We start from the raw sequence: 72089 nt of genomic DNA, 5'->3' as shown, positions 1-72089 counted from the left end.
CTCTGTCATCCCTTTTCTCTCACGGTAGTCCAGCCCAGGGGGAGTGAGCATTTTTGGAGGTTGGAATCAATAGGAAGTTACTGTTATTATGAGATATCTGCTTGTCCAACCTACCTGTCTGAGCTTTTGTCTAGCTGTTAAGTGTAAACATGCTGCATGGTCAGAGGTTTACTGACCATTTTCTTAGCAGGATAGACAAAGCTTTTGTGACTTTATATTTTACTCACAGCCCACCTGCTCTCCCAGGACTATGGTGACACCTGACTTCTCACCATTGCTCAAATTTGCTACCCATTTCTAGTCCTTTGTACAAACTTTTCCCTTTGCTGGGAATGTCTCTCCACTCTTCACCTAATGCCCTCCAACTCAGGTTTCAAGCTCTATCTTAATGTCACCTCCACTGTGAATCCTTCCTGAAAACCCTGGTGGATTTAGTCCCTTCTTTCTGTTCCCTCAACCCTCCCTCCATCTTTCTATTATACCCAAGTGTAATGTCATTGCCTGTTCCCTTGCGGGCAGGAACCATATCTTGTACCATTATGTATCCCAGTCTAGTAGCATCAGGACACCTGGGAGCAGCGTCTCAGGCCTCACCCCAGATCTACTGAATCAGAATCGGCACTGAACAAGATACCCAGGTGTTTCTTTTGATGATTAAAGTTTGAGAATCACTGTGAGAATTGACAGAAGGACAGGGGGAAAAAACAGTACATTAATGATTTTATGTCTGCCATAGGAACAAGCTAAAGGTCAAAACAGGTTCAAATGCTCACAAAGAAATGGGATGCTGGGACTGTTCAGAGCAGACTAGGAGAACAGCTGGCTGACTGTGATTCCCAATGGTCCTCAGATTCCTACAGATCATGTTGGTCCTAGCAGGACCAAGCAGACAGTGTCATAGCTGTAAGGTTCCACAGCCAGTATACAGCCAGATAGCCTCAGAGCTGGCTCCTTGGCTGGATGAAGCTGGCCAGCCAGTGACCCAGGCCAGCTTGTTACATCACTAAGCTAGCCTGTCTCAACACCTTGCATTTGAACCTCTGGTGACTTCTACAGTCCAGCCTTGCTCCAAGTCATTAAGAGTAAAAATCATTCCCACTGAACCCTCAAGTTTCTGTTAATTTGGCCAATTTCCTTTTTTGCTATTATTTTTATTAGATAACAGAGCCAATTTTAGACCAATTAATGCCATTGCACATAGGAAAAGCCCCATGGTGGTCTCATCTCTTTCTAAGGAAATGGAAAGGTCACCATGCTCCAAATCACATGCTTCTCTCGGCTGGTCCAGGAGACAGAAGTTTTCTTTCTAATTCATCACTTCTGATGTCTTTTTCGTTTGAAAATGTTCTTTTCCACATGATTCTCCTGGCTCCCAAGTTTATCACTCCTTCCCATCTCAAAAAGAGTTGGAACTTTCCAAGTCCACTCACACACTCCCTGCTTCCAAATTTTACCTGAGGCATGACTCAAGGGAGTTGCCAGCCAACACCAATGGGCAGAGATGTGGAACATTATCCAAAAGCTCAGAGGCTGTACCCCTTCCACCAACAGCTCTCAGATCACTTCCCCTGGCCACGTGCCCCAGTCATTTGAACTCTTTCATACTTTTACTCCTGATGTACCTTCTTCTTCACTTCAGACAGTCATCCAGCCCTTGGATGCACCCCTTTACTGTCCGTCCAGAAGCCTCCTCCAAGCCTCTCTTCCTTTCCTCCCAAGTCAAACCACTGTACATGGTGGATCAGTGGGACAGCCCTGTCCCCAGTATTCTTGATTCCTTCCCATTCATATCTTTTCCTTGCACACACCCAACAAAATCCCAACCCTGGATGAACTAATCATCCACAATCCAACTTCTTTGTTTTTAGATGCAGCTCTGAGTCCAGCTGGGAAAAAAAAATCACACAACTGTGATTAGCCTCATTATAAATCAGGGTCATTCCTTAGTTGAGCAATCATTGCTGCCAGGCAATCCTTTTCCATGGCTGTAATGAGATTTGCCACCATTTTTCATCCACCAGATAAGAACCTACAGTTGCTTACAGCACATGGTGTGACACAATATACACAACTATGAGGTAAGTGGCCTAAAGGTAATGTATTTGCCCTTTTTGTGGGGGTGGCACTGCCACCTACACATATCACTCTGATAGGCTCTTGTAATTTATGCCTTGACATCATGCTCTGTTCCCCTAAAATACACATAGGCAGAAACACCAAGCCCTTTTCCTCCTTGCCCATGGGATAAATTATGATCTTTCTTTGCTGTTGTTTGTCTTCAGAACTCATACACCACCCAGTCCTTATCCTCCATGTTTGCCTAACTGTGGACCTTTTGGTCTGACCCCCAGCCCTGCAGGACCCCACTTTCCTCCCTCCTCATACATCTGCCACTTCCCTTCTTCCCACTTTCAGGGAACTCACGAAGACACACACATCTTTTCACAACTTATGTATTTTATTTTAATCATCCCTATAGATGTACCCTGTAGATGAAAGATTTAGCCTCTACACCACTGGCCACTTCTCAGAGGCCAGATCTCAGAGACTTTGCAAAGTGTTCTGAAGTCTCTAGCCTCACTCTGAAGTTATTGGTTGCCCAGGTCGTCACTTGAAGTGGGGGATTTCTCCACACTCTCTATTTTTTTTAACATCTTTATTGGAGTATAATGGCTTTACAACGGTGTGTTAGTTTCTGCTTTATAACAAAGTGAATCAGCTATACATATACATATATCTCTTCCCTCTTGTGTCTCCCTCCCTCCCACCCTCCCTATCCCACCCCTCTAGGTGGTCACAAAGCACTGAGCTGATATCCCTGTGCTATGTGGCTGCTTCCCACTAGCTATCAGTTTTACATTTGGTAGTGTATATATGTCCATGCCACTCTCTCACTTTGTCCCAGCTTACCCTTCCCACTCCCTGTGTCCTCAAGTCCATTCTCTAGTAGGTCTGCATCTTTATTCCCATCCTGCCCCTAGGTACTTAATGACCTTTTTTTAATTTTAGATTTCATATATATGTGTTGGCATACGGTATTTGTTTTTCTCTTTCTGACTTACTTCACTCTGTATGACAGACTCTAGGTCCATCCACCTCACTACAAATAACTCAATTTCATTTCTTTTTATGGCTGAGTAATATTCCATTGTATATATGTGCCACATCTTCTTTATCCATTCATCTGTCGATGGACACTTAGGTTGCTTCCATGTCCTGGCTATTGTAAATAGAGCTGCAATGAACATTGAGGTACATGACTCTGTTTGAATTATGATTTTCTCAGGGTATATGCCCAGTAGTGGGATTGCTGGATCATATGGTAGTTCTATTTTTAGTTTATGATGGAGAAAAGACAGCCTCTTCAATAAATGGTTCTGGGAAAACTGCACAGCTACATGTAAAAGAATGAAATTAGAACACCCTCTAACACCATACACTAAAATAAACTCAAAATGGATTAAAGACCTAAATTTAAGGCCAGACACTATAAAACTCTTAGAGGAAAACATAGGCAGAACACTCCATGACATAAATCACAGCAAGGTCCTTTTTGACCCACCTCCTAGAGAAATGGAAATATAAACAAATGGGACCTAATGAAACTTCAAAGCTTTTTCACAGCAAAGGAAACCATAAACAAGACCAAAAGACAACCCTCAGAATGGGAGAAAATATTTGCAAATTAAGCAACTGACAAAGGATTAATCTCCAAAATTTACAAGCATTTCATGCAGCTCAATATCAAAAAAACAAACAACCTAATCCAAAAATGGACAGAAGACCTAAATAGACATTTCTCCAAAGAAGGTATACAGATTGCCAACAAACACATGAAAGGATGCTCAACATCACTAATCATCAAAGAAATGCAAATCAAAACTACAATGAGGTATCACTTCATGCTGGTCAGAATGGCAATCATCAAAAAATCTACAAACAATAAATGCTTGAGAGGGTGTGGAGAAAAGGGAAACCTCTTGCACTGTTGGTGGGAATGTAAATTGATACAGCCACTATGGAGAACAGTATGGAGGTTCCTTAAAAAACTAAAAATAGAACTACTATATGACCCAGCAATCCTACTACTGGGCTTATACCCTGAGAAAACCATCATTCAAAAAGAGTCATGTACCACAACGTTCACTGCAGCTGTATTTACAATAGCCAGGACATGGAAGCAACCTAAGTGTCCATCGACAGATGAATGGATAAAGAAGATGTGGCACATATATACAATGGAATATTACTCAGCCATAAAAAGAAATGAAATTGAGTTATTTGTAGTGAGGTGGATGGACCTAGAGTCTGTCATACAGAGTGAAGTAAGTCAGAAAGAGATAAATACTGTATGCTAACACATATATATGGAATCTAAAAATAAGTGGTTCTGAAGAACCTAGGGGCAGGAGAGGAATAAAGCTGCAGACATAGAGAATGGAGTTGAGGACACAGGGAGTGGGAAGGGTAAGCTGGGATGAAGTAAGAGAGTGGCATGGGCATGCATACACTACCAAATGTAAAATAGATAGCTAGTGGGAAGCAGCCACATAGCACAAGATCAGCTTGGTGCTTTGTGACCACCTAGAAAGGTGGGATAGGGAGGGTGGGAGGGAGATGCAAGAGGGGGGAGATATTGGGATATATGTATATATATAGCTGATTCACTTTGTTATAAAGCAGAAACTAACACACCATTGTAAAGCAATTATACTCCAATAAAGATGTTAAAAAAAAGTGTAATTCCTTGGCAGCATATAAAGAGATTCTGTTTCAGCAGCCATAAGGCAGGTAGGAAAAGCTGATTTTTAGATCCAGGGCTTAATTATAAGAGGATGAAGTTAAATTCTAAAGTTTTAGAGGTTAGCAGACATTTGGTTCTGTCCAAAACATCCATGGGCATATTTGGTCCATGCCAAGTGGTTTTGGACAGGACCAAATATCATTAGCCTTTTGGTGTGGACCAAATATCTTATGGACTTTTTAGACAGGACCAAATGGTCGTACATATATCAAGAACCTTTTGATGTGGACCAAATAACTTATGGACATTTTGAACAGGACCAGATATCAAGAACATTTTGATATTCACCAAATGTCTTATGGATGTTTTGGATAGGACTTAATGTTCTGCAGGGCTTCTGGAGGTTGGCTACATGAAGATCAGAGCCATGGTTGGGAAGGAGTAGGACACTGGGGCATTGAGTGGGGACGTCTGAGTTGATGTACTCAAACATCTTGATTGTTCAAATTCCTCTGAACCCCTTAGGCCTGCAAAGTGAACCATTCCTTCCTGTGAAAAAATTAGTACTTCCTACTTGCTTGAAGGCCATGCAGAAATCTCTGCCTTGTTTGACAACATACATCCTCTTTAATATCTGTCCCCATTCACCCTACCATTTAATAGAGAAATAATTAGGGTTAAGTCACAACATAACATGGTTACACAAATGTTGAGTCTGCTAATAGATGAAACAGACTATATTCTAAAGGGGCTGCAAGATCTATCTAACATATACACCAGGAGATCTGAGACTATGTATAGGACTGGCTTCTGAGAGTACTGGATTAATAGAGGCAGAACATAACGTTGGATAAGGAAGATTTTATAGGTATGAGACCACTCTTCTATAATACAATATTTAATAGCCTGGCAAGAACCCTGTGGAATAGTGTTAATATTATGTTAGAGTGGCTTTCAGAAGCATGAAGAAGGTGATGGTCCACATTAAGTCAAGGTGAAATACATCAAGAAAAACAGTGAAGAAGAGATTAAAATGCTTAGAAAAATGGACATGGAAGAGTGAATGTATTTCATAAGGTCAGAAAACACATCCAAATGACTGTTTTGTGGGATAGTCAGAAGGACACTCTATTTACCAAAGTGGTAAAGAATGAACTCATGAGAGGGACACCAGTAACTCCCAGAAGTTTAGAGGTGCCTGCCTGAAGGTCAAGGTAGCCAGAAAGATGCTGTTACAGAACTGGGATCCCTATTAGCAATAATAGGATCCCAAAATAATAGAGATCAGGTTATGGTGCTTAACTATAAGAAGCAAGGTTTGCACAATTATCAGAATGAGCAACAAGGTCAGAGTAGCAGCCAGGGGTCTAATTTGAAGAAGACTATGGAGATAGAATGAAGAAAGTTGTCCTAGTGGCAGATACCAAGGTTATTGCTCCATCTGTACAACCAAAATAAGTCAAATACGGATGACCAGGAGGATGAGGACCATCCCAATAGTCATGATCCCTTTGCCCAGGTTCTGGATGTCAGCCATTTTTCAAACCCAGAACCCATTCAATGAATTATATACATTATAGCTCAGTCTGCTATAAAAAATACCATAGACTGGGTGGCTTAAACAACAGACCTTTATTTCTCATAGTTCTGGAGTCCAAGAACAAGGTGCCAGTAAATTTGGTTCTTAGTGAGGGCCCCCTTCCTGGCTTAGCAGATGGCTGCCTTCTCAGGGTGTGCATGTAGAGAGAGAGAAATGTTTCCTGTCTCTTCCTTTTCTTATAAGAGCACTAATCCCATCATAGGGATTTCACCCTCATGACCCCATCTAAACCCAATTACCTCCCCAAAGTCCCACCTCCAGATACCATCACATTGGGAGTTAGAGCTTCAACACATGAATTTTGGATGGACAAAACATTCAGTCCCTAGGAAACCTCTTCCATACAAAATTAATGACCATATGACCAGGTGTACGGCTTGCAGCTCCACCCACTGGGAAAATTTTCCCTTGCAACTGTTTTTTAAGATCATCCCTCAGTGTGATTGCAATATAGCCTCCATCATTTCTCAATTTTCACCCACTATGAAACCTGACTTATTTATAAACCAAGCCTATATTATGACTGGGGGTGTGATAATTTAAAAAGCCTTGGGGAAAATTATAAATAAATATTCTTATCTTTACCATTGTTTTTTATCCTCTTTTGTAATTGGAATGGAAAGGTACACATCTGCCAAATCAATTGCTGTATACCATGTACCTGAGATTTTATTAACCTATTCTAGTAACAGTATGGCAAAACAGCTGTAATCTGTATTATTACTTGGTGAAGCCTGTGACAACATACAGTCATTATCCAGAATCCATCTAGTTTCTTCAGGGACCAGACTGGCAAATTAAATGGAGATATGATGGTGACTTCCTTGAGATCTAGAAGGGTGGCACTAATTCCCCCACCTGGTTTGTGATATTTTTACTATACTGTATTTGCTGGGAAAGGGTATTTTCAGAGGTTTTCACTTGGCCTTTCCCACTATGATAGCTCTTATAACACAGATCAAGGACTCAATGTGGAAGTTACTCCAACTTCCAGAGATATCAAATCCAATTATGCACTATAGGATGGCAAGATGACCACCGAATGGGTCTGTGGACCTAGTCATCCCACTGTGAATTGTAATCTATCTAGGATTCAATTTATTACTTGGTCTCCATAAGCCCCCTACTCTAACTGGGAAGTCAAATGATGCTTTAGTCTTCTGGTAGCAATGTTAATTCAGACCTATGTCTAAGAGTTCTTGAAATGTCTTGGTATTCCCTTCTATCCCAAGTGGGCAGTCATCTGAGTAAATAGCTATAAAACCCTTTGAGGAAGGAGTGGGGATATAATCATAGTATATGCTTTTCATGGAGTTGCATAGTACTTCCTCCTAGAGACCTGGAAATCTATTCAGTCAATGAGTTCCAGTTCTGAAGGTTGGCTCAGGGGCAAGAACTGAGCAAAGTATCATGACTTTTTTATTTGGGCAATCACACTCAGCTTTCTGTTCCTGCAGTCTTGCCTCTGATTGTAGATTTTAAGTAGCACTCTTGTTAGCTATTCATCTATTTTTGCCTGTTCTGTTATCTGTCTCTTCAACTTCCTGTAAGTCAAGCTCCCTTGGCTGTCCCTCCAACCTTGCTGGTTAAGATAATTTCATACCCTGACTTCTGGTGATTAAGTACTACCACTTGGTGTCCATTGCTTCAGGGCACCATCATTCTCGTTGCTATTAGCCATCCAAGCTAATGTCTCTGCTATGGTCAGCCCGGGCCTGCAGAGGAGAACTACTACTGAACTTCTTAGCGATGTTGGTGCCTCTCTAACTGGTGCATTCTTCATGGCTTTGAGGAATATCATGTCTTCTGGGCCCTCTCATGGAATATAATCCTCTCTGGGCAGTCTCCTGGCCTCATCTAGCGTACAGGCCTAACCTATACATTCTAGCAGGCGCACTTCCCTCAGACCTTTGAATTCTTTCCTTTACTGTCTGCCAGTGCAGTTCAGGCATTTCCGCTTTGCTCAGCATTGGTCATCATATTCTCTAAGCTTCTAAGGGCCACCATAGCAGAGATTTTGACCCATCCCCTGGGGTTCTTGCCAGCGTGTTAAATCTCATGTCTTGAGAAAGTGTCCCCATGTCAATGGATTCATGGTTATTCATTCTTATGTTGCAGCCCTTGTAATAAAGCATCCTCAAAATCCAGTCCCAGTGCTACTCCCCTGACTCCTCCTGGTATATGCTAGCTAATTCCTATAGCTCATTCAGAGTCATCTCTTTCTTCTTTTATTAGACCTAGTACTTTCCCAGTGGATTATGCTGGGATTTAGCTCTAGCTGGGTTGGCAGCCAGGAAAGGAAGTTGGACAGCTCCTGAAGGGAGCACCTATTGCCTTGAGAGATAAAGGTCTCTAAAGAGTCCTCCAGTACTGCAGAAGTGCTAGCCCTATTCAGGGAGCAATGAACCACCTATACAGGAAAGTCTACAAAGCCTCAATCCTTGAAGGTATTCACTCACATGTTCCCATTCTATGTTTCAGAGTCCCAAGTTTTCTCAAACAGTGCCCTCATTTTAGCCTAAGAGATATGCCTTGGCTGGACAATTAATCATATCCTGGATTTTTGCAAGCGTAACTCTTAAGTTCTGCATTTTCTCCTCATCTCTGTCTGCTTTCCCACCGAAGGCAATAATGTTCTCTTTATAAGCTTCCAGAGAGGCCCTCTGACTCTCATCCTTACCCTTTAAGGTATTAAAACTACCGTCAACTATTCTCAGTTTTTCCTTATCTCTCTGTGGAGCATCAATACATTTAGTACTAACTGGCCAATGCCACGGTCTTTATATACAATGTTTCCCCCATAACCTTCAAATATGCTTCAATCAGCAACATGGTTCCCTCCATTTGGATGTTTCCTGAGATAACCACTAGTGGAATCTTCAGGAATTGGGCTGTCACATTGTTTCAGATACTATATGTGCCCCAAACTCAGGATGGGTTGCTCCTTGCCAGCCAGGTGGTGGGTGATCCCAGAACCCCATCTTACTGTGTACTTTCTTGTATTTTTCATGGTATCAACTGGGTCAGTTTAGGTGGTCTGAGAAGCAGATGCCAAGATGGGATTAGAAGAGCAAGAGATTTGTTGGGGCAAATGTTTGTGAAAAATAAAGGAAGAAGGAGCAGGAGTAAGCTGGGAAACCTTCACGTGGGAATAAGGTCTGACACCCAAAAGGAGAGGGAGAAGCAAGGATAAATAGGAAGAAGACCCTCGAACTGCAAAGCAGGTTTGACTAAGTCTCACTGACTTAAGGGGAGCTCTGGTGCAAAGACTGCTTGTTGGAGGAGTCCATCTGCATTTGGCAGAGGTGTGCATACTCTAGTACCCCTGCAGTGTTCAGTCCTAGGCTAGGAGCAGCCCACAGACAGTGTGATCTCAAATAAAGCATACTTATGCCAATATATATTTGTTATTTGTCTGAAATTCAAATTTAACTGGATATCCTGGATTTTCATTTACATTAAGGTTTTATGTAGGCACAACAGCATGGTCACCAACTCACTAAGGCTAACTTAGCTATTGATTTTGCCCACAACAGAGACCAATGATGAGTCCTGATATATCACCATTCTTGGAGAAAATCAACAAGTGACTTGGGGACAAGTTGACTACATTGAGCCTCTTCAGACTTGCATAGGGCAATGATTCATCTCAATTGCAATCAACACATTATGGATATGGGTTTGCCTTTCTTTCCTGGAGGACCTCAGCCAGCTCCACTATTCAGGAGCATAGAGTGTTTGATCTACTGGGACAGGATTTTATATAACTTGATATGGACCCATAGATCCACTTTCTGGCCAAAGGAGTCCAACATTGGGCACATGCCTGGGATTCTATTATATACCACTCCACTGAGAAGGTGCTGGCCAGATAGAATGATGAAATGGTGTGTTGAAGGCACAACTGAAGAGTCAGCTTGGAGATGATACCCTGAGAGGATGGGGTGTTACCCACCAGGAAGCATTATACATCCTAAATCAATGACCATTATAAAGGAGGATATATAGGTTTGGGAACTAAGGAGTAGGAATAGGAGTTGTCTTCTTATCATCACTCCCAGAGATCCACTGGGGTAATCTGTACTTCCCATCCTAATAATTCTGGGTTCTGCAGGTTTAGAGTTCTTGGCTCCCAGATTGTGCCTTTACCAGAGGACAACAATGAGTCCCATTAAATTTAAATCCACGGCTGGTGCCTGATCACTTTTGGCACCAGCCAAAAGAACACAAATAACCATCCCGACAGGGAAAATCGACTCTAATAATTGGGAGGAGATAAGGGCACTGCTATACAGTGGGGACAGGCAAGAATAGGTTTGATGTCTAGGTGACCCACTTAGGTACCCCTTAGAAATGACGAACAAGTCCTCCAGCCATGACTTGAGAAGAGCAAGATCTCAGACCCTTCAAGGACGAAGCTTATAGTCACTTGACCAGGTAAGCTACCTAGATCAGGAGAGATACTAGCTGAGAGTGAGAGGAAATTCAGAATTGGTAGTGTAACACAGACATGATGATTATCAGTTAAGTTTCTAAGACCACCTGCAGTGGCAGGTGCTATAGTGTGTTTCATTGATCTTGTAAGTTTTCCTCAGGAAAAGAAGCTCAATGTAACCATGGGTAAATTTCTCCAGATTTTATTTATCTGAAGCAAATGAGCCTGAACAAAGTAAGGAATGAACTATAGTGGGTACTGTGGTGTGCTACCAAGACCTTCCACATCCGTGTCACTTTGGGACTGAAGCTTTCATTTCTCCAACAGCTGAGATTGCTGGAGGCTCACAGCCTTCAACTGAGTCCTTCTCCAGACACATCCAAGTTCATGTCCCTTCCAAGTTCATGCTCACATCCAATAACTGATAAATGCAAGAGTATAAAGGCCCAGTTCCCTTGCCCTGATTTGTGACAATTTGGAAAGCCCATCCCAACTCCAAAACTTCCCATGTGTACAGCTGAGGACCTAATGGTGGCTGCATTGACCCTAAGAGCACTCCCGAGTCAACCTCCTGCACGCTAATCTCAGTCTCAGAGATTGCTTCCAGAAAAACTAACCAGTGATAATATGTTTTGCTATACATTTTTTGGCTTTTCCTTTAGTTATTATTTCTTAGTACGGACAAACTGGTGTTTTATGTCATGTTTATAAAGGCCTTTCCCATCTCAAGAATATAAACATATTCACCCATATTGTCTGATGATTTTCTTTAAAAGTTTTAAGATGTTTGTTTCATCTGTAATTTTGATGTAGAGAGAGAGAGACCCAGTTTGTTTTTAAATGAGTAACTAGTTCTCCCGACACTAATTAATTTTTAAGTTCCTCTTTCCCCAAAGCTTTTCTAAGGTATAATATGCTTTTATCCTTTTTCCAATTTCTAGGTTTCAACACTTAACTCATTTATCTTCCATTATGTTTAGTAATTGAAATGCTTAAATCATGAAATTTTCTCCAAGTGCGGTGTTGGCTGCATCCCATGAGTTTTAAAACACATGTAATTTTTTCTTCATTAATTTAATTTTTTGATATTTATGCACCCAATTATGGTTTTAACTTCTTCATTTTTAAAGAACTGTTTACATGAGCTTTTTAAAATTTACAAATGTTAGGAATTTTATTTGTTTTTAGCTTTACTGTAGGGTGATTAAGGAATCAGGTTTGCACTATTTGTTTCAAAATGCATTTAAATATGAGTGCTCACAAATTTGCATGTCTCCACTGCTCAGGAGCCAGGCTTCCTTTTCCCCCCACTGCATCTAATATAAGTAAAAGTGAGGAAATATTTTCCCTGTTCTAAATTGTTACTTGTAATGTGCTCTGGGTTAGGACATTAGAAAATACACAGTAGAAGCATGTGGATTTCTTACAGGGAAAGTGTTTGAGCATCATTTCAAGAACTTTATGGCACAACTGTTGGCTGTTCAGATATCATTTTGTCTCCTCCTTAGTTCTTATTGCTGTTTCTGACTTTCCTTAGAGTTGGATGTGTCAAAGGATGCCAGGGCCAACATTTCCCAATATACCTTTAGAAAGTTTGTTTGAAGGGTAATCAACCAAGATCTCCAGGCTTGCTCTAAGCCAAGACAGGGTATTAGGATTTCTGGGGTCTGGCCCCACTCCACTACTGACTGGTTGTGTGATAATAGACACTCCGCTCTGTGCCTCAGCATCCCCATCTTTAAATGGTGGTGGTGGGGAGTGTTGTGAGTCTGATGGTCTTTAGGAAACTTCTAGGTGACTAGATGAAGCTAGAATCATGGGCAAAGCAAAAGGGACATGGAGGGGAGAAGTGGCATAGGAGTAAGTAAGGGAATCAGTAAAAGGGGGCCACCCGCTTGGTCACTCTCTTCTCTTAAGTTCTCCACTGAGAGAAGGGGACATGGTGTGTGCATGGTAGGTCTGGGAGTCATGGGTGGGAGAGGGTAACAGGCAAATGTTTGGGTCACTGAGTTAAGATTTAAAACCTGAGCTGAGAGCAAACTTGAATGCCCAAGAAACCAGCCATACCTTCTATGCTTTGCTGATATATTTATTGATATATTTCCCCTTCTCACTTGATGGTGACAAAAAGCAGATGGATCCCCATCCTACCCACCCCCCAATAAAATACAGACACAGATTTCATTCAGCATATACAAGCATTGGGGCGTGTCCAAATTCACCTCACTGGGTTACCAGAGCCAGGAGAGGTTAGATCTTAGGGGGCAGTCTGAGCACCTGAGGCCCAGGAATTGAGCAGGCCAATGCTGAAAAGAGGCTGCCACTCTGGGCCCTGCCACTGGGGTGCCAGCAGAGGCTATAGAATCAAATCATGGTGAAAAGAGCTGCCTAGCCCTGTCATGTGGTATAGAAGGTGACAGTGGGCTCCTGGGTAGTTTCCAGTGAGATCCACAGTCCCATAGAAATCTGTGCGTCAGGGTTCTCATCTGCAAAATGGGGATAAGAATCCTGCCCTGAATATATCACAGGGCTATGAGACTCAAAATAGAAATAATTTGTCAAAAGTGCTTTTGCAAAAGGTAAAGTGCTATACAAATTTAAGGGAATTCAATTGATTGATTGTGATTGTCAGAGTGCCCCAGGGATAGGAGTGGACTGGTTCATGGGTCCAGGGGCCAAGGAAGTGGCAGAACTCCTATGCTGTGCCTTAGCTGGGCACCAATCAATGCAGGTAATGCCCACTGCAAAGCAGAGTTCCCTTAGTTTCTTGGCTCCGGGAAGTCACCATGGCCTAGCACCTGGGTCGGGGCTGGGAAAGTCACTGGGAAAGTTACAGAAAGAGTCACAAGGGTCAAGTAGGAGGAAGAAGGTGGCATAAAAAGCAGGGGGTCATAGTATCATCACACACGAAAATAGATACCCACTGGATGCAAGGTATTGAATTGGTACTGCAGATGAGGAATGAAGGCCAGCGGGGAAGGGAGATGGAGATGTCACAGCAGCAGAGGGAGGGATACTGTCCTCAATTGCTGACTCCCCTCCTCCTAAAGGGATAATGTCAGTGTCCGTCTATCTGCAGGGGAAGGGAGGGCAGGGAGACAGAATCAAGAAAATAATAATCTGACTTAAGGATGGGGATTCCCTCCTGCTGTTAACACTGCTGCCCAGCATCTTAAGGAGGTGTCAGGAACAGGCAAGTAGCTGGTCTGTGCACTTTGAGGCTGAGGCCAGAGCTGGGCCTGGAGCACCACAAAGGCAGTACTGGTTTTCTGGGAAAAGGCAGTGGGTGTTAGCCCTTTTGGGAGATAGCTAATCCACTCATACATGGACACCATCTTAGGGAGCTGGTCACTGAGAGCCTACATTTTGAAGCCTGAGCATCATAAATGCCCCTTGAGGAACAGAGAGGGGTGTCATTTTACTTGAAATGGGCTGCTAAGGAGATTCAGTGAATGGGCCAGGTAGGGGAGAGGGCCAGCAAGGACCAATTCCCTGCAGGCTTCTATTTGGGCAAGGGGGAAGGAAAGACACTCTCTAGTTTGCTCCTGCTGCTGCTGCTGCTATTTTCCCCCAACTCCCTAGGCAAAGGCTGTGGGACCTCCTGGGGAACTGGGGAGGCTGCCCCACAGGGTACCAGCTGGTGCCTACAGGTTAAGGCAAACAAGCCAGTAGAGCACATTGAAGAAAAAGAAGGTGACTGGGAAAATCACTCGCGAGTAGTTATCAAGGCGGTAGACATGGATGAAGAGGCGGCCCTGCTGCCAGGTGCTGCCCTCACAAGTGGGGACCGTGCAGCAGTACTTCTCACACCACTTGCAACAGCCACCAGGGCGAGGGGTGCTGCCTGGCCTGACGGACTGCCGGGCTGGGCAAGATGGGCCCTCCTCTTCCTCACTCTCCTCTTCCTCACTTTCCTCCTCCTCCTCGGGGTCCTCAATGTCGCACACAAAAGCTTCCGGATGCTCGATGACACGGACACGGGAAGGGGTTGGGTCACGTGCATGGGCACGAGGCTGAAAGGAACAAGGGAAGAAGTCAGAACAAGGCAAGGGAAGGTGAACCAAGCCTAGGTGCTGCCTCAGGGTTTCCTGGAGATTCCGTCCTTGGCACACTGTTTCTTTCCCCCCAGAATTCCCACCATCACATCAGAAAGTTTACTCAACTCCCCCCAAAGCCCCAGGTTACCCCCATCACTTGGTGAGCTGGCCACCCATGTGTCATGAGTCCTAGTGCCCTCACTTGCATGCCTCCGTACTCCAAAGCCTTGCCACCACTCCCATACCCAGCTCATACATGACGAAGTTTCGGAGAACCACGGGATGCTGTCCGGTTGTAGGTCAGGAAGTTGAGCACAGCAAACTCCATCAGAGCACAGAAGCAGAAGATGAAGCAGATCGCAATATAGAAATCCAAGGCTGTGATATAGGAGACACGTGGGAAATTCTTCCGGGAAAAGGTGCCCAAAGTGGTCATGGTGAGTACAGAAGTGATCCCTGTGAAAGCACAGGAGTGGAGGTGGGCGGAGCTACTGTTCTATATATTACACTTTGGAAAGGACCCCTGAAAATGCAATTCTGTGCCTCATGTGTATGCTCACCTTACCCACTTACCTAAAGAAGTCCTGGCCGGAGCACAGTCTTTCTTGATCCAAAAGGAAATCCAGGAGATCATCGTGGTCACAGAAGAAGGAACATAGTTTTGAAAGGCCACAAAGCCAAACCTCCTGCTCACGTTGAAGAAAAGCGTCATGACTACGTAATCGCCTGGAAGATATTTTAAAAATATCACTTCATTACAGCATTGCCATGAGGGTCTCCCACACGCAAGACATGCATATTAAGGGTCCTATTGTTCAGCTCATGGGATGACCACCACGGTCCTAGGATAGAGGCACATTAATCCAATGCCACACATGGAGGATCAGAAGAAGCCCGAGAGAAGACTCACAACAAGACCCGTGGTCAGTTAAGAGCTAAGCCAGGGCTAGAACCTTAATAACTTCTTTCTCAGTTCGCTGGCCCACATCGCACATCTGTCTTACCAGGATGGGGGACAGAATAGTCAAATGAAAGAAGTAAAATCAGTTAGGCTTCTAGATATCAGAACCATACAGTTAATGTCCAGATGGCTGACTGAGGCCTTTACAACCACTGAGGTGCCATATCTAGTCTGCAGAATCATTGCCTTATACGTGCACTACTGGCCCTTACAATGTATACTCTCAGGAAATGAACTAAAAGTGATCTGTGGTGGGGGAAGCACAGAAGCTATTCAGCCTCCTTCCTATACATTCATATGCTGGTGAAATGCCTTAGTTAGCACTGTTCCATCAATGGCCAAAAGAAATCACTTGCCTACCCCAAACCTCTGATGGTTTCCTGCTCCACAGGAGCTACAGAATCAAGTCTACACTCTGTAATCTGACACTAAAGGCTCACCACAACCTGGCTCCAACTGACATCTTACATGTACACCCTACTCTAAGCTAACCCCCATTTACTCAGATTCCCCGAGATATCATGCATATATTTATACCAATATTCAAACCCTGGACTCCCTGTTCTTAGTCTATTACCCTAGCCCAAATTGAGTGTTTCAAGAAAATAGAAGAATTAGTTGAAAGTGAAAATTTCAGTCAGCCCTCTAGATGTCAGGTCTGCAGAGTATACATCCACAAGGCAGACTGAGGTCTTCGCATTCATTGGGTATCATGTCCTTGATGTTGGCTCTCAGCCTAGATAGTGATGGCTCCTACAGGACCTGATGACAACCTATATCTACAGTTGGCATCTTCTACTGTACATTTCATGTTGCCTTATACTCTGACACACCCATCCCAAACACTCTGCATGCTCACCATGACTCCAGGGATTTTGGAGTCTTTTCTGAGGCCAGAATATCCCTTTTTCCTCTCCACATCATGTTGGATTTATAATAGTTCAAATTCTGGCTCCTTAGTGAAGCTAAGCTCCAACTTTCCACCTCAGTGATGCTGTAGAATTCCCTGGCCTTGAGTTAGGTGGGTTTTTAAACCCCTTCACGACAGGGCTCATCTGAGCCCTGTTGCTACGCTCCTGCCCATCCATGCACAGCACAGCCCGGAACCTAGCAGATGCTCAACAACTCTTGCTACTTCCTGGCAACAGCTTTGTAAGGCAGACTAGAACACTAACCTGTCCATGTGTCTTCTTATTTTAGAAAATAGATCACCTGCCCCGCAACTCTGGGTATGTTGGGACTGAATGAGAAGAGCAGCCTTTCCTACTCACCTTGTCAGCACTGACACTCAAGGGGCAAGACTTCTCAGAATCTTCTGGAAAAAGGCAAGGAAGTAGCCTGGGGTCAGTTGAATACCTGTGTCCAGAATAGTAGCTTTGTGGATAGAACTCCTCCTCCAGGGCTGCTGCAGGGACCACTCGCACTTGCCTACTAGCCAGAATGTATTTATCAAGATCCTAGTTCCCTTGTCCTGGGGTATTGACTGCAATTTAAGACAGCCCTACTCAGCTACAACCACTCCCCACAAAACTTTGCTGAGTTTATATATTCTTGTTACAACAAGATTTATTATTCTATCAGCCTTTTCTATTTTTATTTTATTTATTTCAGCAAAGAAGAACCTTCTCTACTTGTCAAGAGATGGGAATTTGTCTTTTAAGGCCAAGTGAAGGATATTAACACACACTTTCTTATTTCTGAGGAATGGAGGAGCATGGGTAAGGGAAAAAAAGATACCTGGGGCTAAGGAGCCAAAGGGGGAAAAAGCTAGAGATGCTTTCTGCTCTTATCTGCTTTAGCCAGACCACAGTTGGTCACTGCACTGTCAGAGGAACACAATCAAAAAGACTGTGTCCAGAGGACTGGGACTAGAAGGATGAGTGGAGCCAAAGCTTTGAAGAACAAGGGGGAGAAAAAAGAACTATGGTTGTATAGTCTATAAAAGAATATGACCCAGGGCTGGAACCATAATACTAGTTCTTTTATCTTGACCCAGTGGAAGACTCACTGGACTTACTGTAAGCTCAGTATTTGTAGGGAAAAAGAACTAAGTCTAATGGGTGGAAGTTCCAGAGACTCCAATTTCAGATGAACAGGGAGATTTTTCTGATGAACAGAATTGTCTAGAGAAGGAAGAAACTCACTTGCGAGAAAGCAAAATCCTAATCATGGGTAAAATTCTATCAAAAGCTCAACAGCCAACAGTGAAAGATGACTCACTCACTGGGGGCAAGGCTGGACTCTCTGAATGCCTCCTGAAGCAGGGATTCTCTGGTTGAAGGCCCAAGGTGGCCAGAGTAGCATGCTCCCACTTCATTCTGAACCCTTAGGAGCTGAGTACATAAGTTTGTTCCAGATGGAGAGAACTGCCCAGGGACTGACTGAAAGAGTTTGGGTCCAGTCCCAAAGATAACTATGATACTGAAGAAACCATGATTCAAGATCAACTCATCTCTAGCAGAAGAGAAAAAAGCCCTTCTCCTTTCTCCCAAGAACCTCTTCTCTCCCAAGGAGGACTGGTGCTTACCTATTGTCATTGCTTTGGTGATGATGCTGGCTCTGGGGCTTTGTAGTCACTAGGGCACCATTTTGAAACAATGCACAACCATCTACTAAACGGAACCACTAGTGACTTGAAAGCCCCTGGGCCTTGTCTCCTCTGCTGCTTTTTGATGATGGGTCCCCAACCTGTCTGGGGAAACTGAGGTGCAGAAAGGCAAGAGGCATGCCAATGGTTAGCTGGCAGAAGAGCAAGGGTCCTAAGTCAAAGGTAGTAAAATTGTTTACCCAGAGCCCCCGAGAAAAAGGAAAGCATTTGTAAAGCAGCCCTCTGCCCCTGCCTAGTGCTGCGCAAGCAAAGCTCTAGCCGGATGAGCATGAGCTATCCCTCACCCAGTGACCAATTCAACAAGTAAAGAAAAAGCAGATTTTCCGCCTAGCCACGTGGAAGCAAAGCAAGACGCTTCCCATGGCAAATGGCTGGTTGGGTGACTGGTTCCATCCGTATTCTGGAAACGATGAGGGCAGTGCCGCCACTGCCCTGACTTGGTCAGTATGTGTGAAGAGGGTTTCCAGGGCTGCTCTGGGAGCAACGCTAGGGAGGTCCCTTGGCTCCTCATTCAGATCACCTAGGAACACAAGCAAAGACACTCACACCTAATTGGGAGCTAAAGTTTAAGAGACCCAGGACCCTCCCCTTTAGTCCTTGTTAGGGACAAAGTCAGAAAACCAGTGATCACCATGTCCACATTGAATCCACCATGAAGTCTTTCACAGGAATCTGTGCGTATCAGACCTGCTCCTTTAAAATAAATGTTGATATAGCAGCCACTGTAGCTGCTGAAACCTCCTCCATATTATCCCAGCCCTCACCTAGCTGATGACACAACTCAAGCCTCCACCTCCCATTAGGAAGGGCTTTGCATCCCACTCAACTAGAACCACTTGGATTGCTTCTGAGTATGTAGAAGTCACATGACCTCCATTTCCCAAAGTCATCCAAGTAGGTCAGTTGTAACAAAGACTTCGAAACTGAAGGGTGTGCATGACAAACCTAGTTGCAAATTTTGACAGCAGTAAAACTTAATCTACTTACCTACCCTCTGCGGGGCTTGGCAAAGCACTTACTTCTTTGCAGATGAGACTGAGATGTAGTTACAAAGTCTCAGTTTCCTCTGCAAACAGTTGTAAGTGCTTAGCATTTACAAAACAGGAGCCATGTTCCACAGTATTTTCATGGGATGATTACATAAGCATTTGGATGAATGGATGGCCACCTCCAGTCATCCCTACCACCCTCCTGGGCCTCTGCTGCCTAGCCCTGGCTCAAAGGCACACTTACCAGCTACGGTTGTGATAGTTTCAGTCGTGTTGCTCACTCCTATAAAATCAAACTGGAAGAGCTTCCAGGAATTACTCTCATTGATTACAAGCTTGAAATTTTCCCACTTGTAGATGATCTCATTCTCAGGATAGGAAACTGTAAGGCAACGTGGGAAGGAGAGTCATGTGAGACTGGGAAGCCCAGCTGAGGTCTCCACCAGCATGGTGTCTGACTCTGGCCTCACCAGCTGTGGGACCTTACCTCTCTTACCTCATTGCTGAAGTCCATCCAATAAGTGCATTTACTGAGCATTCCTCAGTACCACGCCCTGTGCTGGACATACAGAAACAAGCAAGGCAGGAGCCCTCCTCTCAAGCACTCACATTCTATTGAGTAAGACAGTAAGTACACATCTGTAATTGTTGGAATACATCTGAGAAGCCTCCGCCCGTGGGAGAGTGTGGAAACAAAGAAGGGAAAGATCAGTTGGGGACACACCCAGAAAAGATTCCAGAGAGTAGGTGACATTCCCAATAAGTCTTAAAAGTCCAATATAAACATTCTCTGTATGGATGAGGCTGAAGGGGTGAGGAGGGTGTTCTATGCACAGAAAGATGAAAATGCCTGATGTATTATGGAAATGTCAAAAGTTCAGGATGGCTAGCCCACAGAGGATGGATGAGGTATGTAGGAGTAGATAGCACGGGCCAGTTCATGAAGGGCCTTGAAGACTATTCTAAGCAATTTGGAATTGATCGATGAGAGTTCAGGAAGGATCTGAAACTAAGAAGTGACCTAGTCTAGATGATGCTTCAGCTAGGTCACTCTAGTTCTTATACGAGGATGGCCTGTTGTCAGGGAGACCAGTTATGGGAGGCCAGTTCAGTAACCAGTGCACAATAAAATGAATGAAGGCAGGATTCGAAGCTGTGGCAGTGAGAATGCAGAGAAATAGGATCGACAGAGATTCAGGAGGGAACACCAACAGGATGTGTTGACTGAATAGATGGGGAGGTGAAGGAGAAAGAAGCATCAAAGTTCTTGGCTTGGACAACAGAGTGGGTGATGGTGCCTTTCAATGAGACAAATGGGAACACAGAAGCAACACATCTGTCTTGGGGGTAGAGGTTCGGTGGAGACCATATATTTAGTTTTGAACATGTTCAGCTTCAAAGTGAAGATGTTGCAAAGTCCAAGTGGAATATGACAAAGACCTAAACCAAGGTAGTAGTGACAGTGGAGATGGAAAGCCGACATACTTGAGATACACTTCAGAGGCCGGTGACTGATTTGAGGTGGGGTGGACAGGAGAAGGATGAACCCAACGTGAAGCCCAGGTTAAGCAACACAGTATTGTTAGCAGGAAAGGAGATGAGGATGGATTGGGAGGTCCTGGACAACTTTGGCACCATCTTAGGGGAAAAAGCAGAGGCAGAAAAATGTAAAGGGAAAGGATGAGAAAAAGAAGGGGCCCAGCATGATGACTCTGGGGCCCCAGAAACCTAAGAAGGTACTCACAGCTAGAGAAAGACAGAGGGCAAGAGTGAGAATCCATTGGAAATTTGAGCATGTGGAGTGAGCATCCAGCATCAATGGTCATCCTGGAAGGGAGAAAGGAGCCTCATTAGGCTGACCCTGAACACTTAGGTATCCACCCAGCTTGGGCCTGGGGACCACCACCAATGTGTGGCAATGGTGGGAGCTGAGACAAAGAGCTCAAAGGAGAGACAAAAAGAGAGGAAGAACAGCTTGGAAATATCTGGCTACTCTGGTCTCCATCATCAGAGAAACGTATGGACTAACTTAGATGGAATTTTGCTTCTTGCCCATCCCACCTTCAAGGACCTGCCAACACTCTCCCACTCTTTATTGCCTCCCTGCCACCTTATCACCTGTACACAACCTTTCCCAGCCAGGCATTCAAGTATCCAGCCTGGTCTTAGGTATCTTTCCAACTGCTGTGTTGCTGCTCCGCCTGGACAATTCCACCACTGTGGACATGTCTTTACATCCAGTGCCCACTTGGGGTGGAACTGTCTACACAACACAGTCACCGTGCTACATTCTAGTTGGGGGAGCTCTGGACTTGGAGCCAAGTAACTAAATATCAGTCCAAGCTCTGCTACAAACTTGGTGTGTGGTCTTAAGCAATATCTTTCTATTTTGAGGCCTTAGTGTGTGTGTCAGTACATGAGGGGATTGAGCTCATGGTCTAGGAAAGCTGGAGGGGCCCTTAGAAGTATCATTCAGGATGAAACCTCTGCCCATGTTTCTTTGGCAAAAATTCTCAGGAGGGGAAGAAGAGTCTCAAGAGGCAAGACTCCAGAGGCTTGACATACCTGATTGTGTACAACACCTTGCCATCCTTGTGGATGCGGACCATCTGGTTGGGCATGGTGATCGAATGCTCTTGGGTCCTCTTAGAATTCCTAAAAAAGGTGTCTGGGATCCATAACAGGCTCACCAAGTTGCCATTCAGAACAAAGCTTTCAAAGCTGCCATTGAAACGAAGGCGTTCATCATACCAAGTCTGGTAGAAGGTGATGTCAATGGTGTATTCCTGGTGGCAAGGATAGAAAAGCACACATTTGGGGCTGTGCAGGCAAAGAACATTCCCATGCCATCCTGTGATGGGCCTATCAAGTAGATAGGGACCCACTTAGGTTTGCACAGAGGAAAACAGCATGAGCTTGGCTGTAGGATGTTTTCTATTTCCAGGTATTCCCAAAAGAAAAAAACATTCCTGAATGAACAACAATCTGGGAAGATGCATTTAATCCAGAAACACACAGGTGATGGTGGCTTAATTGTACAGGCTGGCCTCATCACGTAACTACTCCCTTGTAGCAGGCCAACACCCACTCAGCCCCCATATTTCCATAGCAAATCAAAGATCTCAGGTCAAAATCATTCTAAACATATACAAACACACACACTTTTGATTGCATACAGTGAAGTTGCCCCTTTCAGCTTTTATTTGGGGAGCACAGATGTTAATTAACCCATGATTATTTGGTCTCTAGATATTGCATAGCCCATAAATTATTTTTTTTGAACATAAGGATTCAATTTAATAAAACTTTACCACTCACAGACATGCAGAGGGAGGTAGTCTGAGGTTTGAGTAGCAACTAATTAAAGAAATTTTAAGGGATTGTAGTATTTAACCAGAACATTTACAGTCAGCCCTCTGTATCTGTGGGTTCCACATCTGCAGATTCAAATCCCCCCCAAAAATTCCAGAAAGTTCCAAAAAGCAAAACTTGAATTTGTCCCTCACTCACAACTATTTACATAGCATTTACATTGTATTTGGCGTCATAAGTAATCTAGAGATGATTTAAAGTTTACAAGAGGATGTGCACAGGTTATATGTAAATACTACACCATTTTATATAAGGGACTTGCGCATCCTCAGATTTTGGTATCTGTGGGGGTGGGAGGTGTCCTAGAACCAATCTGCAACATATTCTGAGGGAGGATTGTATTGAGAGTTTTCTATGTACCAGACAAATGCTATGTGAACAAAATTCTCATGATTGGACTTTCAAGAAGCTTACAATTCTCATTAGCCTATAAATTATTAAACATCAAAAAGAATTTTTAATAGCAAGAAGCATGAGAAGCTAGAAATCTCACCACTGGTATTGAAGAGAGAAAAAACAGACTGTAATAGAACTGAAGGAAGCTGCTGGAACAGCAAGTACCAGAACTGTGCCAAGGTAGAACCTTGAGGGCTAGGCCAATCTCCTTTATTTTAGAGGTAGCAACACTGAGGCTCAGAGAGAAAGAAGCCTCAAAGTTCAAACTCAAACAGTTCATGGGAACATACTGGCTCTGATGCTCAGAGCACCGTTAACATGGCCTTGCCCTGGGACGACCTTCACCCATCTTCCTCTCCAGTGCTTACTTCACTTGCTCCAAGAATCTCTTTAGGATCAAGGTCCAGTTTTCCTCTGCAGGACCCCTAGGTCTTTCCCCTGAGTTATCCTGCATCAAACAATGAACACCAACTGGAAACCCACAACCTGGGAGGCCTGTAGAGCCCTCAGGGTGGGGATGCAGAGGGTCAATACAATCCCTGCTTGCCTTTGCTGATCAGGCCAAATGGTGGTGAGAGCCACTGCAAAATTGCAGGGAGCCAGACTCCCAGGCCGAGAATGTTCCCTCGAGGAGTCCAGAGCATCACACAGAAAAAAGCTGGCAGCCTGGCTACCAGTCACATGGGAGCCCCCAGCCCTGCCCTGCCCAGCCACACCAGCCTTTACAAGTGGCCTTCAGGGTGGCTCTGCAGTCCTAAGTGGCTGGCAGTTCCAAATTGGCCTACAGAACTTCTGGGTAGCCAGAGGAAGCCTTCCCCTCTACAATCCACGCCTGGCTCCTGCTCTATGTTAGAGTGTTTCAAATGAGCATTTAATTTCTATTTAACAAGATTCCAATTGTAACTTCACTACACATCAACTGATAACTAACGGTTCAGTTTTTCCCCAGTTTGACAAGGGGGCTTGTTTTCTCTCCCTGAGGACAAATTCGGAGCTCTACGCAACTTCTGATTGACTGAAGGATGTTGGAACTCCTCCTCACCAAGTACTGGACTCTACAGAATCACCAGAGAAAAGTAGCCTGTACAAGGACTGGGACCTCCCACAGCTTTAAAGAACTATTTGGAAGTATGTAGAAAGCCAGACTTCTCCGGGAAATTTAATACCACATAAGTGTTTGGAATGTTCTAAAGGCACTTGGCCCAGGCGATAGCACTATGTTACCGGCCAAAGAAAATCAAATTGTTGGCTCCTCTTTGGACCAGCTCTGTGTTGCATGCCAGGTTCGGTGACTGCTGGGTTATTAAACTGTATCTCTCAGGCTTGTCAGGTATCATCACTTCAGGTGAGCCCAATGCTGCCAACATTAGTAGGCATAGAGCAAAGAGGTCAGTCCTCTCTTCTACCTTATTGAACCATATTGGGATGGGGAAGGGTAAGCTGTGACAAAGTGAGAGAGTGGCATGGACATATATACACTACCAAATGTAAGGCAGATAGCTAGTGGGAAGCAGCCGCACAGCACAGGGAGATCAGCTCGGTGCTTTGTGACTGACTGGAGGGGTGGGATAGGGAGGGAGGGAGGGAGGGAGACGCAAGAGGGAGGGGATATGGGAACATGTGTATATGTATAACTGATTCACTTTGTTATAAAGCAGAAACTAACACACCATTGTAAAGCAATTATACTCCAATAAAGATGTAAAAAAAAAAAAAGGAAAGAAAGAAAAGGAGACAAGGAACTAGGGCAAAATTAGAGAAACACTCCTAGAGGAAGAGTTGGTAACTACAGGCTTAAGTCCAAAAAAATTCATTATCAGAAGAAAAGAGCAACTGTGAGTGGGGCTGCTGCTCTGCTGCCACACAGGCTCTTGCAGATGATAGAAATAGGTTTCCCAAAATTATATCTTACGCAAATAGCAAGGAGATTGTAGCCACAGATATTCTACTACTCTTCAGGCCACTTTCTCCATCCCCCCACCAATGATCTGAAAGGTCCCTTTCCTGTTAACAGTAAACAGTGGCCATGATGGTGGACCAGAAGAACTCAACCTCTGGCTCAGAACCCAGCGTTTCTTAGTTTATCAACAATTTTAATCAAACTGATTGCTAAATTCATACTCACTTAGTGGTAAGCACGTTGATAACAGCAAAAAGAGTAAATCTGACATCAAGGGAAGAGGAAAAAAAGAGCTTTAAAACGTCAACAGAAACTCAAAAAGATCTGTCTCCTCTCATGTTTCTCTTCTTCCTTGTTATTTCCCAAAAGTTCATGGCTTTTCCATCTTCAGCAGTTTTTCTCATGCTCTTGCTCACTCTAAGGGAAGCCACCTGCCAGATGGAGAGGCCCACATGGCAAGGACTGTGGAAGGCCTACAGACAGCAGCCAGAGAAGAACTGAACCCTGCCAACAACCACGTGAGAACTTGGAAGTGGATCCTCCCTTAGTCGAGTCTTCAGATGAGACCCCAGTCCCAACTGACACCTTAACTGCAGCCTTGTGAGACCCTGAAACAGAGGACCCAGCTAAGTCATGCCTGGATTCCTAACCCACAGGAGCTGTGACCTAATGACTACTTGTCATTTTAAAACACTGTGTTTTAGGGTAATTTTTTTGCATAGCCATATATAAGTACATTGTGCCTCAAGAACTAGGCAGCCAAACAAAGCATCACAGTGGGAAACCCCACTCTTCCACTCAGCCTATGTAAACACCTTGATCTTCCATGAATGTTTACTTACCTTTGAGTGTCTATTTGCAAGTGCCATCTCAGAGCCTAGATTCTGAGCTCACCCACTCACATGGTGCTTCTTGGGTACCAGTGTGTATGCTAAAACTGTGTCTGACTTGAGCCAGGTCAAGGTTATGGCTGTGATGGATTTGGTTACCACAGCCTTCCTCATTATCAGGCTCCGCAGATGAAAGTAACATTTGCAGAACATCTTTTATAATTCGTTTGCTCAGCTAATATATACTGGGTCCCTGACATCAAGAAACCCATAGTTGACAGAGCAAGGCAGACAGAGTACATAATTACAGTACAGTGAGGTAGAGAAGGTCAGGTAAACAAGTGTGATGTAAGTTGAAGGATAAGGTAGAAAATTGGAACAATGCCATCCCAAAGTGGAAACAGCTTGAACAAAGGCTCAGGAGTACCAGATAGCCTGGGAACACCCGTATGCTAGTGTGACTAGTGAATGTGGTCTCTAAAGGGGTGAAAAGAAATAAAAATAGAGCCCTGGGTTGGCTCTAGCCATGGAGAGCCCTGACTGCTAGAGTGTGGGGTTGAACTTCATGCTTTAAGCAGGGTCAGGACTGCAGGAGGCACATCTCTCAGGAGGCCAGGTTAGTAGGTAGACTGGGGGGTAGGCAGGGACCTTGTGTTTTGTATATATCAAGTGGGAGATAATGGAGGCTAACTGGGGACAGTAGTGACACTGGGATGATAGCAACAGAAAGAGAAAGACAAATACCGTATGCTAACACATATATATGGAATTTAAGGGAAAAAAAGGTCATGAAGAACCTAGGGGCAAGACGGGAATAAAGACACAGACCTACTAGAGAATGGACTTGAGGACACGGGGAGGGGGAAGGGTGAGCTGTGACAAAGTGAGAGAGTGGCATGGACATATATACACTACCAAATGTAAAACAGATACCTAGTGGGAAGCTGCCGCATAGCACAGGGAGATCAGCTCGGTGCTTTGTGACCACCTAGAGGGGTGGGATAGGGAGGGTGGGAGGGAGGGAGACGCAAGAGGGAGGAGATATGGGAACATGTGTATATGTATAACTGATTCACTTTGTTATAAAGCAGAAACTAACACACCATTGTAAAGCAATTATACTCCAATAAAGATGTAAAAAAAAAAAAGGAAAGAAAGAAAAGGAGACAAGGAACTAGGGCAAAATTAGAGAAACACTCTTAGAGGAAGAGTTGGTAACTACAGGCTTAAGTCCAAAAAAATTCATTATCAGAAGAAAAGAGCAATCCACTGTGTTGTTTAAAGTTGCTTTATTATTTTTATTTTGAATGAAAGACAGGAAGATACAGTCAGGATTCTGAAGGTCCTCTTCAGGCAGCAAGGGACTTGTTCCTTTCAGCCTCCTTCTCAAGTCCATGTTTGTTAAAATCTCTCCCCCCAAAAACTCTTGTTACAGACACACAGAAAAAACAAGTATGTGAAAGCCCCACTATAATCAAAGCTCAGTACTCACCATGTCCAGGATAGAGATAGGCCCAAGGGTGTTGACAGAGAGCTCAACAGTGACCACAGTGGGCCTCTCTGTAAAGTAAGCAGAAGTGGCAGAGGTAAGTGTTAAACAGAAGCATGGGGCAGGGGAGGGTGTGGTCAGTGGGGAATAAAGGGGGTAAGGGTTGGACTACATGGTTTCAACATCCGATACCATTTCTTTCTTTATTCTTTCATGGCAAGATCCAATTCATAGACTGTTAAGAGCTGAACATACCTCGAAGGTCAATCACCTAGTCCAGTCATCTCATTTTATAGTTGGACAAACTGAGGGTGAGAGAAGGGAGAAATCTAGACCAAGGTCAATGGCATTGCTGAGACTAGAGTTGACATCTCTTACCTGGCAGGTCAGCAAAAGTTGTTCCTGCCCACATGCAGGGCACTATCACCTACACCCCAGGCCCATTCTCCACACTTAGGCCCTCAATCCTCCTCCCCTCCGGGGTGGGGGAGAACTATGTTCTGCTACTCACCGCCAATGCCAGGGCGCAGTTTGTAGTCATAGTTATTCAAGATACCATCCAGGATTTCAGTGGCTGTTGGCATTTTGCCAAGTCTGTCATGGGTATCAATAGCAGTGGGCTTTATTTCTTCAGGGGGGAGTTCCTTATCAGGAGCCTGGGGTTTGGGGCCGTAGACATCATCATCACTGGCAGAGGGTCCCTTCTCTGATTCAACATGAGGTCCTTCAATCCTAGAACATAAAAACAAACAAGTGAAGCTCTGTCCTCTGCTCTGTAGGGGACCCAGCTGGTACTTCTTGGGACGGAAGCAAACCAAAATAAGCCTGCAACCCAGGGCATAGTTAAAGAATGACTGGTAACAGTAAATTAAGAGCCAGTAACAGATTATTCTTGTTAATTTCTTCTGAAGCTGCTGCTCTCTGGGAACTTCCCATGCTATCCTTTTTTTTATGGTCATACTTTATTTTAAAAAAATCAATAACAAAAGCAAGTTTGAGATTTTAAAAGAATTTTTAACGTAAAATCAAGAGGGTATTGGTGTATGAGCTCTGGCCAATCAGCTGCCATTACCAGCCTTGGTCTTAGTCTGCCTGACTAGTGACACCTGGGAGCAAATGGGCAGGCAGAGGGCCAGGATTGCTGAGGAATGCTCAGGAAAGCCACAGCACTCTCCCAGCGGGGGCTAGGACACTGGGAAAATTCTGCATTTCTTTGCTTTTGGGATACTCCATTGCATTGGAGTTGGGGGCTGGGGGTAGGGGAAGCTCTGAGCACTGAGAAAAGACAAAGACTGTCATTCAGGAAATAGATGGTCAACAGGAGTCCAACCTGAGTGCCACAGCCATGCACCACAGCCAAAAAATAATATAAAGAATTAAACTAAAAATTTTTTTAAACTTAAAAAAGCCATCTGCTAATGTATGAAGCTCACTGATGGTGTTAGAAATCAGGGCCATGCTACCTTTGCTGGGAGGCAGTGAGGTAGGGGGCACCAGGGGGTGTCTTGATACCAGTGTGATCATTTTCTGACAACTCATCAGCCGTGCACTTATGATCTGAGCACTTTTCTGCATATATGTTCTAATTCAATAAAAAGTATTTTGAAATCTGCAAATATATGGACCTTATTTGAATCCTGATTTTAAAAGGCAAAGCATAAAAAACAAAACAAACACAACACAACAAAAATATATTTATGACACAATAAGGAAGATTTGAATACTGACTGGTTAGTTTCTTCAGCATGAAGAAGTTATTCTAAAAATTTTGGTGTGATAGTGGTATTTTATTATGTTTTTGAAGTCCTTATGATTAGAAATACATACTAAAATAATTGCATATGAAATGATATGATGTCTGAGATTTGCTTTAAAAGAATTTAAGCTGGAAATGGAGAGTGGGTGGGATACAGAGAAAATAAGACTGGTTATGAGTTGATAATTAATGAGGCTGGTGATGGGTACATGGAGATTCACTCTACTGTTATATGTCTTTGAAAAAAATTTATAATTACAAGCTTTTTAAAAAGCCATCATCAAAATTAATCTGTGATGTTGGAAGGCAGGAGAGTGTTTTCCTTTGGGGAGAAGGGTGTACTTGGAGGGGGAATGTGGTGAAGCTTTTGAGAGGTGGGGGAGTGGACTGGCAATGTTCTATTTCCTGGTCTAGGTGCTGGTTACATGGGCATGTTTACTTTGTGAAAATCTACTCCTGATTTTTACACTTTTATATTCTGTTACACTTCCAAAATGATTTTATTTTTACAAAGGCAATTGGACAACTTGCTTCTGCAAATAAGGGGTTAACAAGGCAGGAGATGGGGGCATGGTCTCTGTACTGCAGACCAAGGAACTGCCAACTTGAGCAGTAAAATGCGTTTTCCTGCAGTATTTCAAGCTCTTAGAATTGCTTAACTGGCATACAGATGTGCCAAGTCTATGCCATTTCTTATGTCTGAAGTGGCTACTTCCCACTGTGGGCAAGGGAAGAACTGGGCTTGGGAAAAGCAGTTTCCATTTCCAAATATCATATCCAGAGATGTCCTCTTTCCCTGAGGCTTTTCCCCCAGTCATCTGAGTAGATCATGGCAGCCACCGTGGGAGGGGAGGAGGGAGAACTAGGGAACTGGCACCCTGAAAATGAGTGACTTGAATGGGAGCAAGACCACCCAAGAGCCTGCAATGACCCCCTCCCAGAAGTCCAAAGTCAACAACAAAACCCCGAGGTTCAAGAGGCAAACAAACAAGCAAAGGCCCTAAGACCACCGAAGCCTTTCTGCTCCCAGACTACGTCTGCTATGAAAGTGAGATCAGAGGGTCTTGAGGTTGCTGTCATCCTACAAATAGCTTTTGTCAGTAAAAAAATTTCAAATGAACAACAACAACAACAAAAACACCCTCATCCTGGGATCCTTGGGGTTAAGGGGCTGCTGACAATGTATACCTTTCCTCAGCTAGCCATTAAGCCCACTTTCAAAGCTAGAAATAACAGAAAAGTGAAAATACTCATGCACTGGACTAGTGGGATCTTTCCACGGGGGCTTTTCAGGCATCCACAATCCTCTAGATGTGATGATCTAAGATGGAGGTGAATTTCTGCAACCCCTCCCCCATGAGGATGCTCAGTCAACTAGCTAGGGAGAGGGAAGGGACCATGAGAAGGGCCACTGGATTGTATTTTTCCAAATCAGTCCTCTTTTTCGCCTTACAGATAGAGAAACTGAGGCCCAAATGGGGGGAGTGGCTGTGCCCACACAAGTGATTTTAAGCTGAGCCTGGACCAGAGGGAGGTGGTTCAAGGTGGCCCTTGCCAGCACACCCCGCTGCCACCTCCCCAGCTCTTTAATGACATCACAGGTTGCCCTGCTGACAGTGTCTGAACGTCAGTTACTGCAGCCCTTCCCCCTGGCTGGAAGGTTAGTTTCCATCACAACGGCCCCTCTTCTCTGCTGTTTTCCTCTCTGCTCCCTCTCCCTCATTCTGCACCACAGACCCCTCTTTTGCCCTAACCAGTCACCATGTCATCTTCTCCCAACCAGTCCAATTCACATCTGGAGTGATGTGGATGACTGGAAATTCCTAGCACGCATTCAGAAATATTTACCAAGCCCCCTGATGAGGCCAGCCCCTCCACTCCCCAGTGCACCAATGAGTCAGCAGGGAGCCCCACAGCCCCTCCCTTGAGGAGCTAAAGCATTTTGGGGTGGGGAGAGAATCCATCTCCCCTCTCCCCCTCCCCAAAACAGAAAAGCAAGACAAATCCAGTGACATGGAGGCTTCTAGAATGCTGGAAAGATCAGGAAGCTTAGGAACTTGTGACAGCTTGTGCCCAATGGGAAATCATCTCAAAAATATGAAGCAGTCATCTTCCGCCCTCAAAAGCCAGAAATGCAGGGGACAACCTTCCTGGCAAAGTCCCAGGGCCAGAAGAAGGTGTAAGGGAAGCTGGCTGCTCAGGGGAAACCTGCTGCTAGTCTTTGGAAAAGCGGAGAGGTATTGAAATGCAGGACCCAAATCACAGACCTAAGAGATTACCATTTCTGGCCTCTGGCTCCCATCTGCCCAAGACCCAGCAGGGTGTCTGGGGAGATAAGGGCGGAAGAGAGAAGCTGGCAGCAGAGGGGGGATGAGGTGGACAGCTGGGGTGGGAACTCTTAGACTAAACCAGGGCACCAAGAGGAGTGGTGGGAAGGGAAGTAAGTAAAGTCAGAGTTGTCTGGCACAGTGCCTGGTACTCACTAGGCGCTCAGGAAAAAAAAAATATATATATATATATATATTTTTTTTTTGAACGAGAGGACAGACTAGTCAACACTCAAACATTTCAAGCGCAGTTTCCACCCACTGCCCGCACGACTTTCTGGGCGCCACCTTCCCAAAGTCCCCCAGTCCCCCCAGTCCCCAGAAGCGCGAGCCTGCCCTGGCCGCTCGCCTCTTGCCTCGAAAGGCTCAGAAAGGGAGGGACGTGCTCTCTCGTTCCCCGGCCGCCGCGGTGGTTTGGAGAGCGGGAGTCCCGAGGAGTAGAGGGAGGGGGAACAGGAGCGGCCAGGTGACAGGCGTCCTGTCTTCCTTCCTGGGAGCCCCTTCAGGGGCCCAGGGAGCTCGTCCTAGGGGAAGCGGTGCGGAGGCTTGCCGCGCGCGTCGAGGGGACGCGGGACCAGGCTAGACCGTGCGAGGGCCAGGGGCAGAGCGGGCGCGGGGCTCGAGGAACACGGGGTGCGGGGGTCTCAGGAGCCGGCCTCGTTCCCGGAGAGAGGGAGCTGGGCTCGGAGGGATCCTGAGTCCTGGGTTGGAGACTTACCTCGACGGAAGGATTATGAACGTGCCCAGTAGGATCAGGAGAACTTTGGTCAACATCGTGGCGGGGACCGGCGCGACCACCTGTGCGGAGGTCGCTGCGCAAGGTCTGGCCGCACTGAGCGCAGTGTGGAGGGTTTTGTTGGGCTCCAACTTTCACTCCTCCCACTTGCCCCGCCCCACGCCCCCCATCCTGGCCCCGCCCCCTAAGCCCCGATGGAAATCTCCGACGACGTGTTTGCTGCTGCGGAGGGAGGGGTAGGCTCCGGCGGGCGTAGGGAGGAGGGAGAGGAGGAAGGAGCCCTGTCGCCAAGGCCCCCCGCCCCCCGCCGCCACCACCGCAGCGCTGCCAGACAGCCAGGAGCGGGGGACGCAGGGGAGGGAGGAAGAGGCGAGCCTGCGGTGTGCGGGCCCCAGGCGGGGAAACCGGCGGCCCGCCGCTGCGGCTGGGAGAGAGGCTGCAGACTGGGCCTGGCAGGGGCAAGGTGGGGGGTTGCGACTCCCTCAGCCCGCTGGTGCGCATTGGGGTCAGATTGTGGCTTCCAGCCCTTGGCTCCCCCCACCACCTGTTGCATCTCATCACTTTCCCAAGTCCCCTGACCTCTGAGATTTCCCCCACCCTCACTACACACCTTCCAGTCCTTCAGAGCACATCCTTTGGCATCCAAAGGAAGCTGAGTAACTTAGCATCTTCCTTGGCACAGAGGAAAAAAAGAGACTTGGGAGTCTCCCCAGGAAGCTCTGATCTGAGTTACCACACAGGCCATTTCCCCAGGTATTTAAGGGTGGGGGAGGACCCACCAACAGAGGACCAGCCCAAGGCATTCAGGGTAGGACTTTCTCTGATCCCAAAGGAAACAATGACACAATGTGGCTCACAGTTCAGTCCAGGGGCCTGGGTGTGAGAGGGACCACCTGAGGTGGGGGGACCTTGGAAATCCTCTTTCCAGTATTGGCTGCCTATATCTTTCTGGCTCCTGGTGATGCCAGAAGTGAGAAGGCACTAGGGGTGGAGGTGGGGTGCAGGGGTCAGTGGCCCCATTCAGGGGGGACATCTCAAGTCTCAAGCATCCTCGGACTTCATCTTTCTTGCCTAGACCCTCATGATTCACGTCAGAGGGGAAGGGATTGCAGAGATTTGCCTGTCAAGCTGATGCCAAACACTAGCAGCATCCTCACCTGTTGCTCTAGAACGGGCTGTGTGCATCCCAGCCCCCAGGACGGCTCCCTGGAGAGGCTTTGCTGTACCACGCTAATCTAATACACCCTCTCCATCACCCCACCCCCATCTCATCACTCTGCTTTGTCATATTCACAACACTGCTCACTAACTGATGATTTTCTTGGGCATTTCTTTGTGAGCTCGTTTATGGAGCAAGCTCAGTAACAAAAAAGAAAACAAAACAAAACCAAACAACGTGTCTGTCTGGATTTTTCACCATATCCCTGAAACTTAAGATGAGTTTTGGGCACACAGTGGGCACCCAACAAAAATTTGTTACCGGCCTGTGTGCAGCTGTGTGTGTCTAAGTGCCACTGAGTTCACTGGGATCTGGCTCCGTTCAGACTGTGCAAGAGAGAAGAAAAGACTGCAGGACACATTCAGGCCTCCTGTGTATATGCTTCCCAGCTGTGTGGCAGGGCCAGCCTCATGGGCATGTGGCCTTTTCAGCTCGACATGGCCCTGCACACAGAGGTGCCCCCATGCTTTGTTTAATGCTTTGCTGTTACTTTCTTGAAATTCTTAATAATTTTTGAACAAGTGGCCCTGAATTTTTATTTTTCCCTGGGCCCTGCAAGTTAGGAGCCACTCTTGCCCTAGGTAAACATGCTACAGAGCAGGGAACAGGCAAATGCAGAGCATTCCTGAGCCTACTAGAAAGAGAAATCTGCCTTTTTGCCCAGCCCCAGACTGCTGCAGAGAGAGGCGATTCTGCACTTACTGTAGCCAGCCTTGGACTTGAACTGTCTTAGATGAATGTCTTTTTCTCTACTGACACTGGAGCTCCAGGAGATGGAGGTTTGTCTGATTTACCTGTATTCCCCTGGGTTGAGTGCAGTGCCCAATGACTGGCAAATTATATTTGCTGAATGAGTGACTGAATCCAGGCACCAAAAGAGGCAGATGGTTACAGCTTTCTCATCAGATGACACCCCCAGGGCAGCTTTCTCTTAAGGCTTGAGATTAATCACACTTTGCCATCTTCCTTATAAACCTCATCCACTGGATGACTGCAAGAACCTTTGCAAACTCTGGAGCCTTCCAAAAGGCAAGGCCTTTTTACTGTGTTGTGGTTCTCTGAGTACTTCCCAAGTGCTTGTCTATGCCAGGCCCTGGACTTGGTGATGGATGAATATACAGTAAGGCCTCAAACGCAATTCTTGGCTCTCACATGTGTTTCAAGACAGGAGAGGGGATTTCTCTCAGAAATTACTAGCACAAGTTAGGAAGTCATGATTGCCCTGGAGTTTCTAGGAAGATGGGCCTCCATCTGACTGGGCAGTCCTGGAAGCTGTGTGTAGGTAGGAGGATCCTGCCCTTCATATGGACTTGAACCTTGCAGCCATACATGGGTCTTACAGGCAGGGGTTCACAGATGGGCATTCCAAGCAGAGATCCAGCCAAGGTGCTGAAATCAGAAATGCGTGGTGCTTAATAGAGAATAAGGAGGAGTTTGTGCGAGAGAAAGCTGGAGTGGGAGGCTGAATAGGCTAATGCTGGGCCTTGAATTCCAAGCCAAGAACTTGCACTTGATCTTGTAGGCAAAGGGGAAGGTACAGAAGAGTTTTGAAAAGGGACACTGCATGTCAGAACTGTTCTTCAGGAAGATCCCAGCAATCCCACTACTGGGCATATACACGGAGAAAACCATCATTCAAAAAGAGTCATGTACCACAGTGTTCATTGCAGCACTCTTCACAATAACCAGGACATGGAAGCAACCTAAGTGTCCACCAACAGATGAATGGATAAAGAAGATGTGGCACATACATACAATGGAATATTACTCAGCCATAAAAAGGAACGAAATTGAGTTATTTGTAGTGAGGTGGATGGACTTAGACTCTGTCATACAGAGTGAAGTAAGTCAGAAAGAGAAAAACAAATACCGTATGCTAACACATATATATGGAATCTAAAAAAAAAAAGTCATGAAGAACCTAGGGGCAAGACAGGAATAAAGACGCAGACCTACTAGAGAATGGACTTGAGGACATGGGGAGGGGGAAGGGTAAGCTGGGACAAAGTGAGAGAGTGGCATGGACATATATACACTACCAAAAGTAAAATAGATAGCTAGTGGGAAGCAGCCACATAGCACAGGGAGATCAGCTCGGTGCTTTGTGACCACCTAGAGGGGTGGGATAGGGAGGGTGGGAGGGAGACGCAAGAGGGAGGAGATATGGGGATATATGTATATGTGTAGCTGATTCCCTTTGTTATAAAGCAGAAACTAACACACCATTGTAAAGCAATTATACTCCAATAAGGATGTTAAAAAAAAAAAAAAAGAAGATCCCTCTGGTGCAGGCAGGCAAGAATGTTTGCAGGAAGAATAGACTGAAACCTCCTTTCTCTTAGAAAAAGGAGTTATAAGGATCTGAATGAGATCAGAGCCACATGGATGGTTAGAAGGGAGGGAGCACTGTGGGGGAGGATTAATTGACACAATTGATGGCTCATTAGATGGAGTAGGGGAGGAGGCAAAGGAAGGAGTGTTGCTGGAGAAGACATAGGGTCATCCCCAGGTGACCAGGGTGGTGAACAGAAATAGAGAAGGCAGGAGGGGGAAGAGCTTTTAGTCATGGTAGTGAGAACAGACTCTGGCATTTTGCATTTCACTTTCTAATATTCCAAGAACATTAACATTTACTGTCTAGATATGTGTGTGTGTGTGTGCGCACACATGTGCACACCCACGTGCACGTGCCCACTTTATCCTGGGTTGTTTGTACGCCAAATATGTCTCTCTTCAATTTGATATTCAAGCTGGATATAAACAAAAAAGCTAATATAGTAGCTGTATTTTCATCACTAAACCAAACTACCCATTCATCAGAATAGCTATGAGCAACCCCTTTGTCAGTTGTGAATAATCACATTTAATAACCAACATCCAATCACATATGCCCTGCTATAAACGTGGTTCAGTGGTAAAACCAGAGCTTCTGGTCAAAAAGTCTTTGTATTCCTGCCCTAGGTTGGCCCAAACTGTACCACATGCACAATGTGCTTTTCCTGTTAGGCCAAGTGAAAAATACAAGCCCCGAGAAGTTGTGCAAGACTCTTAGATTGTTAAGTATCTGGGCTTGCAGCAAGATCAAGATACCTGGGGCATTGGGGGAGGCAAGCTGGAGAAAGAACTGTTATAGGAAAAAATGGGGCATGAGATGAGGGTCACATCCCAGGTCTTGAGAGAGTCCCTGGGATGGGCTGCCAAGTGAGGGTCCTTGGCTTCAAGCAGGAAAGAATTCAAGAGTGAGCCATAGTAAAGTGAAAGAAGGTTTATTTAGAGAGATACACACCTCCATAGACAGAGTGTGGGCTGTCTCAGAAGGCAAGAGGCGGCCCCAGGGCATGGCGTCATCTCTTTGGAAAGTGAGAGAGCCCTGAGGTATGGGGGTGGTTAGCTTTTACATGCTGGGTAATATCATAGGGTAACAAGTGGGAGGATTATTCTATCTTGGAGAAGGGGTGAGGATTTCCAGGAGTTGGGGCACCATTCACTTTTTGGACTTTTTGGTCAGCCTCAGAACTGTCATGGTGACTGTGGGTGTGTCATTTAGCATACTAATGTATTCCAATGAGCATATAATGAGTCTCAAGGCCAACCAGCAGTGGAATCTTCCGCCATCTTGGGCCCAGTAGGTTCTAACCAGTTTTTGTCATATTCTGTTCTTCTTAATGTTTGTCTCATTCATTTTTTTAACATCTTTATTGGAGTATAATTGCTTTACAGTGGTGTGTTAGTTTCTGCCTTATAACAAAGTGAATCAGTTATACATATATGTATGTTCCCATATCTCTTCCCACTTGCGTCTCCCTCCCTCCCACACTCCCTATCCCACCCTCTAGGTGGTCACAAAGCACTGAGCTGATCTCCCTGTGCTATGTGGCTGCTTCCCACTAGCTATCTAGTTCACGTTTGGTAGTATATATATGTCCATGCCACTCTCTCACTTTATCACAGCTTACCCTTCCCCCTCCCCATGTCCTCAAGTCCGTGCTCTAGTAGGTCTGTGTCTTTATTCCCATCTTACCCCTAGGTTCTTCATGACCTTTTTTTTTCTTAGATTCTATATATATATGTGTTAGCATGTTTTTCTCTTTCTGACTTACTTCACTCTGTATGACAGACTCTAGGTCCATCCACCTCACTACAAATAACTCAATTTTCTTTCTTTTTATGGCTCAGTAATATTCCATTGTATATATGTGCCACATCTTCTTTATCCATTCATCCGATGATGGACACTTAGGTTGCTTCCATCTCCTGGCTATTGTAAATAGAGCTGCAATGAACATTGTGGTACATGACTCTTTTCGAATTATGGTTTTCTCAGGGTATATGCCCAGTAGTGGGATTGCTGGGTCATATGGTAGTTCTATTTTTAGTTTTTTAAGGAACCTCCATACTGTTCTCCATAGTGGCTGTATCAATTTACATTCCCACCAGCAGTGCAAGAGTGTTCCCTTTTCTCCACACCCTCTCCAGTATTTATTGTTTGCAGATTTTCTAATGATGGCCATTCAGACTGGTGTGAGGTGATACCTCAATGTAGTTTTGATTTGCATTTCTCTAATGATTAATGATGTTGAGCATTTTTTCATGTGTTTGTTGGCAATCTGTATATCTTCTTTGGAGAAATATCTATTTAGGTCTTCTGCCCATTTTTGAATTGGGTTGTTTGTTTTTTTGTTATTGAGCTGCATGAGCTGCTTGTAAATCTTGGAGATTAATCCTTTGTCCGTTGCTTCATTTGCAAATATTTTCTCCAATTCTGAGGGTTGTCTTTTGGTCTTGTTTATGGTTTCCTTTGCTGTGCAAAAGCTTTTAAGTTTCATTAGGCCCCATTTGTTTATTTTTGTTTTTATTTCCATTTCTCTAGGAGATGGGTCAAAAAGGATCTTGCTGTGATTCATGTCATAGAGTGTTCTGCCTATGTTTTCCTCTAGGGGTTTGATAGTGTCTGGCCTTACATTTAGGTCTTTAATCCATTTTGAGATTATTTTTGTGTATGGTGTTAGGGAGTATTCTAATTTCATTATTTTACATGTAGCTGTCCACTTTTCCCAGCACCACTTATTGAAGAGGCTGTCTTTTCTTCATTGTATATTTTTGCATCCTTTATCAAAAACAAGGTGAGCATATGTGTGTGGGTTTATCTCTGGACTTTCTATCCTGTTCCATTGATCTATCTTTCTGTTTTTGTGCCAGTACCATACTATCTTGATTACTGTAGCTTTGTAGTATAGTCTGAAGTCAGGGAGCCTGATTCCTCCAGCTCCGTTTTTCATTCTCAAGATTGTTTTGGCTATTCGGGGTCTTTTGTCTTTCCATACAAATTGTGAAATTTTTTGTTCTAGTTCTGTGAAAAATGCCCGTGGTAGTTTGATAGGGATTGCATTGAATCTGTAGATTGCTTTGGGTAGTATAGTCATTTTCACAATGTTGATTCTTCCAATCCAAGAACATGGTATATCTCTCCATCTGTTGGTATCATCTTTAATTTCTTTCATCAGTGTCTTAGAGTTTTCTGCATACAGGTCTTTTGTCTCCTTAGGTAGGTTTATGACTAGATATTCTATTCTTTTTGTTGCAGTAATAAATGGGAGTATGTCCTTAATTTCTCTTTCAGATTTTTCATCATTAATTTATAGGAGTGCAAGAGACTTGTGTGTATTAATTTGTATCAAAAAGCCCCTGGTTGCGGAGAGTTCTGTTCTCCCCTTCATGAGACCCTTCCTCCATTACCACCCCTTGCCCCCTTCGTGTATCCTTCTTTGTTTAGAGAGGAGGCAACACTTCCAGCGTCCCCTCTCCTTTCTCAAAATGCTGTTCTGGGTGCTAGGGATACAGTGACAAGCCAGACAATTCCCTGCCTTCATGAAGCTTACATTGTTATGCAAGGAAACATGCAATACACAGACAAGCAAACAAATCTGAAAATTTCCAGTATGAAATGGCATGAAGCAGTTAAAGTTGGTAATATAGCCAAGAATGACTATAGGATAAAAACAGTGGAGTGTCAATCTGGCAAGGGTGCAGGGAATGTCCTGGGCTTTCTGGGCAGCTTGGAAAATCAGGGCAATCAGCTCTGAAACCATTTTTGCCATTTCTAATTCCAGTGAGAAATAAAGGGAGCAGGAGGAAGGTAAAATGACAAGGCTATTAATATATGAGAGGCTGCCAAGCCATTATCATTTATTTCAAGTGGTGGTAAAAGCAGATGACTCATCCTTCAGCACTGCAGGACTTTGCAACAGTCTCGATGGTTTACTGGCTTGCCTATTTTCCCAAGCCTGATGTTCAGGGGACAGGGCTTCTGAGCACGAATAGCCCTGAGGAGCTATATTTCTTCACCCCAGCTCTAAGTAAGATTTTCCCGACTATCAAAGTTCCCAAGGAAACAAACAAATGCTTCAGCAACAATTGGGAGTAGGGTGGTTTCCTGGTGGGGATGGAGCTAGGCACTTAGATGGAAGAGTCTGTGGTTCCCTTGCCCTTCCTCAGCAGACACACTTCCTTGCCTTTTTGTAGGTTAGGGAGTCTCTTGTTGGAATTCCCAGGAGGAGCACATTTTCCCTGGTGCTCTGGACAAATGTAGCTTATTTAATGAAAGGCATTTCTCCTCCCAAACCTGTGGAAAACCGATTAACAATTTCATAATGCCTGCTGGGCCCGGCTGCCAATCATTTGTAACAGTTGGGATTGTTGGGCTTGATCAAGTGCTCTGGGAGCCTCCTTGGATGGAAGCTTCACCATTGAATCTACAATGCAAAGCAACCTGTTCTACAAAAGATTTGTTCCAACAGATTGAGAGGTGAATTCACCAAGGAAGTATGTACTTTCAATGTAAAAAGGCCTTTGTAAAGAGCAGGTGTTCTCTCTTTTCTGATGCATCACCTATAACATCATTGGTTGGGCCTCGGTTCTAAAATTATTAGGGCTAGTGCTCTTGTATATAATAGAAAGCGCTCTGAGGTGGGCTAGATAAATTTGAGGCTTCCTATTTCTATGGGCAATTTTAACAGGAAAAAAATAATATGTTTTTATCTCTAAGAGTCTAGTATGATGGACTACAAGAGGAATCAGGATTTGGAAGGAACTATAAATGATTTGATGAAACTGGTCCTAACTTCCTCTTGAAATAGGAATATCTGTTATAGTCTCCCTCACAAGTGGGGCATTCAACTTTAGACTGAACCAGGGATGGGGAGCCCAGTACTCACAGGGCAGCCTGTGTCACTTTTAAACTAGTTCTATAGCAAAGAAGTCCTTTGATATGATAAGTAAAGAATTTCCTGAAAGAAGGTAGAGGGGCCAATCAGACTCTCCTTTCTTTTCAACCCTAAGTTGTCCAGGACAGAACATTTAAACTTGAAATTAGAGAGCCTGTCCCTACTACTGTTTTGCCCTGCCCACATGGGCAGGCATGGTTTGATCTCCCCCTCTATAGGTATCCACTCTGTGGCATTCAGTAATCATTTTCACACACACTAAAACTAAGTAGGTGACACATTATCCTAACACTTATGATACTATTTGGACCAAAGATTAGCCAATAGTTTAGAGACATCACACTCATCTGAATGTCCCAGAGTCAACACTAAGGCTTCTGCCAATTTTTCATAGGCAAGCCCTTAGGACTTTACTCAGAGCCTGTTTACACTTAGTGTACATACAGTTCCAAATACTTTAGCTGCAAGTAATGAAAATCTTTACTTAGATTGACTCAGACAACAAAAACATTTATTAAAGGAAGTCCAGAGGTATGTGAGTTACTAGATTGCTTAATTCAGTAAGCAATTAAGTTATTGTATTGCTTAATTCAATTGTGTGGTCTTTGAGGACCATCTCAAAGACAACACAATGCTGTCTATGTTTGCTCTTTTCTTTCGAGGAAGAACTTGAACTAGAATAAGAGCTGGGCCTAAAGTCAACTGACAATTAACCCAGAGTTCTGTCCACTCCCTATGCTCTCTTAGGACTGAAGATATTCCAATAGCCTTCTGTGTGAGGCTATGTTGGGGAAAAACAATGGAAGTTGAAGAAAGCTATCTCAGGGGAGCACTTGATGTCCAATTGACTATAAAGTCCCACAACTCTAAGAAGGATCTAATTCCATGATAAGGTTGAGGGTATATCAGAATTGAAAAGGGTCAACAAGGTTTGAGAGGACATGATATGTTTAGGATGCTTCTATTACGAGTGGTGAGAACATTGGATACTTAGAGGGATAGTGTAGGAAGTGAAGTTGGCATGTTATCTCTAGGGCCATGGTGGTAAGACTAGGTTTTCTCTATTAGGGGCTATTGAATGATTTAAGCAGAGGAGTTTGACATGGTCAGATTTATGTTTTTGAAAGACTTGTATGGCCGTGATGGCAAACACAGATTTGGGGAGGTGATGGATGAGACCAGAGGTAGCTGTATCCCTTAAGATGCTGTTGCAATATTACAGGACAGAAATACTGAGAACATGGCCTAGGTCAGGGCAGAGGAGATGTAGAGAAAGGGTTGAAAGTCCTTCAGGTATTAGTCTTAGCCTGGTAATTGGTGATAGATTGGATGTGGGTGGTGAGGAAGGGTTCAGCCTATGAGGACCTTCAAATTTCAGGCGTTGCCCCATAATGCCTCTAGTTTGGGATATGATGACTCTGAGGTGTCTGTGGGAAATTTCCAGGAGGCAGTTGAATATATGAGGCTTGCGTTTAGGATAGAAGTCTAGGTTAGAGATTGACTTATTAATATTATGAGTGATATTATATAGCTCTGTGTTTTACAAGCATCTTCATCATCATGATTTTATTTTATCGTTAACCCAATTCTATGAGGTAGACATTATTTTTTCTACTTCCCAGCTGAGGCAACTGAGTCCCACAGAAATTAAATGACTTGCCTAAGATCACACAGTCAGGAACTAATAGAGCTGGGGCTAGAATTCAGGTCCCCTAATGCCAAATTCTACATGTTTCCCACTGTTCTTCAAAATGGCAAAGTAAGCTACACAGAGATGGTGGGAGAAGCCATGAGAATTGCTGAGGTCCCTCATAAAGCTTATGGAGAGCAAGAAGAGTGTTTGGCAGATGAAATTCTGGAGTTTTCATGGAAGTAGACATGAACTGACTGCAGCTGGGCATGCAGAATTCTGATCAATGGGATGTTATGATTCCACTTGCCTTTAGACCTTGCTCTTAGTCCTGGGGATGCTGCAACTTTGCCTTTCCCAGGTTTCGTCCCATACCTACTCTATCTCCCTCCTCCCTGTGCTTCTACTGAAGTCACTCATTTGTATTTTGTATGTTGGCTCTGTTAACTGTGCCTTGAGGTTCTGAACCTTGGCTGCATCCCTAGATTGTTGACTCACAGCACCCACCCCAGGCCTCCCTGTTTGGGTCTTGGACTCTGTCCATGCTTTCAGGCTGGCTGGGCTTCAGGTTCTGGGTGCCAAAGCCCAGGGAACATTACTGGGGAGGAATGAATTCAGACATGCTTCTTCATTCCCTTTCAGGCCTACTGTCTTGCCCAGTAGGTCACAAAGGAATGGTTGCAATTTGCTCGATTGGCAAACAAACCCCAGTGAAGGTTCACATGGTGTATTAGACAGAAACAAGGGCTTTGTAAACTAGAGGGCAATCCTGCAGATGGTCCTTGTGAAGAGGCAGTGAGGAAAATCCAAAAGGCAAGAGTCAACTTGTGGGTGAGTTAGAGGAACGAGGGTGCTAAGGAAGACAATGGAAGCTCTGGTTCCTGTCTTCAGTGAAACTGTAGGCAATTTATTCCCATCCTCAGATCAGGAGAAAGCAAGCAGCAGAACTGTGCTAAGAACAATCATATTTCTTATATCACATTTTCCAGCCTGGGTAGTGAGGAATCTGCATGAAGGTGTCTAAATGAAGTTCACCACTTTAAGCATCAAGGTTTTCGAAAAGGATTATTTTAAGCTATGTATTAGGAGGTAAAAACACATCTTCTAAGTATGGCACTTTTTTCTATCTTAGCAAAACGAAGCACATCAGACATAAGTAACCTCTTCCTACTGACTCCAATCTGTCAACTACCACTTCTCATGATTGTCAGTGAACCTGCTTCTTGCATGAAATCACTTTTCTTTGCTATTTATCATTTGCTTTGATGTTGGAACTTAGATACATACATTTCATAGAACTTTATGTAAACTAAAGTTTCTGGGCTCTGACTGAAATCCTGAACCCCCAATCCCAATAAAAGTGTGGAACTTGGGCTTCATAATCATGATTTCATTTGCTCTGAGGCTTTCCTTTTCCCCTCTTCTTAGTTGTATTCTCATTAACCACGGCTTATTCATTCTTTTAGCAAATATTTTCTGAGCACCTACCGTATGTCAGAGATTCTTTTAGAGGCTGGGGGTACAGAAGTAAGCGAAGCAGAAGAAGTCCCTGGCCTCATGAAGCTTGCATTTCATGGGAGGAGACACTTTAAAAAATAAGTACAAGATATGTTAGAAGATGGAAAATGCTATGCAGTACAGAGATCTTTGGGTTTAAATGAAAAAATACATTTTAACCTAGATTCTGGGTGTGGAAGAAGCAAGGGAAATGTGTGTGGTCATGACTGCTAGCTGTACACTGGAATTTAGTTTCCTTTTCTTCTTCTTTCTTCTTCCTTTTCTTCTTCCAATGTTATAATAATAACATTGCGGCTGGGCACATAACTGACCAGCTAGACTACATTTCTAAGAATCTCCTGCAGCTCGATGCTGTCATGTGACTACATTATACTCACCTTGAGACCACGCTGTGCTGCCTCCTTGTCCTCTTCCCTTCTTTCCATCAACTGGACCCCTTTATGATGACCATGCACATTTAATTAGGTAAATTATACCAATGTCCCAATGAATAACCAAGTAACAACTGGGAAGGAACCTGGGTTCCTAAATGACTTCAAGGGGAGAACCACTTGACAACCAGGTCCTTCACATCAGGACTATTAAGTGATAAAGAAATAAACTGCTTTGTTATCTCAGCCATTCTAATGGTGGTTCTCTGTTACAACAACTCAGCTTTATCTTAACTAAAGTAGAATTGTGTCTTGAAATAGGGTGCTATTATAACAAAAGCCTAGCAGGTAGGTGGTGGGGACAAAGATATTGATACTATCAATTTGAAAATGGGTAACTCCTTCCATGCCATGACAAAGCAGAGTAAAACTGTCACTTAAACTAACTTTGAATGCAGTCTAATGCTTACTGAGACTATAGTGCTAGAAAAAGTGATTGGGAAGTGTCAGAATGTTTATGTTGGCTGCTCCTTGATGCTTTTAGGAAAGTAATAAAAAGGGTTGATCTCAGGTGAGAATTTTCCCAATTTGCAATATGAAATAGAAGGAAATAAAGATAGTCCAAAGATGTGTCTCTAGTAGTAAAGGCAAAAACTTAAGAAAGTCCAAATGGCTAGAGAGAGATCACTGGCATTCTCAGAGTTCCAATGGAACTTTTCAGCCAATCAGAAGAAGGTATCCTGTTCTATTGATCTATGTGTCTGCTTTTGTGCTAAAACAATACTGTTTTGATTACCGTAGCCTTGTAGTATACTCTGAAGTCAGGGAGTGTGATTCCTTCAGCTCTGTTCTTTCTCAAGATTGTTTTGGCATTTTTTATTGTTGTGTAGTATTCCATTTTATCAATATATTAAATTTTTAAAAATTGTGCTCTTATTAGATGTTTTCAATTTGGGTGCTTATTATGAATAAACCTATAAAATTCCTGTATATATAGATATATGCATGTATTTCTGTTGGTTATACTCTAAAAACTAGAATTGCAGGATTAAAGGGTATGCATATATTTAGCTTTAGTAGATACAGCTAAACAGTCTTCCAAAATGGCTACACCAATTTTACATTCCTGCCAACAGTGTATGAAAATTTGCCATTGTTCCACATCCTTGCCAATGTTTCCTATAGTTAGTATTTTTCATTTTGATCACTCGACTGGGAGTATAGTAGTATCTAATTGTGCTTTTATTTTGCATTTCTATGATGATATTGAGCATCTTTTCATGTCTTTCCTAAGGATTTGGATATCCTCTTTTTCTTTAATTTCTTTTATCTAGTTTTCACTTGGGGTTTCCACATTTCTCTTGTTGATTTTTTTTTTACATCTTTATTGGAGTATAATTGCTTTACACTGGTGTGTTAGTTTCTGCTTTACAAGAAAGTGTATCAGCTATACATATACATATATCCCCATATCCCCTCCCTCTTGTGTCTCCCTCCCATTCTCCCTATCCCACACCTTTAGGTGGTCTCAGAGTACCGAGTTGATCTCCCTGTGCTATGCAGCTGCTTCCCACTAGCTATTGATTTTACATTTGGTAGTGTATATATGTCCGTGCCACTCTCTCACTTTGTCCCAGCTTACCCTTCCCCCTCCCAATGTCCTCAAGTCCATTCTCTACATCTGTGTCTTTATTCCTATCCTGCCCCTAGGTTTTTCAGAACCTTTTTTTTTTAATTCCATATATAAGTGTTAGCATACAGTAGCTGTCTTTCCCCTCCTGACTTACTTCACTCTGCATGACAGACTCTAGGTCCATCCACCTCACTACAAATAACTCAATTTTCTTTCTTTTTTTATAGCTGAGTAATATTCCATTGTATATATGTGCCACATCTTCTTTATCTGTTCATCTCTCAGTGGACACTGAGGTTGCTTCCATGTCCTGGCTATTGTAAATAGACCTGCAATGAACATTGTGGTACATGACTATTTCGGAATTATGTTATTCTCAGGGTATATGCCCAGTAGTGGGATTGCTGGGTCATATAGTAGTTCTATTTGTAGTTTTTTAAGGAACCTCCATACTGTTCTCCATAGTGGCTGTATCAATTTACATTCCCACCAACAGTGCAGGAGGGTTGGTTGCCTTTTCTCCACACCCTCTCCAGCATTTGTTCTTTATAGATTTTTTGATGATGGCCATCCTCACTGGTATGAGGTGATACTTCATTGTAGTTTTGATTTGCATTTCTCTAATGTTTAGTGATCTTGAGCATTGTTTCATGTGTTTGTTGGCAATCTGTATATCTTCTTTGGAGAAATGTCTATTTAGGTCTTCTGCCTATTTTTGAATTGGGTTGTTTGTTTTTTTTGATATTGAGCTGCATGAGCTGTTTGTAAATTTTGGAGATGAATCCCTTATCAGTTGCTTCATTTGCAAATATTTTCTCCAATTCTGAGGGTTATCTTTTCGTCTTGTATATAGTTTCCTTTGCTGTGCAAAAGCTTTGAAGTTTCATTAGGTCCCATTTGTTTATTTTTGTTTTTACTTCCATTTCTCTAGGAGGTGGGTCAAAAAGGATCTTGCTGTGATTTATGTCATAGAGTGTTCTGCCTATGTTTTCCTCCAAGAGTTTGATAGTGTCTGGCCTTACATTTAGGTCTTTAATCCATTTTGAGATTATTTTTGTGTATGGTGTTAGGAAGTATTCTAATTTCATTATTTTACATGTAGCTGTCCACTTTTCCCAGCACCACTTATTGAAGAGGCTGTCTTTTCTTCATTGTATATTTTTGCATCCTTTATCGAAAACAAGGTGAGCATATATGTGTGGGTCTATCTCTGGGCTTTCTATCCTGTTCCATTGATCTATATTTCTGGTTTTTTGCCAGTACCATACTCTCTTGATTACTGTAGCTTTGGAGTATAGCCTGCAGTCTGGGAGCCTGATTCCTCCAGGTCCGTTTTTCTTTCTCAAGATTGCTTTGGCTATTTGGGTCTTTATGTTTTCATAGAAATTGTGAAATTGTTTGTTCTAGCTCTGTGAAAAATGCCATTGGTATCTTGATAGGGATTGCATTTAATCTGTAGATTGCTCTGGGTAGTTTAGTCACTTTCACAACGTTGATTCTTCCAATCCAAGAACATGGAATATCTCTCCATCTGTTGGTATCATCTTTAATTTCTTTCAACCATGTCCTATCATTTTCTGCATACAGGTCTTTTGTCTCCCTAGGTAGGTTTATTCCTAGGTATTTTATTCTTTTTGTTGCAATGGTAAATGGGAGTGTTTCCTTAATTTCTCTTTCACATTTTTCATCATTAGTGTATAGGAGTGCAAGAGATTTCTGTGCATTAATTTTGTATCCTGCTGCCTTACCAAATTCATTGATTAGCTTTAGAAATTTTCTGGTAGCATCTTTAGGATTCTCTATGTAGAGTATTATGTCATCTTCAAACAGTGACAGCTTTATTTCTTCTTTTCCAATTTGGATTCATTTTATTTCTTTTTCTTCTCTGATTGCTGTGGCTAAAACTTCTAAAACAATGTTGAATAATAGTGATGAGAGTGGGCAACCTTGTCTTGTTCCTGATCTTAGTGGAAATGGTTTCAGTTTTTCACCATTGAGGACGATGTTGGCTGTGGGTTTGTCATATATGGCCTTTATTAGGTTGAGAAAAGTTCCCTCTGTACCTAATTTCTGGAGGGTTTTTATCATAAATGGGTGTTGAATTTTGTTGAAAGCTTTTCCTGCATCTATTAAGATGATCGTATGTTTTTTAGTATTCAATTTGTTAATATGGTGTATCACATTGATTTACGTATATTGAAGAATCCTTGCATTCCTGGGATAAACCCACTTGATCATGGTGTATGATCCTTTTAATGTGCTGTTGGATTCTGTTTGCTAGTATTTTGTTGAGGATTTTTGCATCTATGTTGATCAGTGATATTGGCCTGTAGTTTTCTTTCTTTGTGACATCTTTGTCTGGTTTTGGTATCAGGGTGATGGTGGCCTCATAGAACGATTTTGTGAGTGTTCCTCCTTCTGCTATATTTTGGAAGAGTTTGAGAAGAACAGGTGTTAGCTGTTCTCTAAATGTTTGATAGCATTCGCCTGTGAAGCCATATGGTCCTGGGCTTTTGTTTGTTGGAAGATTTTTAATCACAGTTTCAATTTCAGTGCTTGTGATTGGTCTATTTATATTTTCTATTTCTTCCTGGTTCAGTCTTGGAACGTTGTTCTTTTCTAAGAATTTGTCAATTTCTTCCAGGTTGTCCATTTTATTGGCCTATAGTTGCTTGTAGTAATCTCTCATGATCGTTTGTATTTCTGCAGTGTCAGTTGTTACTTCTCCTTTTTCATTTCTAATTCTATTGATTTGAGTCTTCTCCCTTTTTTTCCTGATGAGTCTGGTTAATGGTTTATCAATTTTGTTTATCTTCTCAAATAACTAGCTTTTCGTTTTACTGATTTTTGCTATTGTTTCCTATATTTCTTTTTCATTTATTTCTGATCTGATCTTTATGATTTCTTTCCTACTGCTAAATTTGGGGCATTTTTGTTCTTCTTTCTCTAATTGCTTTAGGTGTAAAGTTAGGCTGTTTATTTGAGAAGTTTCTTGTTTCTTAAGGTAGGATTGTATTGCTATAAACTTCCCTCTTAGAACTGCTTTTGCTGCATCCCATAGGTTTTGGGTCATCGTGTTTTCATTGTCATTTTTTTCTAGGTATTTTTTGATTTCCTCTTTGATTTCTTCAAAGTGTATCGTTTAACGTCCATGTGTTTTTATTTTTTACAGATCTTTTCCTGTAATTGATATCTAGTCTCACAGCGTTGTTGTCAGAAAAGATACTTCATACAACTTCAGTTTTCCTAAATTTACCAAGGCTTGATTTGTGACCCAATGTATGATCTCTCCTGGAGATTGTTCGATGAGCACTTGTGAAGAAAGTGTATTCTGTTGTTTTTGGATGGAATGTCCTATACATATCAATTCAGTCCATCTTGTTTAATGTATCATTTAAAGCTTGGGTTTCCTTATTTACTTTCATTTTGGATGACCTGTCCATTGGTGAAAGTGGGGTGCTAAAGTCCCCTACAATGATTGTGTTACTGTCGATTTCCCCTCTTATGGCTGTTAGCATTTGCCTTAACTATTGAGGTGCTCCTATGTTGGGTGCATAAATATTTTAAATTGTTATATCTTCTTCTTGGATTGATCCGTTGATCATTATGTACTGTTCTTCTTTGTCTCTTGTAATAGTCTTTAGTTGAAAGTCTATTTTTTCTGATATGAGAGTTGCTACTCCAGCTTTCTTTTGACTTCCATTTGAGTGGAATATATAATTCCATCCCCTCACTTTCAGTCTGTATGTGCCCCTAGTTCTGAAGTGGGTCTCTTGTAAACAGCATATATATGGGTCTTGTTTTTGTATCCATTCAGCCAGTCTGTGTCTTTTGGTGGGAGCATTTAATCCATTTACATTTAAGGTAATTATCGATATGTATGTTCCTATTCCCATTTTCTTAATTGTTTTGGGTTTGTTATTGTAGGTCTTTTCCTTCTCTTGTTTTTCTTGCCTAGAGAAGTTTCTTTCACATTTGTTGTAAAGCTGGTTTGGTGGTGCTGAATTCTCTTAGCTTTTGCTGTCTGTAAAGCTTTTAATTTCTGCATCGAATCTGAATGAGATCCTTACTGGGTAGAGTAATCTTTGTTGTAGGTTTTTCCTTTTCATCACTTTCAATATGTCCTGCTACTCCCTTCTGGCTTGCAGAGTTTCTGCTGAAAAATCAGCTGTTAACCTTATGGGGATTCCCTTGTATGTTATTTGTTGTTTTTCCATTGCTGCTTTTAAAATTTTTTCTTTGTATTTAATTTTTTATAGTTTGATTAATATGTGTCTTGGCGTGTTTCTCCTTGGATTTATCCTGTATGGAACTCTGTGCTTCCTGGACTTGATTAACTATTTCCTTTCCCATGTTAGGGAAGTTTCCAACTATAATCTCTTCAAATATTTTCTCAGTCCCTTTCTTTTTCTCTTCTTCTTGTACCCCTATAATTTGAATGTTGGTGCATTTAATGTTGTCCCAGAGGTCTCAGTGACTGTCCTCAGTTCTTTTCATTCTTTTTTCTTTATTCTGCTCTGCAGTAGTTATTTCCACTATTTTATCTTCCAGGTCACTTATTTGTTCTTCTGCCTCAGTTATTCTGCTGTTGATCCCTTCTAGAGAATTTTAAATTTCATTTATTTTGTTGTTCATCATTGCTTGTTTGCTCTTTAGTTCTTCTAGGTCCTTGTTAAATGTTTCTTGTATTTTCTCCATTCTATTTCCAAGATTTTGCTCATATTTACTATCATGACTCTGAATTCTTTTTCAGGTAGACTGCCTATTTCCTCTTCATTTGTGTGGTGTGGTGGGTTTTTGCTTTGCTCCTTCATCTGCTGTGTGTTTCTCTGTCTTCTCATTTTGCTTAACTTACTGTGTTTGGGGTCTCCTTTTCACAGTCTGCAAGGCTGTAGTTCCCATTGTTTTTGGTGTCTGTCCCCAGTGGCTAAGGTTGGTTCAGTGGGTTGTGTAGGCTTCGTCGTGGAGGGTATTGGTGCCTGTGTTCTGGTGGATGAGGCTGGATCTTGTCTTTCTGGTGGGCAGCTCCACATCCAGTGATGTGTTTTGGGGTGTCTGTGACCTTATTTATGATTTTAGGCAGCCTTTCTGGTAGTGGGTGAGGTTGTGTTCCTGTCTTGCTAGTTGTTTGGCATAAGATGTCCAGCACTGTAGCTTGCTGGTCGTTGAGTGGAGCTGGGTCTTGGCATTGATATGGAGATCTCTGGGAGATTTTTGCTGTTTGATATTACATGGAGCTGGGAGGTGTCTGGTGGGCCAATGTCTTGCACTCCGCTCTCCCACTTCAGAGGCACAGGCCTGACACCCAGCCGGAGCACCAATGTCCTGTCATCCATACAGGTCAGAATAAAAGGGAGAAAAAAAGAAAGAAAGGAAGAAAAAATAATAAAATAAAACAATGTTATTAAAATAATTATTAAATATTAAAAAAAATTAAAAGTAATTAAAAAAGGAACAAAGAAAGAAAGAAGAGAGGAACCAAACCAAAAAACAAATCCACCAATGATAAGAAGTGCTAAAGTCTATACTAAAACAACAACAACAAAAAGAAATATGGGCAGACAGAACTCTAGGACAAATGGTAAAATCCAAGCTATACAGACAAAATTACAAGCAGAAGTGTACACATACACACTCACAAAAAGAGAAAAAGGAAAAAAATATATATCATTGCTTTGAAAGTCCTCTGCCTCAATTTCGGATGATTCATTGTCTCTTCAGGTATTCCACATATGCCGGCTACATCAAGTTGATTGTGGAGATTTAGTCCGCTGCTCCTGAGGCTGCTAGGAGAGATTTCCCTTTCTCTTCTTTGTTCGCACAGCACCCGGGGTTTGGATTTGGATTTGGATTTGGCCCCATCTCTGCATGTAGGTTGCCCTTTGGTGTCTGTTCTTCACCCAGACAGGAGGGGGTTAAAGTAGCATCTGATTAGGGGGCTCTGTCTCACTCAGGCAGATGGAGGGAGGGGGACGGAATGCAGGGCAAGCCTTCGGCGGCAGAGGCCAGCGTGACGTTGCAGCAGCCTGAGGCACGCCATGTGTTCTCTGGGGGTAGTTGTCCCTGGACCACGGGACCCTGGCAGTGGCGGGCTGCACAGGCTCCCGGGAGGGGAGGTGTGGGTAGTGACCTGTGCTTGCACACAGGCTTGTTGGTGGCGGCGGCAGCAGTCTTAGCGTCTCATGCCCGTCTCTGGGGTCCGCGCTGTTAGCCGTGGCTCGCGCCGGTCTCTGGAGCTCCTTTAAGCAGCGTTCTGAATCCCCTCTCCTCGCGCACCAGGAAACAAAGAGGGAAGAAAAAGTCTCTTGCCTCTTCGGCAGGTCCAGACTTTTCCCCAGACTCCCTCTCGGCTAGCCGTGGTGCGCTAACCCCTGCAGGGCGTGTTCACACTGCCAACCCCAGTCCTCTCCCTGCGCTCCGACCGAAGCCCGAGCCTCAGCTCCCGGCGGGTGAGCAGACAAGCCTCTCGGGCTTGTGAGTGCCGGTCGGCCCTGATCCTCTGTGCGGGAATCTCTCCCCACTTTGCCCTCCGCACCCCTGTTGTTGCACTCTCCTTCGTGGCGCCGAAGCTCCCCCCTCCGCCACCTGCAGTCTCCACCCGCGAAGGGGCTTCTAGTGTCTGGAAACCTTTCCTCCTTCACGGCTCCCTCCCACTGGTGCAGGTCCCATCCCTATTATTTTGTATCTGTTTTTTCTTTTTTCTTTTGCCCTACCCAGGTACATGGGGGGTTTCTTGCCTTTTGGGAGGTCTGAGGTCTTCTGCCAGCGTTCAGTAGGTGTTCTGTAGGAGTTGTTCCCTGTGTAGATGTATTTCTGGTGTATCTGTGGGGAGGAAGGTGATCTCCGCATCTTACTCTTCCGCCATCTTGAAGGTCTCTCTCTTGTTGATTTTTAAAATCTCTTTATATATTCTTTATTTGAGCCCTTTGTTAGATACATTGTGAATATCTCCTCCCATTCTACAGGATTTTTATAGCCTTTGTTATAAATTTTTTCATATGCAAATACTATGAAGATGTGCTCCTATATTGTCTTCTGGAAGGTTTAGTATTTTATCTTTCACATTTTGTTCTGTAATCCTTCTAGAATTGATTCATGTATGTAGTATGAGGTAGGGAGTCAATTCATATTTTTCCAAATGGATATCAAATTGATCTAGTATTACAGTGGCACCTCTGTCACAAATGAAGTGACACTTTGTGTGGGTTTGTTTCTGTTTTATCTGTTACAATTGTCTTTATTATTATAGTTTTAAAATAGGTCTGATATCTATGGTAGTGTAAGTCCTCCTGCTTTGTTCTTCTTCAAGATTGCCTTGGTTATTTTTGGACCTTTGATTTTCCATATAAATGTTATAATCATATTATCCATTTACACCATACACACATACACATTCAAACCTGCTGGAAGTTTGATTGGGAATTATGTTGAATCTATGCCTCAATTTTGAGAGCATTGGCATCACTATAATATCGAGTTTTCCAATCTATGAACATACTTACATGTTCTTTTTTTCAGTACCTGGAACACCTGGCCTGGAGGCCACAGTGGAACATTCCTGAGCACCCTTAAGGCAACACCTGGGGACCTCTTGGAAATAACTGGGAAGCCTGTGGAGAATCTTTGACTTGGGGCAATAAATTCAATGGGATTTCGTATAGGGTGCATTGTTCTTATTATTAAGATCCACATCTCTTTTTCGTTGATGTTGAATGCTTAAAAATAATTTTAACAATTATATATAAACAAATATATTATGCAAATTTCCTTTTAACACTGCTGGGAAACAGGAATACTAATTAATATTTGGGTATTTTGTCTGTCTATCTGCAGACACACTCATGTATGAAGGTGAGTGCACAAAACTAATTTGCAAGTGTATCTTGTATATGCATAACTGCTTATCTATATGTTGCATGTAAATTGAAATTATTTTATTTTTTATTGAGATGTTATTGACATATAACATTATATTAGTTTCATGTGTACAACATAATGATTTGACTTGCATGTTTTTGAGAGAATCTTATTGGTAAAGAAACTACAATCGCCCAAATTCCCATCAGCTTATAAACAAATAAACAAAATGTGCTATCCCATACAATGAAATATTATTCAGTCACAAAAAGCAATGAAGTACTGATATATGCTACCACATGAATGAAACTTGAAAACATTATGTTAAGTGAAAGAAGCCAGTCACAAAAAGTCACATATTGTATGATTCCATTTATATTTTAAAAATTTGGAAAAGTTAAATCTATAGAGGCAGAAAGTAGATAGCAGTTTCCTAGGGCTGGAGAGGATGAAGGGATTGGGGAGGGAGTGATAGCTAAAGGGTATGGGGTTTCTCTTTGAAGTGATAGAAATGTTCTAATGGATTGTAGTGATGATTGCACAACTCTGTGAATATACTGAAAAACATTGAATTATAAACTTTATGAATGAATGTATGATATGCAAATTATATCTCATTAACGTTGTTACACACACACACACACACATACACAAATCACAACCTTGATCTGCCAAATTTCTTGATTGTTTAAGCTCTAAATCTGCTCCCATAAAATATATATTCTCCAAAATTTTATAACCTGGAGACTTTGGATAATGGGTGCATGTAGTAGTTGGATGAGGTTGTGGGTTGTCTTCCTTGTGGAAACTATGTTTTTTATGTGCAAAGACAGGCACATACAAATATTGAGGTGGACTGTAATGAAGATTGTCAATTGTCTATCAAATCCCACTTTCTCTTTCTTCCATATAATAGAATTATAAGATAATACATGGCTGTTCATGTTAACTACATTTTCCAACACTCTCTGCAATTTGGTGTGAACAATAAAATATGGGTCTTAAGAGAGTTGATGCTCTCTTCCCCATTCTTGCTGGCTGAAATTCTTTTTGGTGGCTACTGAATTTGAATCATGTAGAAGATGATGTGTCCTGAAGGATAAAGTGGATGGGAGAAAATGACTTGGAGGGAAAGAAAATGGGTCCAGAATGATCTTGAGATGCAGATCTGGATCTTTCACATTGTCTGTTATGTGAAAGAGAAATATATATGACATATATGTGATATATATCATATGTATTCTTTAATCCACTCTATTAAATTAATTAAACAAGGAGGCCATTAGACTGAGGTGGCTCTAATGCTATGGTGGCCTATGTAACCAAACCAAAATCTAAGCCTATGAGTGCCTCATGGTTACAAAAGTCTTGCCTCTAGCTCCTCTAGGTGGACCACTCCTAACTACTTCTGATTTGGCACTGCCTCACTTGAATTAAGTTTTGCTCAGATAAACTCAAAAATTTTAATATGCCTCAGTTTAGTTTTTAACAGCTCTATTATTAGTTCAGTTTTAGTAGCTTAAGTTTACAGCAACTAATACAAGAATTATGTAAGGGTCTTTATGTTTTGTGTTCCCTCTCTACAAGAAATCTGAAATTTGGAAGCTCATACTTAACCAAGGTCAAGGAAGAAGTCACCAATTCCTCAAGATTTGTGGTCACTACCTTGCTACCTGGCCTCAGTTAGAAAAAAGCACCTATGTGTGGCATTTCATGTCATGCCAATACTTGGCAGTTGACCTTCAAGGTAGTCACTCCTACAGAAGAGCCCTAGGGAGAGAGAACAACACTAGGAAGAAAGGATTCAGACCTGGCTCTGAGACTGTGGCACTCACTGAAAACCTGAAAGATATCTTCCAGGCTTCCAACTCTCTTGAATCCCACTAGGTTGCTAAAGTATTTGTATCCTCCACATCTATCCTCAGGATGGTGAAGGCTTTGAAGTAGGGAGAGCATACTCTTTCACTCATACGAAAATAATTCTTTGATGGTAGGGAGGCCCAGAGATGAAGGCTGTCTCTAAATTCTCTGGACTGCTTTATTTTTTTCCAGGAAAATCAGGCTTTATTTCAAGAAAGTTTAGGGAGCTAGAAAAGAAACTAAACAAATACACGATGAATTTTCTTAGGGGAAAAGGAGATCACCTTATGAGGGTTTGTTCAGTATTTTTAAAACGTTGCCTCTGAAGGCTGGAACAGACTTGAACTTGAGTTAGTAGCTCACAGAGGGAATTCTAGAATGCCACTGTTTATATACAGGGCTCAGAATCCAAATGCACTGATGTATCATCAGGAAAACACTAATGCCCAGAGAGGATAAGGGACTTTCCTAGGGTCCCCAGCAAGTCAGTGGTAGATTTGGGATGAGAAATAATATTGACTACTTCCTTGTCTAATCATTGCCTTAGCCTGGATCCAAACAGAAAGTCTAGCTTTCTGGAAATTGTTATGTCTATGGATTTTGCAAATTTTCCCTCCACCAAATCTTGCTTCTTAGGTAGCTAAGCAGTGTTGCCGAGCAAAGACCATGGAACTGCCTTTAATCAGTGGGGCTTGTGCTGAGGGGGCACACATGAGAATGGACTTTGCTTCATTCGGCTAACCTGCTTCAAAATTGCTGGTCATCCTTTTTCTACAAAAGCACCTTAAAAGCACTGTGCCTTGTGTCTCTCACTACTCTTGTCCCCTCCTCCAGCCCCATTGGTATTGAGCCTGTACACCTGGGAGGTGTGAGCTGGCACTGTATTTGAAATACAGAGAGCATTTCTTTATCTGTCTCTAATGACCCACAGCAGGAACCTAGCAAAATCTGAAGGCTGGAACCTCTCACCAACTATTACTCTCTAAGGGCACATATGACAAAGATCATGCATGTACTCAGCAATGTCTGGTGAGCAGTTCTGAATAGTTTCACCTGTGACTGAGACCTGGTAGACAGATTGTTTAGCAATCAATCAGACTATTTATTTGCAATTAATAGTATAGCTTGTGTATTCCCAGCTATAGGCAAGAGGATCCATGTAGTGGTTCAAGATGGGTTTGAGGAGCTAAGTATTGGAGAGAAGTAAGCCCAAAGGCCCAGGAAATTCCATATATAGGCAGATAGATGAAGCAGGTCTAGAAGTTCCATGGCCATCACAACTACTTGGAGGATTTGTTTAAAATGCATATTCCTGGGCCCTGCCTTGTAAATTTTGATACATTAGGTCTGGGGAAGTTGATTCTGTTGCTGGTGGCTTGAGGGAGGATTACATGTTGGTAATTGGTCTCAATTACCCAGAGACTCACTTGAGCCAGGATCAGGTGGGCTGGAAGATTCTTCTTTCCATCTTCAAATGTATTCAGTTACTATAGTTGGCCAAGCACTAGTCCTTGGTCAGTGTGCTACCTGAACCTGCGAACAATAGCCTCTGATACTCTTCAGACCTTCTCAGTTTCCAAGATATCTCCTGGCCACACATTCATATGATCCTCATGTTAACTCAGGAGTAGAGCTGGCATGATTGCATGAGTATCCCATTTTACAAATGTGGAAACTGGGACTCTGTGAAGGAAAGTGACTTGCCTAAGGCTTCATAGCTAGAGTTGGCAAGCTGTCATTCAAACCTTAATATTCAGAATCTAGCTCAGGGATTGTCCTGCTCCAACCTGTTCAACCAAGAGGCATTGAGTTTCTCATTTTGTTCCACAGTAACAGGTGTTTCAGACGTGTTGCCATTTTTTCCAATCCCTCAAGTATGTGAAAAGTGATTTTGAAAAGTTAGACTCAGGGTGCTCTTGGCAGCGACAACTGTGGAGCAAAGGCCAAATCTCAGGAAAATGCTCCTTTGTCACTAGATTGCCAATACCCCTCTCATTAACTGAGGCCCAATTCAGAGCTCTGTCATCCTTCTCCATGAGATGTCTTAGTCCCTAGCAAGGCTGCCCTCCCTGAACAGGGCACCATTTCCCATACCTCTCTTTCCTTCTCTCGCTCAGAGCCTACTGTCCTGGACTGGGCTCCTTACCCCAGAATCACCAAGTCTAATGGTGCACACTAGTTTACTGAGTTCAGGAGAAATGAGGAGGCTTGGCTTAAAGTCCAGACTAGTCCTTAAGGAGGGCCTTTTTTCCATCCTGCAGAACCAGGGACCCTGCCTCCCAATCATCTTTTGCAAACTTACAATCCAACTCTATATTTTAAGGTTTTGGATCCCCAGAGCAGGATCCAGACCCCCTAAGTTCCTTCTCCCAGATTTGAGGAATTAAATGCTCTTCTGTCCATTCCCATGCATGATATCTAATTTCCTTATGGGAAAAGCCTTTGGAGCTTGTTTGGAGCCACTGGGGTAGTTGCACAGAAGCTCAACTAACGTCACAACCATCAGGTTTGAGGAGACAGTTTGCCAACTGACTTTTCTCACATTCCTCTCCCCAAGAAGATCCTCATCTCAGTCCGAAGATTATTTCCGTATTCAATAAATTTTTAATAAGAGTCTGATATGTTCCAAGCACTATAGCAAGCTCTGGAAATACAGCAGTGAACATAACAGACCCAAATCCCTACTATTGTGAACCTACATTCAAACAAGGGGGTATAGCCAATGACTGAAACATATAATGTGTAGAGTATACACTACATTTGAAGGTGATGAGCGCTAAGGTAAAAAGATAAAAAAGGAGGGTAAGGTGTATGGTGAGTACTAGGTGTGTGTGGTTGTGTGTGTGTGTATGTGTGTGGTGTGTGTGTGTGTGTGTGTGTGTGTGTGTGTGTGTGTGTGCAATGTTAAATAGATGGTCAGTGAAGGCCTCATTGAGAAGTTAACATTTGATAAAGACCCAGAAGAGATGAGGAATGAGCCGTGTTGTACACATGTGGAAAAACAGCATGTCAGATAGAGGGAAGCATGAGTACAGAGTCCCTAAATTCTAGGAAAAGAAAGCAAGGAGGACAAGTGTGGCAAAAGTGGACTGAGAGAGGTCAAGAGTATTAAGAGTTGAAGTCAGAGAGGTTGAAGTAGGGAAGGGAAAGGATATCATTAGATACTTGGGGTCTTTAGAAGGATTTTAGATTTTACCATGAGAGGAAATTGATACCCATTATATGACAGGAGAAATTCATGATCTGGCTCAGGTATTTTTAAAATCTGCTTCACTGGAGTATTTTTTTTTTTTTTTGTGGTACGCGGGCCTCTCACCGCGGTGGCCCCTCCCGCCATGGAGCACAGGCTCCAGACGCGCAGGCCCAGCGGCCACAGCTCACGGGCCCAGCCACTCTGCAGCACGCGGGATCATCCCGGACCGGGGCACGAACCCGCGTCCCCCGCATCGGCAGGCGGACCCCCAACCACTGCGCCACCAGGGGAGCCCTGGAGTATTATTTTTAACATACATAAAATGTACCCAGTTTGGGCTTCCCTTGTTATAGCAACATTTATTAAAAAGACTTTCTTCTTCATTTAATTGACTAGACGCCTTAGTATAGTGTCAATTGTATGTGCAAGGATCTATTTATAGACACTTCTGTTCTAATGATTTTTATGTCTAATTGTTATGTTACTACTGCACTGTCACTTTGCTGCAACTTTATTTTATTTTTTAAACTATTTTATTGAGGTATGATTGATGCATAAAAACCTGTACAAATTTAATACATACAACTCGATGAGTTTGAAGATAAGTATATACCCATGAAACCATTACCATTATAAAGGCAATAAACATATCCATCCCCTCCTAAAGTTTCCTCCTGCCCCCTTTACTATTTTTTGGGGGGTAGTAAAAACTCTTAACATAAAATCTACCCTCTTAGCAAATTTTAAGTATATAATACAGTATTATTAGCTATAGGCATTATGGTGTATAGTAGTAGATCTCCGGAACTTACTTACCTTGCATTACTAAAAATTTGTGGCCTTTAACCATCACCTCCCCATTTTCTCCTCTCTCTAGGTCCTGGAAACCATCATTCTATTCTCTGCTTCTATGAATTTGACTATTTTAGATTTCACATACAAGTGAGATCATACAGTGTCTGTTTTTCTGTGTCTGGCTTATTTCACTTGTCATAATGCCCTCCAGGTCCATCCATATTGTCACAAATGGCAGGATTTCCTTCTTTTTTAAGGCCAAGTAATATTCTACTGGCTGGATATACAACATTTTCTTTATCCATTCATCCATCAATGGACATTTAGGTTGTTTCCATATCTTAGCCATAGTGAATAATGCTGCAGTGAACATGGGAGTGCAGATCTCTATGAGATACTGATTTCAGTTCTTTTGGATATATAACCAGAAATGAGATTGCCGGATCACATGGTAGTTCTATTTTTAATTTTTGAGAAACATCCAAACTGTTTTCTATAATGGCTGTGCCAAAATTAGATTCCTACCAACATTGTACCAGGGTTCCCTTTTCTCCACATCCTCACCAACACTTGTTATCACAGATTAGAAGAATTAATATTGTTAACATATCTATACTACCCAAAGCAATTCAATTCAATCCCTATCAAAATTCCAATGATATTTTTCACAGAAGTATAAAAATGATCCTAAAATTCATATGGAACCACAAAAGACTCCAGAGAGCCAAAGCAATCTTGAGCAAGAAGAACAAAACTGGAGACATCACATGCCCTGGTTTCAAATTATACTATAAAGCCATAGTAATCAAAACTAGAAAGGTACTGCATAAAAACAGAGATATACACCAATGGAACAGAATGGAGAGCCCAGAAATAAATCCTTGCATACATGGTCAACTGATCTTTGACAAGGGCACCAAGAATATACAATGGGGAAAAGATAGTCTCTTCAATAAATGATACTGAGAAAACATGTCAGATAATAAAATTGAACCCGTATCTTATACCATACACAAAAGTCAAGTCAAAATGGATTAAAGACTTAAACATAAGACCAGAAACCATAAAATTCCTAGAAGAAAATATAGGGGAAAATCAGCTTGACGTTGGTTTTGGCAATGATTTTTTGGATAAGACACCAAAAAGAAAAGTAAACAAGTGGGATTACATCAAAATAAAAAGCTTCTGTCCAGCAAAGGAAACAATCAACAGAATGAAAAGGCAATGTACGAAATGGAAGAAAATATCTGCAAGCCATATATCTGATAATAGTTTAATATCAAAAAAATAAGGAACTCATAAAACTCAATAGCCAAAAAAACAACCCGGCTAACTTGATTTTGAAATGGCCAAAGGACCTGAATAGACATTTCTCCAAAAAAGACATACAAATGACCAACGAGTATATAAACAGGTGTTCGACATCACTAATCATCAAGGACATGCAAATCAAAACCACCTCATATTCATAGAAGACCTCCACATGCACTCCTGGGGTACTACACTTCATGTAGATCCCTCATCCATAGTACCCTGCCACACAAATTCCAGTCACTTCAGATACCCTTACCTCTGTATTCCTTCTTCTCAATCCATGGGAATGCCATGCTTTGCCTGGACTCTAGGTCACTGTACTGTGATGGGGAAACTTTCCCCAGGGTGAAAGTTAGGTGACTCTGAGGCTTACCTTGTGAGTTTACTTTGTCTTAGTTATCTGTCATGTGTTTCCTGTTCTCTAATGCCTGAAAACAGTTGCCTCATATATTTTGTACAGTTTCATGGTTGTTAACAACTAGAAAGGTTGTCTACTACCAGTTACTCCATCACAGCCGAAAGCTATGACTTACTTTTTTTAAAAAACACTCTGACTACTGTAATAAGAATGGATTATAAAACGGTAGAGTGGCCTCAGGGAGACAAGTCAGGAGGATAGAATATCAGTATAAGAAAGAGATGATGGTGGCTTGGACCAGGGTGGTAGCAATGTAGATGTTAAGGAATCATTGGAATTTAGATGTATTTTAAAACTATTTCCAACAACATTTCTTGATAGATTATATATGAAGTGTGACAAAAATTGAGGAGTCAAGTAGTTCCAAGTTGCTTGAGCAACTTGGAGTATGAAATTCCTGTCAATTGAAATAAGGAAGTCTGTGGATAAAGCAAATTGTTGGAGTTAACAGTTTAGACATGTTGAATTTGAGATGTCTGTTAAACCTCCAAGTGTTGATGTTGAATAGGCAATTGAATATTATGGGTATGTAGTTTGTAAGGGAAGAGTGAACTGGAGATATAGATATGGGAGTTAGTGGTATATATCAATAGAAGGTATTTAAAGCCATGAGACTGGCAGTGAGTGCAGATAGAGAGAGGTGGTTCAGAGACTGTTTCCAGAGTTATTCCAACAAAAAAAGTTCATGCTGAAGAGGAAGAATAGGAAAAGGAGACTAAGAAGGAGCCACCAATGTGGTAGTAGGAAAACCAAGTTTATGTGGTAACTCAGAAACTGAGAAAAGTATGTCAAGGAGGAGGGTGTGATTAACAGTAACAAATGCTGCTGATGGGTCTTATAAGATAAATACTGAGAGCTAATCAGTAGATTTAACCACATAGAGGTCATTGGTGACCTTATCAAGAGCAGTTCCTATGGGTGTATGTGTGTGCTGTGGTGAGGAGGTAGCAGGGGAAGTAGGTCAAGAGAATGTTTTGTTGGTCTGGGAAAAATAACAGCATGTTTATATACTTATGGGAAAGAATAAGTAGAGAGTGAATAATTGATAATGGACAAGAGAGAGAAATTAATCCAGTATGCAAGTAGAAAGATAGACATCAGGTAGAATTGTGGACAGTTAATTTAGACTAAAAGGTGTTGGTACAGTTAGTTGTAGGGAGTAGATATGGTGAGGGTAGCATATGAAAGTTCTTTTCTGATTGCTTCTATTTTTTTGAGTGAAGTAGGAATTATGGTTGGGACTGAGAGTGAAGCCACAAACCAGTAGGATTGCAGGCTACAAGTGAACCAGAGAGTTGAGGCTCATATTGACACCCAAGTTCCCTATAAGCTTGCATTTGCATTAGCACCAGCCCAGAGATCCCAAGGAGAAAAAGAAGGGGATTTCAGGGCATCAGGGACTGTGCCAGGATCTGAGGATCTAACTTCTCCAGTTCTAGAGGGCCTCTGCAGATAACTTATCACACTTTCAGAAGGTGGAGGGCAGTGTTACATGAGTGCTATAATGTCTGCCTTCTTTGATGAAACAGCAGTTGTATAATTTGCAGAGGTAGAAACTTGCCGGACAGAAGCACACTTGAACGACTGGTAATGGCCTCAGGGCTGGGGACAGAATGGCCTAATCTTGGCCTAGCATCTCTTCAGCAAGCACCAGCTTTGCCCTGTGGTATATCTGGGTGAGCTTGAAGAAAGGCAGTAACAGAGTACATGTACACTCGTTGGACTTCTCCAGGACTCTATAAACATGTGGCAAAACACAGGCCTGGTAGGCTCCATTGGTCCCAGAGCTGAGGGAGAAACAACTACCAAAATCAAACCTCAAACAGGAAGATACTCAGCCCATTGCTGAGGATGGAAGTGGAGCAAGGCTGGAGTCATTTTGTCACCATTTTGGTAGCAAAACAGGGCTTTTAAATGTAATTTTTAAATGTTTTATTTTTTCCTGTTAAAAAAGTTGTGCTTGTTGTATAACATTTATTGTATATCAGTACAGAGAAAATAAAATCATCACAATACCACCACTCAAAGAAAAACACAGTTGCATATTGGGCTAATTTCCTTTCAGGCATTTTCTTATGTATACATACAAATGTTTATGCAAAACTGAGATCAGACTGTATATGTAAACTTACTGTCTAAGTTTTTCACTTGACATTATGTGGTGACTGATTAGAAAATCAGCACATTGCAGGTATATAAGTTTTGAAAAATATACGAATATAAAAGGTGAAAATAACAACTACTCTAATCTCCCCATCCAAGGATAACCTCTGTGGGCGGCCAGTTTTAAGTGCCTGGACCTTCTTGTGTCTGGTTTATTGTTAGATAATCAAATTCAGTAGTGTTCAGCCCTTTTCCTGTCTCACAACACCAAGGGAATATAAAGCACTCCCCTGCATGGTTTAAAAGGTGTTCTCTCTAATCTGGTTCTATCCCCTTGTTTTACAGACAAAAATCTGAAACACAGAAAAGTTAGCTTTTTGCTTATGAGAACTTAATCTACCACCCAAGTTTCCTATTCCCTGAAATTGCCACATCTGGCTGCTTCCTCCTCTGTAAACTGGACAATCTCCATTGTCGCCCCCCGCCCCGTACCGCCAAGGCCAATGCCCAGTGACTTGAAGAGAGTTTAAGGAAGTCGAATCAGCCTGGAGTGGCAGAATGAAGGGCAGCTTTTAGGGAACGTGGGAGGTAACAGAGTAAGTCTGCTTATTTGATTGGAAAGGAGGCCCTGAGGTCTTTCAGTGAGGAGAGAAGATGGCTCATTCATTCAATTATTCATTTGTTCATTTATAGTGGGAGGAAAACAATTGTTATTTTAAGAGCTGGCTGCAGTTTGAGTGTGTTGGCCCTGGAGGAAAGCGGAATTTTATTAGGAAAAAATCCTTTGGTTATAAAATCATGTTATTAGGGCCATGCAGCCATGAGGGGCAGAGCCAGTGGGCAAAGTGAAGGTAGAAGAGGCAAGATCAACAAGAATTAAATTCCTCAGCATAATAAAGTAACAGGTGTTTTCCCCTTTCCTCTAGTGAGCCAGGAAGAATGGAGTTTGGAAATAAGTAGTGTTGGGGAACATTGTAGGCAGGAGAAAGAATTTAGACAAGTAGCAGACAGGGCCATAAGGGTGAGGTGACAGAGATACTGTGATACGGTACGCTGTACATTCCCCAGGGCTGCAGGACAGTTAGGCCTCATATTTAAATCTAGTTTGTTATTGTACTGGGCTATAATCTCTCTCTGTTACCCTCCTCCCACCAAGATTTCTTCTTCTTTTTCTTTTCTTGCATCATCAAATCATCATCATCATCTTCATCATCATCATCATCATCATGTTTATTGAGCATGTGCTACATGCAGGCACTGTGTTTTTAAATGTGCATTACATCATTTAATCCTCACAACAACTCCATAAAGTAGAGGTTATTAATATTGTCATCTTTCAGATGCAGAACATCTATGCTTTCAGAAGCATAAAGTGGCAAAATAGCTGGTGCAAAGTAAACCATCTAGTAAAGGGTTCAGTTAGGGCATATGTCCAGGTCTGTGCTCTAAAACAGTAATCTTCACACTTTTGTGATTGCCCATCCTATCAGTTTAACCTTTTCGGTCATCTATCCCCCATATATGAATATTTATTTATGGCTTACATACATGTACCACTGGACAATCTCTATATTATAAGTATATTATACATCTATATTATAAAACATTTAAATCTAGAATTTTAAGAAGGATAATATAAATATTAACTTAAAAATACCTGTAAATATCTTATAAATCCTGATGGTTTTACCCTGCAATTTGCTAATTTCTCAAGGAATAATATACATTTAATGCAAGGTTCATCATCAACGATAATGATGAAATATCACATTTCATATTGTCTTGATAATTTCAACTTTTTGCCAATTCTTTTGTCACATATGACTAGCTTGTCATGTAGCTTACAAATGGTTTGTTCCCAGATTAGTTTAAGTGTCAGAGGTGTCATTTTCTTGTCATTCATTTATGCTTGTATCATTAGTGTTATCTTCAATCTGCTGTTTATTTGCAGAAAAATTTTTAAAGCACTTATCTACCTTGTGAGGGTGAGCTGAGTTAAAACTGAATGATATCTTTTTGATTTTAGTCATCCTAGTGCATGTGATATAGTATATCATTGTGGTTTTGATTTGCATTTCCCTAATACCTAGTGATGTTGAGCATTTTTTCATATGCTTTTTAACTTCTTATATATCATCTTGGAGACACGTCTACTCAGATCCTTAGCTCATTTTAGGTCATTTGTCTTTTTTGTTTTAAGAGTTCTTCTTTTTTTTTTTTTTTTTGCAGTACGTGGGCCTCTCACTGCTGTGGCCTCTCCCATTGCAGAGCACAGGCTCCGGACATACAGGCTCAGCGGCCATGGCTCACAGGCCCAGCTGCTCTGCGGTATGTGGGATCTTCACGGACCGGGGCAACAACCCATGTCCCCTGCATCGGCAGGCGGACTCTCAACCACTGCACCACCAGAGAAGACCAAGAGTTCTTTTTATATTCTAGATACAAGTCCTATAACATATATATACTTTGCAAATATTTTCTCTCATTCTCTGTGTTGGAGAGGATGTGAGGAAATTAGAATCCTCATGCATTGCTGATGGGATTGTAAAATGGTGTGGCCACTTTGGAAAACAGTTTTACAGTTAATCAAAGGCTAAACATAGCTTTCATATAACCCAGCAATTCCACCACTAGGTATTTACCCAAGAGAAATGAAAACACACATCTACATAGGAACTTGTACAAGAATATATATAACGGTGTTACTCATAATGGCCAAACAGTGGAAACAACCCAAATGTCCATCAACAGATGAATGTATAAACAAAATGTGGCCTATTCATAATATCTAAAATTATTGGCTATAAAAAGGAATGAAGTATTGATACATGCTACAATGTAGATGAACCTTGAAAGCATTATAATAAGTGAAAGAAGCCAGACACAAAAGGACATATATTATATCATTTGGTTTATATGAAATACCCCAAATAGGCAAATCCATAGAGACAGAAAGTAGTTTAGTGGTTGTCCACAGTTGAGGGGAGAGTTGAGGGGAAATGAGGAGTGACAGTTAATGGGCATGGAATCTCTATCTGGGGTCATGAAAATGTTTTGGAATTTGTGGTGATGGTAGCACAACTCTGATAAACACAAAATGGATTAAAGACCTAAATGTAAGACCAGACACTGTAAAAATCTTAGAGGAAAACGTGGGAAGAACACTCTTTGACATAAATCACAGCAAGATCTTTTGTGACCCACCTCCTAGAGTAATGGAAATAAAAACAAAAATAAACAAATGGGACATAATGAAACTTAAAAGCTTTTGCACAGCAAAGGGAACGATAAACAAGACGAAAAGACAACCCTCAGAATGGGAGAAAATATTTGCAAATGAATCAACGGACAAAGGATTAATCTCCAAAATATATAAACAGTTCATGCAGCTCAATATTAAAAAAAAAACAATCAAAAAATGGATGGGGCTTCCCTGGTGGCGCAGTGGTTGAGAGTCCACCTGCCGATGCAAGGGACACGGGTTCGTGCCCCGGTCCGGGAAGATCTCACATGCCGTGGAGCGGCTAGGCCCATGAGCCATGGCCACTGAGCCTGCATGTCCAGAGCCTGTGCTCCACAACGTGAGAGGCCACAGCAGTGAGAGGCCCGCATACCGCAAAAAAAAAGAAAAAAAGAATGGGTGGAAGACCTAAATAGATATTTCTCTAAAGAAGACATACAGATGGGCAAGAGGCACATGAAAAAATGCTCAATATCACTTATTATTAGAGAAATGTAAATCAAAACTACAATGAGGTATCACCTCATATTGGTTAGAATGGGCACATCAGAAAATCTACAAACAATAAATTCTGTAGAGGGTGTGGAGAAAAGGGAACCCTAATACACTGTTGGTGGGAATGTAAATTGATACAGCTACTATGGAAAACAGTATGGAGGTTCCTTAAAAAACTAAAATGAAAACTACCATATGACCCAGCAATCCCAGTCCTAGGTATATACCCAGAGAAAACCGTAATTCAAAAAGACACATGCATGCCAAGTTTCATTGCAGCACTATTCACAATAGTGAGGTCACGGAAGCAACCTAAATGTCCATTGACAGATGAATGGATAAAGAAGATGTGGTACATATATACAATGGAATATTACTCAGCCATAAAAAGAAACGAAATTGGGTCATTTGTAGAGACGTGGATGCATCTAGAGACTGTCATACAGAGTGAAGTAAGTCAGAAAGAGAAATACAAATATTGTGAATTAATACATATATGTGGAACCTAGAAAAATGGTACAGATGAACCGGTTTGCAGGACAGAAATAGAGACACAGATGTAGAGATCAAACGTATGGGCACCAAGTGGGGAAAGCAGGGGGATGAATTGGGAGATTGAGATTGACATATATACACTAATATGTATAAAATAGATAACTCCACTTTGCTGTGTCATAGAAACTAACACAGCATTGTAAAACAACTATACCCCAATTTAAAAAGAGAAGAAAAAGCTATCATTTAAAAAAATAGTTGATATCTCTAAATTCATTTAACTTAGCACCCATGACCTGCTCAAAATGCTGATATACAGTTATGAGGGCCCTGCTGTAAATGCTGGGACATTGCATCTTTCCTCTTAGCCCAGGGTACCTCTCCCACAACAGAAGCTCAGGACTGTCTGCCACATGAATGAAAAAACTGAGAGGAGGAAAACAGGTCAACATGAATACTTCATAATGGGAAGACAAATTTCTGTCTCAATTTTTAATTTTTATTTTTGGTTGCACAGTGTGGCTTGTGGGATCTTAGTCCCACAACCAGGGATAGAACCCGGAACCTCTGCAGTGAAAGCACGGAGTCCTAACCACTGGACTAGCAGGTAATTCCCTGTCTCACTTTTTAAATTTAAAGACATAGAAACAAGTTGTAGTGTCTTCTTTCTCACAACACAATGGATCACTCCCATGTACCTCATATTAGATACCACTGTCCTAAACCACCATGCTCCAGAAGTGCACTGAATTTTCTTCCAGTAAAAGACAGCTAGTTACACACAATAGCCTGACCAACTTATCAGAAGCCCAGCTCTGCCATTACTCAAATTCTAGAAAAGAAGTAGCAGTTGAACATACAGCCTGGAGAAGGGATAATTAATAGGGTAAAGCTATGAGAAATTGGGACCAAGTGTGATCCAAAGCAAGAGCGGAAGTATTCAACAAAGACAGAAGGGTGGTCACTTTCTCTAACATAATGAATGAAACAGGTAGTCTTGTAGGTTTGATATACAAAGAATAGGGAAATTTCCTTCTGTTGATTTCCATTTTGTGTATGTGTGTGAACTAGGAAGTGAGGTCCTATGCTGAGAGTGAGGGGAAGTTAGAGGAGAAGTTAGAGGTTTGAGGATAGTAGATAAGGTTTGATATAGCTATTGTGGATAAAATGGGAGGGTAAGTTGACCAGAGGCATGTGGTAGAATTGCCAGGTGGTCAGTGTTGGAGGATTGTTTGAAGGTGATAATCGTGCAACTTTCGCCAGCATTATTCAGCTGCTATTGATTCCTTCTAGGGTATTTTTCATTTCAGTTATCATATTGTTCATCTCTGTTTATTTGTTCTTTAATTCTTCTAGGTCCTTGTTAAACATTTCTTGCATCTTCTCGATCTTTGCCTCCGTTCTTTTTCCGAGGTCCTGGATCATCTTCCCTATCATTATTCTGAATTCTTTTTGTGGAAGGTTTCCTATCTCCACTTCATTTAGTTGTTTTTCTGGGGTTTTATCTTGTTCCTTCATCTGGTACATAGCCCTCTGCCTTCTCATCTTGTCTATCTTTCTGTGAATATGGTTTTTGTTACACAGGCTGCAGGATTGTAGTTCTTCTTGCTTCTGCTGTCTGCTTTCTGGTGGATGAGGCTATCTAAGAGGCTTGTGCAAGATTCCTTTCGGGAGGAACTAGTGGTGGGTAGATTTGGGTGTTGCTCTGGTGGGCAGAGCTCAGTAAAACTTTAATCCACTTGTCTGCTGATGGGTGGGGCTGGTTTCTCTCCCTGTTGGTTGTTTGGCCTGAGGTGATCCAGCACTGGAGGCTACAGGCTGTTTGGTGGGGCTAATGGTGGACTCCAGGAGGGTTCATGCCAAGGAGTACTTCCCAGAACTTCTGCTTCCAGTGCCCTTGTCTCCGCGGTGAACCACAGCCAACCCCCACCTCTGCAGGAGACCCTCCAACACTAGTAGATAGGTCTGGTTCAGTCTCCTATGGGGTCATTGCTCCTTTCCCCTGGGTCCTCATGTGCACACTACTTCGTGTGTGCCCTCCAAGAATGGTGTCTCTGTTACCCCCAGTCCTGTCGAAGTCCTGCAGTCAAATCCTGCTAGCCTTCAAAGTCTGATTTTCTGGGAATTCCTCCTCCCATTGCTGGAACCCCAGGTTGGGAAGCCTGAAACGGGGCTCAGAACCTTTACTCCAGTGGGTGGACTTCTGTGGTATAAGTGTTCTCCAGTTTGTGAGTCACCGATCCAGCAGTTATGGGATTTGATTTTATTGTGATTGCGCCCCTCCTACCGTCTCATTGCAGCTTCTTCTTTGCCTTTGGATGTGAGGTATCTTTTCTGGTGAGTTCCAGAGTCTTCCTGTCAATGATTGTTCAGCAGTTAGTTGTGATTCCGGTGCTCTAACATGGCACTGCTGATCAAAGAAATAATTTCACTGAAAAAAAAACCCAAAAAAGTGTAACGATAAATAATCTCATGCTCATGTAATTCACTGTTCTACCATATACCTCATTACTTAGAAGTATCTGGCATAACGATAGTAAAAGTGTATAATGTTGGGATAAAACAACCTGAAATGATGGAGCTCTGCTTTACAGGATGTGGTATGCGCTTTGAATCAGAGACCAGTTATCTCAATCTTCTCAGGCTAGCATAATAAAATACCATAGACTGGGTGGCTTAAACAACAGAAATGTATTTTTTCACAGTTCTTGAGGCTGGGAAGTCCAAGATCAAGTTTCCAGCAGGATTTGGTTCCTGGTGAGATCTCTTTTCCTGGCTTGCAGATGACCACCTTCTCACTGTGTCCTCACATAGTGGAGAGAGAGATATCTAATGTCTCTTCCTGTTTTATAAGGATAACAGTTTTAGCAGATCAAGGATTCACTCTTATGACCTCATTTAATCTTAGGCACCTCCTTAAAGGTCTTATATCCAATACAGTCACATGAAGGGTTATTGCTCCAACAGATTGATTTTGAAGGAATATGTAATTCAGTCAATAGCACCAGTTAGTGTTTTGTTTACTATCATCCACAACTCAAAGCATTTCTATTTTGGGAATCTTGGCTTCCAAAAGAGCAGTGCTTTCATAAGAGAATGCAACAATAGTTCCATTGAATACAAGGTAAGACAACTACCGAACATTTTGGACTCTTCATTCTATTGAACCAAGAGCCAAAGAAAGGGATGATTTATTATACAGCTGTGGTGATTGATCCTTATTACCAAAGGGGAGTTGGATTGCTGCTATACAATGAAAATAGTGAGCACTGTGTCTGGACCCAAGGGATTCTCCGGTGCTTTAAAAAAGCACTTTCATATCAAAAAGTAAAATTCAATGGAAAATCGTAGAAACCAAAAGAGGGCAGGACCATTAAGGCTTCAGATCCTTTGGGGATGTAGGTTTGGGTTACCCTACCAGATAGAGAACCCTAACCAACTGAGGTTATAGCTGAGGGAAAAGTAAATACGAAATGAGAAGTGGAAAAAAGAAGGTAAAAATGTCATATATGGTCTCATGATGAGATGCAGAAACAGACTCTTTCAGCTTGTATTCAGTTTTCTTCCTTTCTCTTCTCCTTCTCCTCCCTTATACAAAAGCTTGTTCAAATATATTGTGACTGAGTTCAAGGAGAGATTAATATACATCAGAGACTGATCATGTGGTTTCTTCCCAGAAGTAGATACAGTAATTTTTGTGGACTTTGTATCTCCTCACTTTGAAGGCAAGGTGAGAACTTTTATACAAAGGATGGTTGCATCTTGTCAGGCAGACACATAGGTGTTTTGTTGTTGCATACCATCTAGAGATTGTAAACTTGTAACCTGTTGCAGGAACTGATGAGCCTTTGGATTTGTGCCTTTTGGGACAAATGTATTTTCATTTGTAAGGGCGTTAAATAGCATTATTTTCAATAGGAGAAAAAAAATAGATGTGTGTGTGAGATGAAAGGTAGATATTGAAAAGTCAAAATGACAAACATTAATTCACTTATCCTGGCTGCCCTGACTCTAAATCTAAGGCTAGATAGAGATGGGAAGAAGCAGTGACTCTGCAGAATCCCCTTGGCTGGAGGTAGTGGCAACAGAGCTAGCACCACCTGTTTCCTGAGCCAGCAGTTGCCTCTATGGTTCTAGTACGAGCATTCCATGCCTTACATCAGTGGTGCAAGCTGCAGTTTGTGCCCCTATATGGTAGGGAATCACATGGCTGCCTTCTCCAGCTCAACTGGGGCCTTGATCTTACCCAGGAGGTTTCCATGTCTGGGTCACCATCACTCCCCCAAGAGTATGTGGGTTACCCAATTCCCTTTTAGCTCATTCTTTTTGTGCTTATATAAGTCTGAGTGAGATTTTTTTGCCTGCAACTAAGAACCTTGAGTGATACACTTCTATTCTCTGTCACTCTATTCTCTAACTCTGTTTGCTACTCAGCAGGTCGCAAGGAGATGCTATGGGCTCAGAAGGCTAACAAAAGGGTTAATTTGCTTTTTTATCACAGTCTTCAGTCCCATTCCTACATCAGGATATGAGTTTGCTTGTCT

General features: G+C 42.5%; 1 protein-coding gene across 1 annotated transcript; it reads right to left on the bottom strand.

Moving 5' to 3' along the window:
* Nucleotides 1-12889: 12889 nt before the first annotated feature.
* On the bottom strand, nucleotides 12890-32259 carry GABRE (gamma-aminobutyric acid type A receptor subunit epsilon). The gene is made up of 9 exons (XM_060137894.1): nucleotides 32163-32259; nucleotides 27873-28093; nucleotides 27365-27432; nucleotides 21940-22160; nucleotides 21119-21201; nucleotides 19619-19756; nucleotides 15390-15542; nucleotides 15073-15272; nucleotides 12890-14792 (listed from the first exon to the last, which is right to left on the bottom strand). The coding sequence occupies exons 1-9, from the start codon at nucleotides 32216-32218 to the stop codon at nucleotides 14424-14426; spliced, it is 1509 nt and encodes a 502-aa protein (XP_059993877.1). The 5' UTR covers nucleotides 32219-32259; the 3' UTR covers nucleotides 12890-14423.
* Between the last annotated feature and the right edge of the window lie 39830 nt (nucleotides 32260-72089).

Source organism: Lagenorhynchus albirostris, chromosome X (genome assembly GCF_949774975.1).
Source record: "Lagenorhynchus albirostris chromosome X, mLagAlb1.1, whole genome shotgun sequence".
In the NCBI taxonomy this organism is placed as follows: Eukaryota; Metazoa; Chordata; class Mammalia; order Artiodactyla; family Delphinidae; genus Lagenorhynchus; species Lagenorhynchus albirostris.
The sequence above is the reverse complement of the archived record's forward strand: the minus strand, read 5'-3'. Positions and strand labels throughout refer to the sequence as shown.

Coding starts and splice junctions, on each gene's coding strand:
- GABRE (XM_060137894.1), bottom strand. CDS start 32,218: ATGTTGACCAAAGTTCTCCTGATCCTACTGGGCACGTTCATAATCCTT. Junction 28,094..32,162: donor TTCATAATCCTTCCGTCGAG/GTAAGTCTCCAA, acceptor TTTATGTTCTAG/GATTGAAGGACCTCATGTTG. Junction 22,161..27,364: donor CTATCTCTATCCTGGACATG/GTGAGTACTGAG, acceptor CCTTGCCACCAG/GAATACACCATTGACATCAC.